The sequence below is a fragment of the Triticum urartu genome, chromosome 2A (genome assembly GCF_056163025.1).
Source record: "Triticum urartu cultivar PI428250 chromosome 2A, HENAU_Tu73, whole genome shotgun sequence".
Classification (NCBI taxonomy): domain Eukaryota; kingdom Viridiplantae; phylum Streptophyta; class Magnoliopsida; order Poales; family Poaceae; genus Triticum; species Triticum urartu.
Genome location: NC_141874.1, coordinates 203,107,010 through 203,179,098, shown reverse-complemented (window position 1 = coordinate 203,179,098; position 72,089 = coordinate 203,107,010). Strand labels below are relative to the sequence as shown.

The 72,089-nt window shown below is 43.1% G+C and overlaps 2 protein-coding genes and 1 long non-coding RNA gene across 4 annotated transcripts; 1 reads left to right on the top strand and 2 right to left on the bottom strand.

Annotated features, from left to right (window-relative positions):
- Positions 1–30,753: 30,753 nt before the first annotated feature.
- Positions 30,754–33,226, bottom strand: LOC147984547 (uncharacterized). The gene is made up of 4 exons (XM_087539775.1): positions 33,124–33,226; positions 32,386–32,473; positions 31,212–31,286; positions 30,754–30,790 (listed from the first exon to the last, which is right to left on the bottom strand). Exons 1-4 carry the CDS (start codon positions 33,212–33,214, stop codon positions 30,754–30,756), a joined length of 291 nt encoding a protein of 96 aa, XP_087395901.1. The 5' UTR covers positions 33,215–33,226.
- Positions 33,227–41,727: 8,501 nt separating this feature from the next.
- LOC125541437 (uncharacterized) lies at positions 41,728–42,494 on the bottom strand. The gene is made up of 2 exons (XM_048704850.2): positions 42,341–42,494; positions 41,728–42,242 (listed from the first exon to the last, which is right to left on the bottom strand). Exons 1-2 carry the CDS (start codon positions 42,420–42,422, stop codon positions 42,010–42,012), a joined length of 315 nt encoding a protein of 104 aa, XP_048560807.1. The 5' UTR covers positions 42,423–42,494; the 3' UTR covers positions 41,728–42,009.
- Positions 42,495–49,137: 6,643 nt separating this feature from the next.
- On the top strand, positions 49,138–53,185 carry LOC125536890 (uncharacterized). Of its 2 annotated transcripts, none has more exons than XR_007295292.2 (5): positions 49,138–49,942; positions 50,685–50,845; positions 51,301–51,498; positions 52,447–52,701; positions 52,806–53,185. It is a non-coding gene; the product is annotated as an uncharacterized LOC125536890 (long non-coding RNA). The 2 variants fall into 2 exon arrangements; XR_007295291.2 differs by having other exon boundaries at positions 49,141–49,942; positions 52,542–52,701.
- Positions 53,186–72,089: the final 18,904 nt, after the last annotated feature.

Below are 72,089 nucleotides of genomic sequence, written 5' to 3'. Positions count from 1 at the left end.
CCTATACTTGTGGGTCATCAAGAATCTTTTTGGCGCCGTTGCCGGGGAGTGAAGCACCTTTGGTAGGTGGAATTTGGTAAGGAAAATAAATTATATAGTGTGCTGAAATTTACTGTCACTTGTTACTATGGAAAGTAATCCTATGAGGGGCTTGTTCGGGGTATTTTCACCCCGACCAGTAGAGCAAAGAATTTCTCCTCAACCTACTGAACCTACTGAAAATGAAATTATTCCCTTTGAAGTTCCTTTGGGTATGTTTGAAAAACTGCTTGATAACCCTTTTACAGGAGATGGAACAAAGCATCCTGATGAACATCTACTCTTTGTAGATGAAGTTTGTGGATTATTTAAGCTTGCAGGTATACCCGATGATGTTGTTAAGAAGAAGGTCTTCCCTTTATCTTTGAAGGGAGATGCATCGACATGGTATAGGCTATGTGATGATACGGGATCATGGAACTATAAACGAATGAAGTTCGAATTTCATCAAAAGTGTTATCCTATGCATCTTGTTCATCGTGATCGCAATTATATATATAATTTTTGTCCTCGCGAAGGAGAAAGCATCACTCAAGCTTGGGGGAGGCTTAAATCAATGTTATATTTCATGCCCCAATCATGAGCTCTCAAGAGAAATAATTCTTCAAAAAATTTATGCTCGGCTTTCTCATAATAATCAATCCATGCTCGATACTTCTTGTGCTGGCTCTTTTATGATAAAGACTATTGAACTCAAATGGAATTTATTGGATCTAATTAAACGCAAATCTTAAGATTGGGATCTCGACGAATGTAAGGAGTCAGGTATGACACCTAAGTTTGATTGTGTCAAGTCTTTTATGGATACCGATATTTTCCGTAAATTCAGCACTAAATATGGACTTGACTCTGAGATAGTAGCTTCTTTCTGTGAATATTTTGCTACTTATGTTGATCTCCCCAAGGAGAAGTGGTTTAAATATCATCCTCTCATAGAAGTAAAAGTAGCTGCACCTATTAAAGTTGAAGAAAAGATTGTCAGTTATAATGATCCTGTTGTTTCTACTTCTTATGTTGAGAAACCACCTTTTCCTGTTAGAATAAAGGATCATGCTAAAGCTTCAACTGTGGTTCGTAAAAGCAATATTAGAACTTATACACCTCCTGAGCAAGTTAAAGTTGAACCTAATATTGCTATTCTTAAAGATCTCTTGGCTGATAATATTGATGGGCATGTTATGCAATTGTGCGGTGAAACTGCCAGAATTGCTAAACCTTGTGCTAAAGATAAACATAGACCTGTGGTAGCCATGCATGTTATTTCTGTTAAAATAGGAGATCATTGTTATCATGGCTTATGTGATATGGGTGCTAGTGCTAGTGTTATACACATTACCTTATATGAAGAAATTAAGCATGAAATTGCACCTGCTGAGTTAGAAGATATTGATGTCACAATTAAACTTGCCAATAGAGATACTATATCAGCAATGGAATTGTTAGAGATGTTGAAGTTTTGTGTGGGAAAACTAAATATCCTGCTGATTTTCTTGTTCTTGGTTCCCCACAAGATAGCTTTTGTCCCATTATATTTGGTAGACCCTTCTTGAACACTGCCAATGCTAAGATAGACTGCGAAAAGAATGTTGTTACTATTGGCTTGGATGATATGATTCATGAGTTTAATTTCTCTAAATTTAGTAAACAACATCGTGAAGAATAATTACCTAGTAAGGATGAAATTATTGGTCTTACTTCTATTGCCATACCTCCTAGTGATCCTTTAGAACAATATTTGCTAGACCATGAAAATGATATGTTTATGAATGAAAGAAGGGAAATGATGAAGTATTCTTCAAGCAGGAACCTATTCTGAAACACAATTTACCTGTTGAAATCTTAGGGGATCCTCCTCCACCCAAGGGTGATCCCGTGTTTGATCTTAAACTGTTTCCTGATAATCTTAAATATGCTTATCTTGATGAAAAGAAGACATATCCTGTTATTATTAGTGCTAACCTTTCAGAGCATGAAGAAGAAAGATTATTGAAAACTCTGAAGAAGCACCGTGCTGCTATTGGATATACTCTTGATGATCTTAAGGGCATTAGTCCCACTCTATGTCAACATAAAATAAATTTGGAAGAAGATGCCAAACCAGTTTGTGATCCTCAACGACGTCTGAATCCTAAAATGAAAGAAGTGGTAAGAAAAGAAATACTAAAGCTTCTGAAGGCAGGTATAATTTATCCCGTTGTTGATAGTCAGTGGGTAAGTCCTGTTCATTGTGTCCCTAAGAAGGGAGGTATTACTGTTGTTCCTAATGATAAAGATGAATTGATTCCAGAAAGAATTATTACATGTTATAGGATGGTAATTGATTTCCGCAAATTAAATAAGGCTACTAAAAAGGATCATTACCCCTTACCTTTTATCGATCAAATGCTAGAAAGATTATGCAAACATACACACTACTGCTTTCTAGATGGTTATTCTGGTTTCTCTCAAATACATGTGTCGGCTAAAGATCAATCAAAGACTACCTTTACATGCCCTTTTGGTACTTTTTCTTATAGACGTATGCCTTTTGGTTTATGTAATGCACCTGCTACCTTTCAAAGATGCATGATGGCTATATTCTCTGACTTTTGTGAAAAGATTTGTGAGGTTTTCATGGACGACTTTTCCGTCTATGGATCTTCTTTTGATGATTGCTTGAGCAATCTTGATCGAGTTTTGCAGAGATGTGAAGAAACTAATCTTGTCTTGAATTGGGAAAAGTGCCACTTTATGGTTAATGTAGGTATTGTATTGGGGCATAAAGTTTCTGAAAGAGGTATTGAAGTCGATAAAGCCAAGGTTGATGCTATTGAAAAGATGCCATGTCCCAAGGACATCAAAGGTATAAGAAGTTTCTTCGGTCACGCCAGATTTTATAGGAGGTTCATTAAGGACTTCTCAAAAATTTCTCGGCCTCTGACTAATTTATTACAAAAAGATATACCATTTGTCTTTGATGATGATTGTGTAGAAGCATTTGAAATACTTAAGAAAGCTTTGATCTCTGCACCTATTGTTCAGCCACCTGATTGGAATTTACCCTTTGAAATTATGTGTGATGCTAGTGATTATGCTGTAGGTGCTGTTCTAGGGCAAAGAGTTGATAAAAAATTAAATGTGATCCATTATGCTAGTAAGACTCTAGACAATGCTCAAAGAAATATGCTACTACTCAAAAGGAACTGTTAGCAGTTGTATTTGCTTGTGATAAGTTCAGACCTTATATTGTTGATTCTAAAGTAACTATTCACACTGATCATGCTGCTATTAAATACCTGATGGAAAAGAAAGATGCTAAACCTAGACTTATTAGATGGGTTCTCTTGCTACAAGAATTTGATTTACATATTGTTGATAGAAAGGGAGCTGAGAACCCCGTTGCAGACAACTAGTCTAGGTTAGAAAATGTTCTTGATGACCCACTACCTATTGATGATAGCTTTCCTGATGAGCAATTAAATGTCATAAATACTTCTCGTAGTACTCCATGGTATGCTGATTATGCTAATTATATTGTTGCTAAATTCATACCACCTAGTTCACATACCAGCAAAAGAAAAAGTTTTTCTTTGATTTGAGACATTACTTTTGGGATGACCCACATCTTTATAAAGAAGTAGATGGTGTTATTAGACGTTGTGTACCTGAGCATGAACAGGAACAGATCCTACGCAAGTGCCACTCCAAAGCTTATGGAGGACACCACGTGGGAGATAGAACTACACATAAGGTATTGCAATCCGGTTTTTATTGGCCTACTCTCTTCAAGGATGCCCGTAAGTTTGTCTTGTCATGTGATGAATGTCAAAGAATTGGTAATATTAGTAGACGTCAAGAAATGCCTATGAATTATTCACTTGTTATTGAACCATTTGATGTTTGGGGCTTTGATTATATGGGACCTTTTTCTGCCTCTAATGGATATACACATATTTTAGTTGATGTTGATTATGTTACTAAGTGGGTAGAAGCTATTCCAACTAGTAGTGTTGATCATAAGACTTCTATTAAAATCCTTAAGGAAGTTATTTTTACGAGGTTTGGAGTCCCTAGATATTTAATGACTGATGGTGGTTCACATTTTATTCATGGTGATTTCCGTAAAATGCTTGCTAAGTATGATGTTAATCATAAAATTGCATCTCCTTATCATCCACAGTCTAGTGGTCAAGTAGAGTTGAGTAACAGAGAACTCAAATTAATTTTGCAAAAGACTGTCAATAGGTCTAGAAAGAATTGTTCCAAGAAACTTGATGATGCATTATGGGCCTATAGAACTGCATATAAAAACCCTATGGGTATGTCTCCATATAAAATGGTTTATGGAAAAGCATGTCACTTACCTCTCGAACTAGAACATAAGGCATATTGGGCTATTAAAGAACTCAACTATGATTTCAAACTTGCCGAAGAGAAGAGGTTATTTGATATTAGCTCACTTGATGAATGGAGAACCCAAGCTTATGAAAATGCCAAGTTGTTTAAAGAAAAAGTTAAAAGATGGCATGATAAAAGGATACAAAAGCGTGAGTTAACGTAGTTGATTATGTATTGCTATACAACTCTCATTTAAGATTTTTTGCAGGAAAACTTCTCTCTAAATGGGAAGGCCCCTACGTTATCGAGGAGGTCTATCGTTCTGGTGCCATAAGAATCAACAACTTCGAAGGCACAAATCCGAAGGTGGTGAACAACCAAAGAATTAAACATTATATCTCAGGCAATCCTATAAATGTTGAAACCAATGTTATTGAAACTGTAACCCCGGAGGAATACATAAGGGACACTTTCCAGAACATTTCAAACTCTGATAAGGAATAGGTATGTGGTACGGTAAGTAAACCGACTCCAAAACAATTTTTAAGGCAACATTTCTCCGTTTTGGAATATTTAGAAAAATAGAAAAATAAGTAGCAGTCCGGGAAGGACACGAGGGCCCCGCGAGGGTGGAGGGCGCGCCCTACCCCCCTGGGCGCGCCCCCCTACCTTGTGGGCACCTCGTGTGTCTTCCGAACTCCGTTTTCTTGCACGATACGTATTTTTGTCGGTAAAAATTCATTATATATTCTCCCGAAGGTTTTGACCACCGTATCATGCAATTATCCTCTGTTCTTGTTTCGAGCTGTTTTTCTGACAGATCTAGATTATCAATGACGTCCCCAAGTGCCTCCAAGGACAAGTTCTTCGAGAAGGTCATCAACCCTTACCTCGCGGAGGTGCTGCGACACCCTCAAACCATTGAGATGCGTGATGGGTTGCTGCACACCCGCGATGTTGAGGGACCAAAGGGGACTGGAAGCATGGAGACAAGGCTCGAAGCAGTGGAGCAACAAGTTTTCAAGTGCCAAGGGATGGTGGAACGTGGACTCAACTCCAACCATATGATGATCGCGGAGTTCACTAGCAACCACAAGCTGGATGCCGGCAATATCGAGGAGGCCATCTTCAAGCTTCATGAGAAGATCGAGCACCTTAAAGCCCAAATCCATGACCTACAAAACCAAAACTGTGAGTATGAATATAGATTCAAAAGGATGAGTTTGGCTGCAGATTTGAGGATCCCGGAGACTCGATCATCCTTCTATGATGGTGAGCCTATGCCTTGGAAGATGGACAACAAGCCCGCATCATTAACAACACCTCCACCCTCTTCACCAGCGAAGGAGACATAATCACATGGGCATGGGCACTCCCCTTGGCAACTGCCAAGCTTGGGGGAGGTGCCCTGGTATCGTATCACAACCACATCTCCTATCTTTACCGTTTTTCTTAGTTCGATCCTATTAGTAGTATCTTGATCTAGTAGAATAAAGTTTATGGCATGATCTAGTTTTGAGTTTTGATTTATGATCTCTCTATGTAATCGAGTCCGTGAGCTATATAATAAAGATTAGTGTTGAGTCAAGGCTTGATTGTTTTGCCATGATCTTGAGTGAATAAAAGGAAAGAAAGAAAAGAGAAAAGGAATAAAAAGAAACAAAGAGTTCATATTGATCTTATTGAGAGTAATGACTTCACATAAAAGAGTATGATGATTAAAAGTTGTTGGGAGTTGGCAGACATAGCTTTGGTCATCGTTGCAATTAATAGGAAGTAAAAAGGAAAGAGAGGTTTCACATATAAATATACTATTATTGACATCTTTTATGACTGGGAGCACTCATTAAAATATGACATGCTAAAGAGTTGATGTTGGACAAGGAAGACAACGTAATGGGTTATGTTTTCTTATATCTGAGATAAAGTATGTTGTCATGGATCATCCAACATGTTGAGCTTGCCTTTCCCCCTCATGCTAGCCAAATTCTCAGCACCAAGTAGAGATACTACTTGTGCTTCCAAATACCCTTAAACCCAGTTTTGCCATGAGAGTCCACCATATCTACCTATGGATTGAGTAAGATCCTTCAAGTAAGTTGTCATCGGTGCAAAGCAATAAAAATTGCTCTAAATATGTATGATTGATTGGTGTGGGAGAAATAAGCTTTATACGATCTTGTGATGTCGAAGTAATAAAAGCGACGGACTGCATAATAAAGGTTCATATCACAAGGGGCAATATAAAGTGACATTCTTTCGCATTAAGATTTTGTGCATCCAACCATAAAAGGGCATGAAAACCTCTGCTTCCCTCTGCGAAGGGCCTATCTTTTACTATTATCTTCTACCTTATGCAAGAGTCTTGGTGATCTTCACCTTTCCTTTTTCATTTTATCCTTTGGCAAGCACAGTATGTTGGAAAGATCCTGATAGATATATCTAATTGGATGTAGGGGAGCATGAGTTATTATTGTTGACATTACCCTTGAGGTAAAAGGTTGGGAGGCAAAACTATAAGCCCCTATCTTTCTCTATGTCCGATTAAAACTCCATAACCACAAGTATCGCGTGAGTGTTAGCAATTATGAGAGACTAAATGATAGTCGAGTATGTGTACTTGCTTTTAAGCTCTGACATAGACTCTTTCTGATGTTATGATAAATTGCAATTGCTTCAATGGCTAAGATTATAGTTTGTTGGTTCTCAATAAAGTTTATGATTCGTACTCTGCCTTGTGAATGGATTATTACTTGAGCATAAGAAATCATATGACAAAATCTATATATGTTGCTGTTATGAGAATAATCATGATGCCTTCATGTCCGTATTTTATTTTTATCGACACCTCTACCTCTAAACATGGGGACATATTTATCGTTATCGGCTTTCGCTTGAGGACAAGCAAGGTCTAAGCTTGGGGGAGTTGATACGTCCATTTTGCATCATGCTTTTATATCGATATTTATTGCATTATGGGATGTTATTACATGTTATGTCACAATACTTATGCCTATTCTCTCTTATTTTACAAGGTTTACATAAGGAGGGAGAATGCCGACAGCTGGAATTCTAGGCTGGAAAAGGAGCAAATATTAGAGACGTATTCTACACAACTCCAAAAGTCCTGAAACTCCACGAAAGTCATTTTTGGAAATAATAAAAAATATCCAGCAGAAGAAGTTCACCAGAGGGAGGCCCACCTGTCCACGAGGGTGGGGGGCGCGCCCTACCCCCCAGGGCGCGCCCCCCTACCTCGTGGGCCCCCTGTTGGCTCTCCGATGCCCATCTTCTGCTATATGAGGTCTTTCGATGAGGAAAAAGTCATAAGCAACCTTTCGGGATGAAACTCCGCCGCCACGAGGCGGAACCTTGGCGGAACCAATCTAGGGCTCCGGCAGAGCTGTTCTGCCGGGGACACTTCCCTCCGGGAGGGGGAAATCATCGCCATCGTCATCACCAACGCTCCTCTCATCGGGAGAGGGCAATCTCCATCAACATCTTCCCCAGCACCATGTCTTCTCAAAACCCTAGTTCATCTCTTGTATCCAATTCCTTTGTCCAAGTCCGGGATTGGTACTAGTAGGTTGCTAGTAGTGTTGATTACTCCTTGTAGTTGATGCTAGTTGGTTTATTTGGTGGAAGATCATATGTTCAGATCCTTTATGCATATTATTACCCCTCTGATTATGAACATGAATATGATTTGTGAGTAGTTACGTTTGTTCCTGAGGACATGGGAGAAGTCTTGCTATTAGTAGTCATGTGAATTTGGTATTTGTTCGATATTTTGATGAGATGTATGTTGTCTAGCCTCTAGTGGTGTTATGTGAACGTCGACTACATAACACTTCACCATTATTTGGGCCTAGAGGAAGGCATTGGGAAGTAATAAGTAGATGATGGGTTGCTAGAGTGACAGAAGCTTAAACCCTAGTTTATGCATTGCTTCGTAAGGGGCTGATTTGGATCCATATGTTTCATGCTATGGTTAGGTTTACCTTAATACTTTTGTTGTAGTTGCTGATGCTTACAATAGAGGTTAATCATAAGTGGGATGCTTGTTCAAGTAAGAACAGCACCCAAGCACCGGTCCACCCACATATCAAATTATCAAAGTACCGAACGCGAATCATATGAACGTGATGAAAACTAGCTTGACGATATTCCCATGTGTCCTCCGGAGCGCTTTTCCTTATATAAGAGTTTGTCCAGGCTTGTCCTTTGCTACAAAAAGGATTGGGCCACCTTGCTGCACTTTATTTACCTTTGTTACTTGTTGCTCGTTACAAATTATCCTATCACAAAACTATCTGTTACCACTTATTTCAGTACTTGCAGAGAATACCTTGCTGAAAATTACTTATTATTTCCTTCTGCTCCTCGTTGGGTTCGACACGCTTACTTATTGAAAGGACTACGATAGATCCCCTATACTTGTGGGTCATCAACCGTTACTATTAGTTGCTTGTTACAAATTATCTTGCTATCAAACTATTGGTTACCGACAATTTCAGTGCTTGTAGAGAATACCTTGCTGAAAACCACTTGTCATTTCCTTCTGCTCCTCATTGGGTTCGACACTCTTACTTATCGAAAGGACTATGACTAATCCCCTATACTTGTGGGTCATCAAGGCTCTTCAGTGTTGACCAACCCCTAAATGAAGCAAGTGGGTCACTTAGGGTGGCTCGGCGTTGACCAACCCCTAAATGAAGCAACTAGGGCTTCAAACACAAATTTAATCACAAACCAACATAAAAATAACACTACAAATAGACCTTCATTAAAGGATCCAAACTTAACACATTACATGACCTAGTTCAAAGCTAGTAACTTAGTTCACCAAATTCAAACTTACCACATTACAAGACATAGTTAAATGCTTCAAAAGTAACATATAGTTCAACAGATTCAAACTTACACACTACAAACCATAGTTCAAAGCTAGTAACTAAACACAATGACCCACATGGTCATATGACAGTGATACGTCTCCAACGTATCTACTTTTTCTCAAGCTTTTCCTCTTGTTTTGGACTCTAATTTGCATGATTTGGATGAAACTAACCCCAGGCTGACGTTGTTTTCAGCAGAACTACCATGGTGTTGTTTTTGTGCAGAAATTAAAGTTCTCGGAATGGAACGAAACTTTGTGAGGATTTTTTATATCAATAATAAGAATTTCTAGAGCCAAGACCCACCACAGGGGGCCCCTGGGTGGGCACAACCCACCAGGGCGCGCCCCCCTCTCCTGGCACGCCCAGGTGGGTTGTACCCACCTGGTGGCCCCGCTGACGACTCTCCTGATACTATAAAATCACATATTTCCAGGAAAAAAACAGGGAGAAAGAATTATCGCGATCCACGAGACTGAGCCGCCGCCAAGCCCTGTTCTTCCTCGGGAGGGCAGATCTAGAGTCTGTTTGGGGCTCCGGAGAGGGGGATCTTCGTTCTTCGTCATCACCAACCCTTCTCCATCGCCAATTCCATGATGCTCCCCACCGGGAGTGAGTAATTCCTTCGTAGGCTCGCTGGTCGGTGAGGAGTTGGATGAGATTCATCATGTAATTGAGTTAGTTTTTTTAGGGCTTGATCCCTAGTATCCACTATGTTCTTAGATTGATGTTGCTATGACTTTGCTATGCTTAATGCTTGTCACTTTGGGCCCGGGTGCCATGAACTCAGATCTGAACCGTTTATGAATTCATCATTATATCCATGTTTTATATCCGATCTTGCAAGTTATAGTCACTTACTACGGTTATGATCCGACAACCCCGGAGTGACAACAACCAGGCCCACTCTCGGTGATGACCGTAGTTTGAGGAGTTCATGTATTCACTATGTGTTAATGCTTTGTTCTGCTTCTTTATTAAAAGGAGACCTTAATATCCCATAGTTTCCATTATGGACCCCGCTGCCATGGGAGGGTAGAACAAAAGATGTCATGCAAGTTCTTTTAATAAAGCACGTATGACTATTTACGGAATACATGCCTACATTATATCGATGAACTGGAGCTAGTGCCGTATCGCCCTAGGTTATAACTATCACATGATGAATATCATCCAACAAGTCACCGATCCAATGCCTATGAATTTATTTATATTGATCTTGCTGCGTTACTATTGCTATCATCACTGTTACACTTGCTACAAATTACTGCTAGCACTGTTACCGTTGCCATTGTTGCTGTCACTACTATCAAAACTATCATATTACTGTGCTACTGATCACTTTGCTGTAGATAATTAATCTCCAGGTGTGGTTGAATTGACAACTCAGCTGCTAATACCTTCAAATATTTTTGGCTCCCCTTGTGTCGAATCTATAAATTTGGGTTGAATACTCTACCCTCCAAAATGGTTGCGATCCCCTATACTTCTGGCGTCGTTGCTGGGGAGCATAGCTATATTTGTTGAGTCACTTGGGATTATTATCATATTATCACTATGAAGAATCTGAAGGATCCTAAGCCTAAGATATTTCCCTCAAGTACGAGGGGAGGTAAGAAATTGCCATCCAGTTCTGCTTTGGATTCACCTTCTGTTATGAGTAAACTTGCAACACCACCACATGCTATGGATTCGAATATGTCGCAAGTTATTGATGATGCTACTTCTACTATGAATAATGCTTATGATGATGCTAGTACCTTGCTTGATGATGATGATGTGCCACTTGGTGATTTTCTTGATGAACAAATTGCTAGAGTAATACAACATGATGTTGTTGAATCTGATGATGAGCTTGAAACTGAAACTTTTGAAACACCTGCTAGAATTAGCCTTCCTAGATATGAATTGCCTAAGGTACCAGAAGGTTATGTTATGAGTGAAGAAACAACTAGAGATATTCTGGCTTGCAATGATAGAGATGATCAAGAGAAGTTACTACAAAAGTATAAAGAAAAATCTCTGAATGCTAGAATGAAGTGTGACCCTAAGTTTGCTACTTCACCTATCTTTATTGATGATAAGGATTATGAATTCTCTGCCAACCCAGAGTTAATTACTTTGGTTGAATGTGATCCTTTCCATGGTTATGAAACTGAAACTGTTGTGGCACATCTTACTAAGTTGAATGACATAGCCACCCTTTTTTACTCATGATGAGAAAACTTGCTACTAATTTGTTCTCAAATTATTTCCTTTCTATTTAAGGGGTGATGCTAAAGCTTGGTACAATACTCTTGCTCCTGGTTGTGTGCATAGTCCCCAGGATATGATTTATTACTTCTTTGAAAAATATTTTCCTGCTCATAAGAAACAAGCTGCCTTACAGGAAATATTTAACTTTGTGCAAACTAAAGAAGAGAGTCTCCCAAAAGATTGGGCGAGGCTATTTCAGTTACTTAATGCTTTGCCTGATCATCCTCTTATGAAAAATGAAATACTTGATATCTTCTATAATGGACTAATCGATGCTTCTAGGGACTTCCTAGATAGTTGTGCTAGTTGTGTTTTCAGGGAACGAACTATTGCTGAAGCTGAAGAATTGTTGAATATTGTACTGAAAAATTATGATGATTGGACTATTCTTGAACCACCGGCTAAACCCACTCCAAAGAAGAGGGGTATATTATATCTCAGTCCTGAAGATATGCAAGAGGCAAAGAAATCTATGAAGGAAAAAGGCATTAAAGCTGAGGATGTTAAAATTTTACCTCCTATTGAAGAAATACATGGGCTTAATACACCACCACTGCCTAAGGTGGTAGAGGTAAATTCTCTTATGAAGTTCAATGAAAATGATAATCCTCACAATATGCATCCTAGTCAATGCCTTTATGAGTTTGAAAACTATATTAGAAAACAAGATCACTTCAATGCAAATGTTATGAAACAATTGAAATACAATTCTGATATGATTGCTCGCTTGAGTGACTTGTTATTTAGAATATCAAATGATGTTAGAGGTGTGGTAAAACATGCTTCTATGGTACAAACCCAGTTAGAACAAGTTGCTAAATCACAAAGAGAATTGCTTGATGAAATGAATCATAATATGCATGACTTTGCTGTTAGAGTTGCAACTAGAGGAGGTAAAATGACTCAGGAACCACTTTATCCCGAGGGACACCCAAAAAGAATTGAACAAGATTCACAAAGAGCTAACACTAGTGCACCTAGTCCTTCTAGAAAGAAAAAGAAAAGGAAAAAGAAAAATGATAGGACTTTGCATACTTCTAGTGAACCTGAAATGGAAAAACCTCCTGATAATGAAAATGAAACTTCTATCTCAGATGCTGGAACTCAATCTGGTAATGAACACTCACCTAGTGCTAATGAAAATGACAATGGTGAGGTTCATAAAGACACTCAACCAAATAATGAAAAAGAACCAGACAATGATGTTGAGATAGAACCACATGTTGATCTTGATAACCCACAACCTAAAAGTAAAAGGTATGATAAAAAGAGATTTTGTGGCTAGGAAACACGGTAAAGAAAGAGAACCGTGGGTTCAAAAACCTATGCCTTTTCCACCCAAGTCAACTAAAAAGAAAGATGATTAAGAATTTGAACGCTTTGCTGAAATGTTGAGGCTAGTCTTTTTGCGTACTCGACTAATATCTTGAAAATGCCTCCCTATGCAAAATATATGAAAGACATCATCACAAATAAGAGAAAAATATCGGAAGCTGAAATCTCCACTATGCTTGCTAATTATACTTTCAAAGATGGAGTACCTAAAAACATGGAGATTCGGGAATACCAACTATACCTTGCTATATCAAAAAGAATTATGTGAAAACTGCTTTGTGTGATTTAGGAGCTGGTGTTAGTGTTATGCCTTTCTCTTTATATAAAAGACTTGACCTAAATAAACTCACACCTACTGAAATATCTTTGCAAATGGCTGACAAATCAACTGCCATACCTATCGGTATCTGTGAGGATGTGCCCGTTGTTGTTGCTAATATTACTATTTTGACTGACTTTGTTATACTTGAGATGCTCGAGGACGACAACATGTCGATTATCCTTGGTAGACCCTTCTTGAATACTGCACGGGCTGTTATTGATCGCAATAAAAGCAAGGTCACTTTTCATATCAATGGTAATGAGCATACGGTGCACTTTCCGAAGAAACAATTCCAAGTGAATGGTATTAATGTTATTGAAAAATCTCCGACAATCACTATTGGAAGTTTTCAAATACCTCTACCTACTGTCAAAAATAAATATGAAATGCCTATTGTTGGGGAAATGCATATCACCATTGAGGTAACTTAGTGATTTGCGAAAGTTCTTCGGTTTCATGCTAACCGAAAGTGGTTGTTAATAACACCTGATCAACCTTATTAATGAATCATTTTTGAGCGATATGAAGTTGATGAATTTAGTAAGAACTACCTTCTATCCCTACTTTTTTGTTTACTGTTTTTATTAGTTAAATAAAAAAATGCCATGTTTTGTCTGTTTTCTGAATTTTCCGTGCAATAAAAAAATGACCAAAAAATAAAAGTTCTCAGAATGCCCTAAAAATTTTATATGATTTTTCTGAATATTTAAGAATCTTTGGTGCAAATAATACCAGAGGGAGGTGCATGAGGTGGGCACAACCCACCTGGGCGCGCCAGGACCCGCAGGCGCAAACTAGTGGGTTGTGGTCCCCACGTGGGCCCCCTCACTTATCTCTTTAGCCCACATCATCACTCACCTCCAGAAAAAAAATCCCCATTGCTCTCTCTCTCTCCTGTGTTCTTGAGCTCAAACCCGCGGATTTCGATCTCTTTGCTCGAAGCTCCGTTTCCGAAATTGTTTCGGGGGATTATTGCTTGGTATGTGACTCCACCATTTGTCCAATTAGTTTTTGTTTTAGTGGTTTATACTTTGAATAATTAGTTACTCTTGGTGCTGCTGTAGATGTGCTTGCATGTTCAATTCTTAGTGTTCTAAGCAATTTGAATGCTTGATATGGCCTCTAGGTATCCCTATGAGTAGTTGCTATCAATTTTGTGAAGTTTTGTTGACAAATTTTTGCCACCCAAAAAAATTTATTTTCAGAGAATTGTACGCGGACATGATGAACCTATTTGGATGGAGTTTTTCGAGGAGACGATCCTCGGCGGCATCTTCTAGTGACACTTCTACTCGTCGGTCCTATGTTGAACCAAGTGAAAGTTCCACGCGAGATGCCGCCACCAAAACATGCTTATGGCCTTGCGATGACTACATGGTGTGTGTGGGCATCAAGGAGGAATTTGAGCAATATGTTCACAATGCCAGTCTCGGTCCCTACCTTTCAGATAAGTGTGAACAACACGAACTTCTCACTGAATCATTTGTTAAAGGATTTAAATATTTTCCATGTGAGTCTAGGGTGTCGTTTATGCTTTATGATAATCCATTTACTATTCCACTGGAGAACTTTGCTTACCATTGCAAACTCCCATTTTGGGGTTCGCTTGATGAGCCACCAAAGGCTGAGTATGAGTCTTTCTTGACTAGCCTTTGTTACGGTGAAAATAGAGGAGTGATACAAGGAAGAATAAAGAGCATTCACTCTCCCGCAATTCAGTACTTTGCATTATTTAACGGGAAATGCATAGTAGGCCAACAAGACTGTAGCATACTTTGTTCGCCAGATTTGAGCCTCATTCACATCGCTCTCACTAGTGAAAGGAATTATAACCTTGGAGCGATTATTGCACGTAGACTTTAGCATAATGCCAAAAGTGGCTGGTTCTATGGTGGAATTTATGCCACCCGTCTAGCACGAGGGGTGGGTGTTTCACCTTTGCCCTTTGATCCTATCCTACCCACTCGGTATTTAGATTTTGATGCCTTAAAGGAACATAATATTCTCAAGGGAAGGGCTGATAACTTCACTTATAATTTATTGTTTAATCAATCACATGTTGTGGACACATATTTGCCTGCACCTGCTTTGTTTGATTCTGTTGCTAGGGGCAGATATAGGATTATGCCTGCAGACATCATCGCCTACTGGAACGCTCACGATGTTGCAGAGGCTGCACAGGTACCTCAGCAGTGGGATGAGTGGATGCCCGCTCCTCAGGTTCCCTACTACCCTCCAGGCTACTGATCGATTACCAACTTAGGCCAATAGGCTAAGCTTGGGGGAGTACGTGTCCCCACCGACTTTACATTCATGTCCACTTATTGTATTTGTTGGTGTTCACACTTTTCATTGTATCATCCATGCTTAGATTTATTTTCGTGCTTTCTTCTTGTGTGTTTGAAAAACTTTAGAAAAACCAAAAAAAATTAGTTGTAGTAATTTACTTTCTATGCATGCTTAGTAGTAGTATTAAAAAGAAAATCCAAAAAGATTTCCTTGTTCTTCTTTTGCTTGTTGCGAGCTTTCCCGTGTAAATAGTTTTTCTCGTTTTTGCTTTTCCCTTCTTATTTGCTTGTTGAAGAAAACCAAAAACACCAAAAATATTTCAGTGTCTTTCTCTGAATTTATTTTCTTTTTATTTCGAGTTGTACCAAGGAGAAGACCATGATGAAAATGTTGAGTGGCTCTCATATGAATAAATGTTAAACTAATAAAGAGCACATTTTACCTTGTCTTCTCCTATTGAATAAAATGTTTGCAGATTCCAGCTTAGTCCACGGCACTCTTGCATTATTATTATTTCCATATCATTCGGTCGTGCAAGTGAAAGGCAATAATGACGACATTCGATGAACAGGTCGTGGCAAAGAGAAACTGGTATGAACTCGACTTGTTCTGTTTGTGTAAATATGTTTAACCTAGTATCCAGGCTTCAGCCCATTATGATTAAATATGTTTGCAATGACAATTAGAGATTATAGTTTCTCATGCCATGCATAAGTAGCTGGGAGTTAATAATGATTTATCTTGGATATCAACATAGCGTTAAAATGATTGTGATGTAGTATGATGATATGGTATCCTCCTCTGAATGTTCGAGTGGCTTAACTTGGTACATGTTCATGCATGTAGTTGAATCAAAACCAACATAACCTCTAGAATATTTATGTTCATGGTGCTCATATCCTACTCATGCTAGTGTCCAATGTTACTTATGCATAATGCATGCTTATGATCGTTGTTGCTCTCTAGCTGGCCGCTTCTCAATCTTAATTGCTAGCCTTCGCCTGTACTAAGTGGGAATTCTGCTTGTACATCAAAAACCTTGAACCCAAAGTTATTCCAGATGAGTCCACCATACCTACCTATATACGGTATTACCCTGTCGTCCTAAGTAAATTTGCATGTGCCACCTCTAAAAACTTCTAAAAAAATTATCCTTTTTGTGTGCCTGGATCGTTCATGGAACGACAGGAGGTGGTCGATATATTCCGTGCTAAGCAGGTTATCCTCAGGTTGAGTGTTTATTCACTTGCCATCACACGAGGGAATGAGCGGTAATAGGGATGCCCAGTCCCAAACTGCAAACATGAAAAAGAGTTCATCTCTGAAATAATCAAACAAAAACTCCCAACGGAGTCAAAACCTTTACTTTTATCACTTGGGAACCGCCACTAGCGTGCTTAGCATGGAAGATGTTGATAACTGATGGTCGTGAAGTGAATGAGAATGGTGCATGTCTCAAAATATCATTTATCTCTGTTTTAAAAATTGAGCTCTGGCACCTTTGCAAATCACTGCTTTCCTCTACGAAGGGACTATCTATTTACTTTTATGTTGTGTCACCACCTTCTGAAAACAAGCACCAGAAACTAAGTAGAGCACAACTGTCATGATTTATGCATTGTGTGTAGCTAATGTTGTGTCACCACCTTCTAAAAACAAGCACCAGAAACTGAGTAGAGCACAGCTGTCATGATTCAGAAAGGGCTAGCGAGATACCACTATTGTCATATTATATCATGGTTGTTTTGACAACATGTTGTTGTTCGAGATATCTTATTATTGCTCGCTAGCTGATTATGTCATTGATATGAATCATTATAATCTTGAAGAGTTATTGTTGACATGATTGGTTATAATGTGGGCTGAAAACCTAGGTGATGTTTAAGCTTGTTTATGCAAACAAGAGCAGAAGAGTTCGTAAATTTTTTTCTTTCACACTTTCAGTTTATCAACTGAATTGCTTGAGGACAAGCAAAGGTTTAAGCTTGGTGGAGTTGATACATCTCCAACGTATCTACTTTTTCTCACGCTTTTCCTCTTATTTTGGACTCTAATTTGCATGATTTGGATGAAACTAACCCCGGACTGACGTTGTTTTCAGCAGAACTACCATGGTGTTGTTTTTGTGCAGAAATGAAAGTTCTCGGAATGGAACGAAACTTTGTGAGGATTTTTTATATCAATAATAAGAATTTCGGGAGCCAAGACCCACCAGAGAGGGGCCCCTGGGTGGGCACAACCCACCAGGGCGCGCCCAACTCTCCTGGCGCGCTCAGGTAGGTTGTACCCACCTGGTGGCCCCGCTGACGACCCCCTTTGTCGGTGTCAAAACCGGCGGATCTCGGGTAGGGGGTCCCGAACTGTGCGTCTAGGCGGATGGTAACAGGAGACAAGGGGCACGATGTTTTTACCCAGGTTCGGGCCCTCTCGATGGAGGTAAAACCCTACTCCTGCTTGATTAATATTGATGATATGGGCAGTACAAGAGTAGATCTACCACGAGATCAGAGAAGCTAAACCCTAAAAGCTAGCCTATGGTATGATTGTTGTTCGTCCTATGGACTAAAACCCTCCGGTTTATATAGACACCGGAGAGGGCTAGGGTTACACAGAGTCGGTTACAATGGGAGGAGATCTACATATCCGTATTGCCAAGCTTGCCTTCCACGCCAAGGAAAGTCCCATCCGAACACGGGACGAAGTCTTCAATCTTGTATCTTCATAGTCCAAGAGTCCGGCCAAAGGTTATAGTCCGGCTATCCGGACACCCCCTAATCCAGGACACCCTCAGTAGCCCCCAAACCAGGCTTCAATGGCGACGAGTCCGGCGCGCAGATTGTCTTCGGCATTGCAAGGCGGGTTCTTCTCCAAATTATGTGTACATGTTGAATAGTGTCCGGCTTCCCGTGAATATTGCGCTTCTTGGCTTCCGCGCCCAATAATGGCCTTTTTCCACATGTCAAATGAATGCGAAAAGCCAGGGTGTTTTTACATTTACCCCCCTAGCTGCGTAAATGAGCTGCCTATTAAAGAGACGAGGATTTAGATCCAAATCACACCATCTTCCCTCCGCGAGCATTCATCGGAGAGCATCCGACAGAGATCCATTCCATCATGGCTGGTCGTCGCAGCTCCTCCTCTCACCCTCCTAGCCCCCAGCCTGGAGATTGGGAGAGATGTTCCATCCCGCACAGCGAGCTAGTGACGCTCCAAACCAAGGGATTTCTCCCCCCAGCCTACATGGTCCCGGTTCAAGCCGGGCTTGCCACATATAATGGCGGAGAACAAGCGGAGAGCGTCCCTAATCCCTCCAAAGGAGAGCGGGTATGCCTTGTCCCTTATTTGATAAGAGGGCTCGGATTTCCAATTCATCCGTTTCTCCGGGGGCTCCTGGAGTTCTACGGCCTCCAGTTGCACAACCTTACGCCTGCCTCCATATTGCATATCGCGGGCTTCGTAGCCCTTTGCGAGCTGTTTTTGGGCTGCGAGGCTCATTTCGCGCTGTGGAAGAAGCTGTTCTGCCTCGCGCCCCATTCTCAGAAGGGGTCAGTATATCAAGTGGGCGGAGCCGAAGTGTGGCGCATCGTCGGGACCAGGTATCTATCCGGAACCCCGAAGAAGGCGTCCGAAGACTGGCCCTCAGAATGGTTTTATATAGAAGACGTCCCCCTGCCGGATCCTATTCGGATCGGCCTCCCTGAGTTCGATAATGCTCCCATGAAGAAGCGCCTGAGCTGGCGTCCATGGAGCCCCCAGAAGGAAAATGACAAGGACGTCCTTTACCTGATGAGCCGGATAAGGTTGTTAGCTCATTCCGGACTGACCATGATCGAGGTCGTGGCCACATGCATTATGCGGGGGGTGCAGGCGCTTCAGTATAGAGGCCACCCCATGTGGGATTTCAACGGGGAGGATGATGCCACCCGCTGCGGCCGTAAGGGGCCGCAATCGGTCGTCCTAATGAAGATCTTGTCCGCTTTGTACAAGGGAGAAGAGGAGGAATTTCTCCGCGTCAATCCACTGGGCGGATTTTCTATGTACAATCCTCTAAGCTGGGTAAGCGAACACTTCTACTTGCCCATCCGTTCCATATTCCCATAGTTAAGTATCCTATATTGCGATTTCGATGCAGGAACTGCGTCGGGCCGTAAAGGAGATAAACAGCCCTCCTCCACAACCCGAGGATCCGGAACGGTCCCTCGACCCGGCCTCCCAAGAGGATCCGGACATATCTGTGGAGCTGATTGATGGGGTATTTTACCAATTGAACATCGACAATGCCTTGGTGGCCATTACAGCCGATTACCTTGGGCTACTTCCAGCCTCACAGGTAACTGAGACCGAAGTCCCAGCACTTTGAAAAAGGGATCCGTTTTTGCGTATTTTCGATTACCATATACCAACGGTGTTTTGCAGGGGAGGCCCTCAAGGCAGAAGACCGAGCCTGCGGCGACTAGCCAACAAGGGGCCGCGAGGCCCAGCAGGCTGAAAAGAAGTGCGGTCTGGATTGAGACGCCGGCGCAACGGTATGGGGCGCCATCTTATTCCAAGATATCATTCTCAGAGGCATACTAACGCCCGTGCTCTCTTTAGGAAAAAGAGCACTCGCTGGACTATATCCGGAGAGGTTGCCAATCGCGCCTCCACCAGCCAGGCTCCAAAGCTGGGTCCGGAAGCGGAGGCGAACACGAGGCGCGCCCCGGACGCCCCTCCGACAGAGGATGCGGACAGGCTGCCTACCACCAATTCCGAGGTGGAGAGTGCCATGAACCACAGGCGTCGCCGGACAATTCGACGCTTGTTTCTCCTAGGAGGCGTTGGAGGCCTTCAACTCGGGAAATGCGTACCTTCATGCTGCTCAAAATGGTCTAACCAGAGCCACAGAGCAGTATGTAAAGGACATACGGGTGAGAAAAGTTGGTGATTATATATACCAGTAGCCCCCGAGACTTGAAACAGTTAGAATAACTGATTTAAGGAGGTTCTTACAGAAAAGAATACCCAACTGTCCCAGGAGCTAGAAGAGTGCAAAGCCCAACTTCAGGCCGCACTAGCCGCAGCAGGGGAGCCCAAGAAGACCCCCTATGGTATTATATGCCTCAATTGATAAGTATCATGTGAAGTGCAACGTGTATGCAAGTCTGACAATAAAATTGCAGATGGCGCCGGATTAGATCCGGATAAGCAGCAACTCCTACGCCAGCTAAAGGCTAGGGAGAGCGTGCTTACAAAGGTGAGGCAGGAGAAGAATGATCTCCAAGATGACAACACCCAGCTGGGCGTGGAACTAAAAGATGTTCGTGCCCAACTATCGGACTCCGTTAAGGAGAATCGGTGGCTTTGACGCGGCATATTTAGTAAGTGCTTGAACGAACTTTGAAAAAGAGTTTGGCGAGGAAGTCGACTAACAGAGTTATGTCTGTAGGTATGCTAACAAGTCGTCCTGCAGAGGAAATGCCCGGTTCTACGGGTGACCTTCTTCCCGAGCTCTCACAACTGCATGAACGAGTTCGGTAGGTGATGCAAGGCGTCGCCCAGGCCTTGTGGCCATCGCGGCGGCGCTTCCGATTATGGAAGATATCGGCCTGCCGTCAAGGCGCCAGGGAGGCCTGGGCCATGGTGAAGATGCGGTACACGAAGGCTGACCCAAACCACATGGCTGAGGTCAGACCTGTGGGGCCCGATGGGAAGGAGATCCCTGTGAGCTTAGTGTACGGCCAAGTAGAATTGGCCGCAAAGTATTCCCAACATGACTGTAAACTAGACAGCATGTTGGATGGTATTGAAGAGGAATTTAACCAGTCAAATTGACTATGTAATTTAAGATGACATGTATAATGCCTTCTAGCCGGATTGTAGATCGTTTGTCATGGCGGACCTTTTCGCTTCAACCTCGGGACCCGACGGTCCGGAGTGTGTCCGAATATCCTCTCGGTTATGTAAGAACCGGGGCATGCATGGAGACCAGGCGTAGGGGTCATTAGTGCTTGAACAGACAAGTGCCCAACTAGTTATGTTATATTACATGGTTAGTAAGAAACATCTTCCAGGGAGAATAGTTCCGTTAGGGGTTCCTTTCCCTGGGAGGCATGCCCTAAAGTGCATGTCTAGACTGCGAAAAGAGACGCGGGAAAAACATCTAGGGGCGCATAAGTAAATAAGTGAGAAATCATCTTTAGTTCACCGACCGAATATTCTCTTAAGAACGCTAGCTTTCGGCTTCACCCAGTCTGAGGTACACATCCGGCTAACCCGGCAGTAACAATCGCAGAGGTGCTCCCCTTATGCCCTAGCCGAATTAACGGGAACATAAGGCATAAATACAAGAGCCAGGCAACCCAGCTTGGCCAAAACTTAAGTCATATCGATGCATATAATGGTGAATAAAGGGTACATGCGGAAGGATAACACATGTGTTGGGCATGAAGCCCGTATGAATAAGCTTCTGTTAAAGAAGCCCCCAGGTATAATGAACGCGAATAGCGTGTCCATTGTGTGCAAACAAGACACAAATTGGCCTTTAAAGGCTGTGAGAGAAAAGAAAGGGAGAAGGATAGAGATCCAAGACAGATAGTGTATAAAAAATGGACAGAGGAAGGAGACGAACACAGAGTCCGGCGCTAGGCGTAGAATCTTCGGAGTCGGGCTACGTTCCATGGGTTCGGCTCGAGTCGATTATCCGATGCATCCCGCAGATGGTATGCTCCACCAGTCAGGACTTGGTCAATAATGAAGGGACCTTCCCATTTGGGCTTCAGTTTGTCCTTTTTCTTATCCGGCAGGCGTAGAACTAACTCGCCAACATTGTAAGTTTTGGCCCGTACTTCTCTGCTTTGGTATCTTCGAGCCTGCTGTTGATAGAATGCGGAACGGGCTTTTGCCACGTCACGCTCCTCCTCCAAGGCGTCCAAACTGTCCTGCCGATCGAGCTCGGCTTCCCTTTCTTCGTACATGCGCACTCGAGGTGAGTCATGAATTATGTCGCAGGGTAGAACCGCCTCTGCGCCGTATACCATAAAGAATGGTGTGTATCCGGTGGTGCGATTCAGCGTGGTCCGCAGCCCCCAGAGTACGGAGTCGAGCTCCTCTACCCAATGCGTGTTAGATTCCTTGAGGGACCGCACTAATCTGGGTTTGATGCCGCTCATGATTAGACCATTTGCTCGCTCGACTTGACCGTTAGTTTGTGGGTGATAGACTGAAGCCTAGTCGAGCTTGATGCCCATGTTTTTGCACCAGAGTTTTACCTCGTCGGCCATAAAGTTCGTGCCGTTATCAGTGATGATGCTGTGGGGTACGCCGTAACGGTGTACGACCCCGGATATGAAGTCTATCACCGGTCCGGATTTGGCTGTCTTAACAGGCTTGGCCTCTATCCATTTGGTGAACTTATCCACCATGACCAGTAAGTATTTTTGCTTGTGGGTTCCTCCTTTAAGGGGTCCAACCATGTCAAGTCCCCAGACCGCGAAGGGCCAGGTGATGGGTATAGTTTGGAGGGCGGTAGGTGGCATATGGCTTTGGTTAGCAAAGAGCTGGCAACCTACGCATCGTTGGACTAAGTCCTGAGCGTCTGCCTGGGCCGTCGGCCAATAGAATCTTGTACGGATGGCCTTGCTTACAAGGGCCCGGGCTGCAGCGTGGTGACCGCCAAGTCCGGCATGAATTTCAGCCAGAAGATTCCGCCCCTCCTCTTCGGAGATGCACCTTTGAAGGACTCCGGTGGTGCTTTTCTTATAAAGCTCTCCCTCATGGACTTTATAGGCTTTGGATCGCCGCACTATGCAGCGTGCCTCGTTTTGGTCCTCGGGAAGTTCCTGCCTAGTTAGGTAGGCTAGGAATGGTTCTGTCCACGGGGCGATGACTGCCATTATTACGTGGGCTGAGGATGTTACTTCGTTGGCAGAGCCTCCAATTATGTCAGAATGTTCGGTGTCGGGCAGTGCGGTTGGGTCTGGGCTGTTACTACCGAGTTCCCCTTCCCATGCTATGGATGGCCCGAACAGCCTCTCCAAGAAGATGTTGGGGGGGACTACATCACGTTTTGCGCCAATGCGTGCCAAGACATCTGCCGCCTAATTGTTTTCCCGGGCTATATGGTGAAATTCGAGCCCCTCGAACCGAGCTGACATTTTTAGGACGGCGTTGCGGTAAGCTGCCATTTTTGGATCCTTGGCATCAAAGTCTCCATTTATTTGGGATATCGTGAGGTTCGAATCCCCGCGCACCTCTAGGCGTTGAATGCCCATGGATACTGCCATCCGGAGACCATGTAGAAGGGCCTCATATTCGGCTGCGTTGTTGGAGTCCGTATACATTATCTGGAGTACGTATTGAACTGTATCTCCTATAGGGGACGTCAAAACGACGCCAGCCCCCAGACCAGCCAACATTTTGGAGCCGTCGAAGTGCATGATCCAGTTGGAATATGTGTCGTACTCTTTAGGGAGTTCGGTTTCCGTCCATTCGGCGACGAAGTCGGCCAAAACTTGCGACTTAATAGCTCGTCGTGGCTTTTAAGTTATGTCGAACGGGAGGAGCTCAATGGCCCATTTGGCAATCCGTCCTGTCGCGTCGCGGTTGTTTATAATATCGTTGAGTGGTACTTCTGAGGCTACCGTTATCGAACACTCTTGAAAGTAGTGTCACAGCTTCCGGGATGCCATAAATACCGCGTACGCTATCTTTTGATAATGCGGGTACCGTGACTTGCATGGACTAAGGACGGTGGACACATAGTAAACCGGCTTTTTAAGGGGGAATTTGTGTCCGTCCGTTTCTCGTTCGACGACGAGCACTGCGCTTACAACTTGATGAGTTGCTGCAATGTATAATAGCATTGGTTCGCCAATGTTTGGCGCGGCCAGGACTGGGTTTGTTGCCAATATGGCTTTTATTTCGTCGAGTCCGGCCGTGGCGGCATCCGTCCACTCGAAGTGTTTGATGCGCCGGAGGAGGCGATAAAGGGGCAATGCCTTTCCTCCCAAGCGGGAGATAAAGCGACTTAAAGCCGCCATGCATCCGGTCAGTTTTTGTATTTGTTTGAGGTCCTTTGGGATATCCAATTGTGACAGAGCTCAGATCTTGGCTGGATTTGCTTCAATTCCTCTACCGGATACAATGAAGCCCAAGAGCTTTCCGGCTGGTACGCCGAAAACGCATTTTTCTGGGTTGAGCTTGATGTCGTATGTTCGGAGGTTATCGAATGTGAGCCTCAAGTCGTCTACTAGAGTTTCAACATGCTTGGTTTTGACGACCACGTCATCTACGTATGCCTCCACTGTTTTTCCAATCTGGTTTGCCAGACATGTCTGAATCATGCGCTGATATGTTGCGCCGGCGTTTTTGAGCCCGAAGGGCATTGTGTTGAAGCAGAATGGGCCGTATGGGGTGATGAATGCCGTTGCGGCTTGGTCTGACTCTGCCATCTTAATTTGATGGTAGCCGGAGTATGCGTCGAGGAAACACAATGAATCGTGTCCTACGGTAGCGTCAATAATTTGATCGATGCGGGGGAGGGGGAAGGGATCCTTTGGGCAGGCCTTGTTGAGGTCCTTAAAATCGACGCACAGGCGCCAGGATTTGTCCTTCTTTGGTACCATCACCAGGTTTGCTAGCCAGTCCGGATGTTTTATATCTCTGATGAATCCGACCTCCAATAGTTTGGCTAGCTCCTCTCCCATGGCTTGTCTCTTAGGTTCAGAGAAACACCGAAGAGCATGTTTGACTGACTTGAATCCCTTTAGGATATTTAGGCTGTGCTCGGCCAGCCTGCGTGGGATTCCTGGCATGTCTGAAGGGTGCCAGGCAAAAATGTCCCAGTTTTCGCGTAGGAATTCTCGTAGTGCGGCATCTACATCAGGGTTTAATTATGCCCCGATGGAAGCCATTTTTGTAGGGTCCGTTGGATGGACTTGGAATTTGACTATTTCGTCTGCCGGCTTAAAGGAGGTGGACTTGGATCTTTTATCGAGTATCACGTCGTCCCTGTTTACCATGGAGCGCAGCGCAGTCAGTTCCTCGGCCGCTAGGGCTTCGGATAGTGCCTCGAGGGCCAGTGCGGCTGTCTTATTTTCGGCGCGGAGTGCTATGTCCGGATCACTAGCAAGAGTGATGATTCCGTTGGGCCCGGGCATTTTGAGCTTCATGTACCCGTAATGGGGTATGGCTTGGAAGATTGTAAACGTCTCCCGCCCTAATAGAGCATGGTATCCGCTACTGAACGGGGCCACTTGGAACGTGACCTCTTCGGACCTGTAATTATCCGGCGTGCCGAACACCACATCTAGTGTGATTTTTCCTGTACAGCGCGCTTCCCATCTAGGGATTATTCCTCGAAAGGTTGTGCTGCTTCGCTCAAGGCGGTTCCAGTCTATTTCCATTTTTCGAAGGGTTTCCTCATAAATGAGGTTCAATCCGCTGCCACCATCCATGAGTACCTTGGTGAGTCAAAAGCCGTCCACTATTGGACTGAGGACCAATGCGGCTTGTGCTCGGGCTGTTCGGAATTTAGGTTCGTCACTGGCATTAAAAGTAATAGCGTGTCACTCCATGGGTTTATTGTTGCCACGTGGTAGACTTCGGCAAGGCTGCGGAGTGTTCGTTTTCGCATATTATTTGATGCAAAAGTCTCGAAGACTGTTAATACCGTACTGGTATCTCTGGGCTGGTGCTCTGTGGCTTCTGGGGTTAGAAGATCTTCGCCTACTTTTGGCCACCTGCCGGAGTATCCAACATGCTCTAAGGCTATGAGTTGGTGTGGCGCCCTCTGTGCTGTGAATTTTACAGGGTCCATTGAGCCATCCCTCCAGTACAGTTCCATGCCCTGTAGAGGGTTTTTGCTTTTTGGTGTTTAACCCGGGTGTCTGGCGATGATGCACCCTTTTACTTCGGACTGAGTTTGTATTCAGGGCCAGATTGTCCCAAAATTTTATTTCGGTTTTCCAGGCGCTTTCCATCGCACAGTACTTTCGTACTATGGATGCCAAGTCGGCAAAGCGTGTAATTTCACGGCAACTTATGGCGTTGAGGATTCCCTTGTCCGTGCAATTATTGCAGAAGAATGAAATTGCGTCTTCCTCGCAGCAGTCCTTTATCCTGTTCATGACCAGGAGGAATCTGGCCCAGTAATGGTGTACTGTTTCTTCGGGCTCTTGCCTAATTTGGGATAGATCGCTTATGTTTGGGTGGGTGGGTGGAATTAAATCCGAAACTTCACCCAATCTGAGACTCGAGGGCCAAGGAGTTTTCGAACTCGGAAACTTGGATTCTTGGATGTTGTCCAATGAATCTAGCCCGCTGCCTGACTCTAGGTTCAGGGCTTGAGTGACGTCCTCCCCTCCACGGGTATCCGGCATGGAGGGATCGGGAATCCGGACATAGCTAGTCCTTAAGATAGATGAAGGGTCGCCGCATTGTTCCTCCAAAACTGCAACGTGATGGGTGGCCTGGGGAGTGTTAATCTCTCTCAGATCGGGTTTAGGCCCAATTCGATCGTAATCCGTAGCGACTCCCAAGGCGGCGATGCGATCCAAGAGCTCGTTTAGGGAAGAGAGCTCCATTGGATCTAACTGCTCAGCGAGTTCCGAGTTGACATGAAGATTGCTTTTGAAGACCCGAGAAGTCATCGTCGGCCCAGCGGCCGAACAGGCGGTCATAAGAAAACCACCTAGCTGGAGAGTTTGGCCGACAGCCAAAGCTCCCTGAGCAACAGTGCCATCTTTAAAGACGGGATGAGGCATCCTTCCTGATGGCGATGGCACAGAGGAACTCTCAATGAAAGCACCAATGTCAGTGTCAAAACCGGCGGATCTCGGGTAGGGGGTCCCGAACTATGCGTCTAGGCGGATGGTAACAGGAGACAAGGGGCATGATGTTTTTACCCAGGTTCGTGCCCTCTTGATGGAGGTAAAACCCTACTCCTGCTTGATTAATATTGATGATATGGGTAGTACAAGAGTAGATCTACCACGAGATCAGAGAGGCTAAACCCTAAAAGCTAGCCTATGGTATGATTGTTGTTCGTCCTATGGACTAAAACCCTCCGGTATATAGACACCGGAGAGGGCTAGGGTTACACAGAGTCGGTTACAATGGGAGGAGATCTACATATCCGTATTGCCAAGCTTGCCTTCCACGCCAAGGAAAGTCCCATCTGGACACAGGACGAAGTCTTCAATCTTGTATCTTCATAGTCCAAGAGTCCGGCCAAAGGTTATAGTCCGGCTATCCGGACACCCCCTAATCCAGGACTCCCTCACCCTTGATACTATAAAATCACATATTTCCAGAAAAAAATTAGGGAGAAAGAATTATCGCGATCCATGAGACAGAGCCGCCGCCAAGCCCTGTTCTTCCTCGGGAGGGCGGATCTAGAGTCCGTTTGGGGCTCCGGAGAGGGGGGTCTTCGTTTTTCGTCATCACCAACGCTTCTCCATCGCCAATTCCATGATGCTCCCCACCGGGAGTGAACAATTCCTTCGTAGGCTCGCTGGTCGGTGAGGAGTTGGATGAAATTCATCATGTAATCGAGTTAGTTTTGTTAGGGCTTGATCCCTAGTATCCACTATGTTCTTAGATTGATGTTGCTATAAATTTGCTATGCTTAATGCTTGTCACTTTGGGCCCCGGTGCCATGAACCCAGATCTGAACCGTTTATGAATTCATCATTATATCCATGTTTTAGATCCAATCTTGCAAGTTATTGTCGCTTACTACGGTTATGATCCGACAACCCCGGATTGACAACAACCGGGCCCACTCTCGGTGACGACCGTAGTTTGAGGAGTTCATGTATTCACTATGTGTTAATGCTTTGTTCCGGTTCTCTATTAAAAGGAGGCCTTAATATCCCTTAGTTTCCATTATGGTCTCCGCTGCCACGGGAGGGTAGGACAAAAGATGTCATGCAAGTTCTTTTAATAAAGCACGTATGACTATTTACGGAATACGTGCATACATTATATCGATGAACTGGAGCTAGTGCCGTATCGCCCTAGGTTATAACTGTCACATGATGAATATCATCGAACAAGTCACCGATCCAATGCCTAAGAATTTATTTATATTGATCTTGCTGCGTTACTGTTGTTATCGTCACTGTTACACTTGCTACAAATTACTGCTATCACTGTTACTGTTGCTGTTGCTGCTGTCACTACTATCAAAACTATCATATTACTGTGCTAGTGATCACTTTGCTGCAGATAATTAATCTCTTGGTGTGGTTGAATTGAAAACTCAGCTGCTAATACCTTCAAATATTCTTTGGCTCCCCTTGTGTCGAATCTATAAATTTGGGTTGAATACTCTACCCTCGAAAACTGTTGCGATCCCCTATACTTGTGGGTTATCAGACATCACAAATACCCTTGATCTCCTTCAGCTTCCTCTTGTTATTTTCACCTGCTTTCTTCAGGTCAGCAACACAACACTACAAAGCACTCTTCTCAATGCTCAACTTATCCTTCTCTTTAATCAACTTAGCAATGTAAAGATCCAGCTTCTCTTTCTCTTTCTTCTGGTCAGCAAAGCTAAACTCCGAAGTCCTCTTATTAGAGCTCATCTTTTCCTTCCCTTGTAGATGACTGAACTTCAAATTCCTAATGACATTGCCTTGAGCAACATGAACGAACTTCAACTGGTCAACAACTGCCTTCAATTTTTTGATCTCAACATCCTTTTCCATGCTGCTCTCAGCATCATCTTGATCATTTACCTGTGGCAGATTATCCTGGGAATCCAAGAGGTTGTTCACATCTTCAAAAATCTTCTCATAAGTCTCATGCAACTGATTTTTTTTTGTGTTAGATTGTGCATAGTACATGAATGTTCCAGGCATGCCATCCTATTGGCATGGTTGCTATCCTCATACATAAGCCACAGTTTGTGGAGGGCATTATGTAGATGATCTGGCCACTCCTAATCTATCCACTGCACTAATCCATAATTATTAACTCCCTGGAATACAAAAAAATAGTTCAAATATGTTGCCACAGGTTACATATTCAGTTAAGTTAAAGTTACAGTTAAGGTGCAGATTCGGTTAGATCAAGTCAACTGACACTAAACAGCAATTATTGTGAGCATGTTCATCCCTAACATGAATTGTGACTATGAACAATGAACAGTCCCTATGAACAACGTACGGTAAACCCTAGAACAAAATTGCTATACTGCATAGGAGAGGTTAACTGATACTTTGCAACTAATTTGCTAACTTACTTCTAGGGCACAAGCAATGAACCTTCTCCAGTGCTCATCCCCTCGAATGCAACACATTTCTTCCCTAGCTTGACATGCTCGCACATCACCCTCAAATTGTCAGCAGCACCAGTGTACAACGGGTCATCGATTGTAGCTGGGATCTGGGCAAGCCAAAATAACTAGTTCAAATAGAGTTGAAGCCACACAAATCCTAAATCCCAAATGCCCAAATCGAAACCATAAATCCAGTCCTGGTCGAACCAACTGACCTTCACTACAAGAAATATGTCAACTTGTGACCACCACTATTGGTCACTGAATGGTCACAAATTTCCATTTGTGACCTTTTTGTGACCAAAAACATAAGGTTAAAAGCTGGCCGTCATAAACTGACTATAGCGACCTTTCTTCTGGAATGGTCGTAGACGTTTATGACCAAAATACGTCTACTATGGCGTTTTGGTCACTAGCAACCTCCCCAGGCCACGTAGGCATCCAGCGTGGCAAGCTGGCGTGGCACAAGATTCAGCCCGGTCCAATTCGGTGTTTATATGGGCCGAGCCCATTAATTCAGCCTTTCTATATATTTTTTTCCTGTCAATTTTTTGTCAGACTTCATGGGCCAAGCCCAACAATTCGGCCTTTTTATTTCATGGGTCATGGCCTTTTTGTACAACAGTTTTAGTTTTTTTATAAAATGGGTCCACTAGTCAAACAGGTCCCACTTGTCAGGTTCTGATAAGTGGGTCCTAGCTATTAGGCCCAGATTCTTCATATTTCAATTTGACAATAAGAAAATAACCAGTAGTTAAATTGGCAAGGAAAAAACACACAAGATACTTCAAATAACAATAGCCAGATTCAATACAAGCTCTACAAATGACACGTCCTACAAGCTGTAGCATATACAAGCTTATTTACAAGCTCTACAAATGACACGTCCTACAAGCTGTAGCATTTACAAGTTCTACAAGTTACACGTAATACAAGCTTAGTTGATACAAGCTCTACAACTATGGGAATCAGTTACAAGCTCTACAAGTATTTTCTTCTTCTACATGTAGCTCCTTCAATAGCGATCAAATGTCGGCTCACTGGAGAGTCAGGACTGGGCCTTCCACGGACGCCCTGTTACATGAATCAGCTGATAAAAATTAGAAAAACTGGAGACAATATATTATGAACATTCCATTCAAAAATGGAGTAAAGGACATTCTTTGTTTCATCACGTTATAAAGGAGCAGCACAAACCACAACTTTACTCGACACACACACACATACAGACATGAATATTAAGCTCAGTTCCAGCAACTATATCATGGTTTAACAGCTGGCCTCAGCATCATCAAACCACCATGCTTATGATCATAATCTAAGCATATCATCAAACAAAACCTACACAGATAAAGATCACAGCACATCAAGCCGCAGGCGCACTAGCGGTGGCATGAGATTCAACGCAACAGTAATGGGGCTACCACAACAGCATGAAAAACCTAAGCATACTAGAGAAAATAGATAGTTGGTGCTGGAGGGACTGGTGAATTACCTCAATGGCGTACTTGATGGGTGATGATGGTCCTTCTCAAGTAGTTGTCGTCCACGGTTAAGAGGTTTCAAACATCTGTCTACAACAATCAGCAAACCAGAAATCAGAACGAATACTTCAATCTCATAAGAAGTTTAAAAAAGACTATAGCAGGACAGAAATATGTGGACTACTTCTAAAATGGTACATATAGCACATGCCCAAACAAATATGTGATTTCAAGGTTGAAAGCTTTAACATAGAACGTTGAATAATTCATTGCCCAAAACGTGCTATATATATACCAAGTGATGAGAAACCATATGTAGAATTTATAAACGTAAGGAGCAGAATTTCTAAAAGAAGTACACCATTACATAGTGCTACAGCAAATGTGAAATGCTTGATGATGTACATGAATTCACATTTAGAAGGAAAGAAATGTACTGTAAAACGTTCCATATCTGAAACATATTCACTCAACTAAAAGAAGGTCGAGTTTTACTTGCAAATGAAAACATGCTAGAACCTTTCTGTCAATTTATGAGAAGTAGAACCAATGTGCCACTTGGTTGTTCTTTAAATAAAAAAATGAGTTGTAACGCAGGCTAACAGAAACGCTATGAGCATCATTTGGGAAGACCATCCAGGATGGTGTACAAATCAGAATGAAAGCATGATTATATATTTCAGGATGATGTACAAATCAAGATGAAAGCATAGAGCTGACAAGTTTGATGAGCTTCGATATGAAGAGACGAACAGAGATACTAGGTAATTCAGTGGGTTTGGGCTTGACAACAGGAAGCAGGAACACATCAATTGACGAAAACAAGATGCTAAATTATATTTGGTAGTATATATACTGTGGTATACTATGTTCGTGTTAAGGGCAGCTTTCATACCAGTTCCTAAAAACATTGTAAACAAGTACAAATACTCCGTTATTACAAGCACAAACGGACTTGGACTGGGCAACGACGATGTCAGGGGAAAAGAGTCGAGTTCTTGATTAGTTAAGAAAAGCTCTACTTTCAAGAAACTTTCACATCAGAAAACTAAAGGAAACATGATTACTTCTCAATACTATGGAGTCACACTTTCAAAAAACCTGTCTATGTATATACAAACTTGAGAGATTAGCCGTGCAAAGGTTCAGTGGATCCAAATAAACATGCAGAAAGGCTATCCTTGCCTTTCTTGTACTAGGTAACCTTGTGGAGGGTGTGCTTCTTGCACTCCTTGTTCTTGCAGTAGGTCTTCTTGGTCTTCGGAACGTTCACCTACAAAAATTGTCATACCATATACTTAGCCAACAAGAATAAACAACCAGGAATTTTACAACACACGACAAACAAAAAGAACTTCATAGCTAAACTCATAACCCATGCTTGTTAGTTTAAGATGTGGAGAAGGACGTGTTAGATTCCAAGGGGCATGGAAAATTCCCAGTGAATCACCAGGGTCCAAAATGGCAGAGGGCAGAATTTCCAATTTTCAATTATACAAATAATGAAAAGAGAACTCAAGCCAAAGATGTTATGTTGAACTAGAAAAGCACCCAGCTGGCCAAAAAGAGAGTAACATTACATACTCCAAAACAGAACACATCAAGTTAGCTCGCAACGGTGGAACAACAGCCCTACTCCATAGAGAGCTAGGATGTAGGAGGGATACATCATCATGTCACTCGTTGCTTATGGCCTAAGGTTTTAGGAACGCCTAGTACATAAGCTGATTAACTGCAACTAAATGACAGCATACTGTGCAAACAAACTGTCAGACTATGATCTAACCTTGCAAGCATATAACTAGAATAAACGTGTATACTTGGGACACTGCAAGCAGACGTGGAAACAAGGAAATTACTCTGGAAGCTGCATACGCGGTGCGGTGTACAAGTACTTGCATACTCTGCTTGGTATACGTGTACCTGGAGAGCCGGTGCTGTCGAGGGAGTAGTTGGCGAGGGGGACAACGAAAGACTTGATCCTCCCCATGCAGTACCTCGTCCTGCTCGCCATCTTAGACGTGCTCTGCAGAAAACGTCATGCCATTGCTGATCAATCAATCTATAGATTAACCAATGCATGCGCGTGTATGAAGATGTATTGGTACCTGCATGAGGAGGTAGCTCTTGCCGTCCCAGGCGTTCTTGATGACCTGGAGGTCAACGATGGGCGGCGCATGTCCTAGAACTCGTACGCCTCCGGCTGCCCAGATTGAACTCCTTCAACTACAAAAACACATATGGACTTAAAAGGACGCCAGTAAGAGCAGGGAAGAACAACATTCGATAATGCTTCATAGTAACTAATTTAGCTGGACTTTGTACTACTCTGGTTTCATTCTGATATAATGGAACCAGGGATGATTAGAAAAAGAAAAGGCATCGACCATAATGTTACACAGTAGTCAATTTATGGTCTAAACATCGGATGTCGTCCGTGCTCTGAACCAAAATGTAAGCAACCTTAAGAGATTATTGTACTGATACACTAGAATTTCATCCATTTATAAACAATTACAGAGATTAGGACTACAATTTGCAGTGAATCAGAGATTGGGACTACAATTTCATCCCTAGCAAATAAATGTTTCCTAATTATTATTCATTTGCCATTCTGTCAAGCACAGTATATATTTCCAACAGAGACTACACACAAGAGTGTCTAATTATTCAGTTATCTGAATAGTGACTACTGATTTCATTCAGGCAAGCAACAGAAAATGTTGTGGCAACTAAAATCAATCTACAAATTTACAGCAAAAGGTTCAAACATTTCTTCGAGGAAATGAATACAACCTCGGAATTCAGTTGGGAAGGAAATATGCATCACACACGGTGATATATTCCTTAACACGGTTCTCCTCTCAGAACATGTATATATGAATCAAAAAGGTGTTTTGATTGACTCATGTGCCTGCTAACATGTAGACTGCTTGCCTACAGAGACGAGATGGGGGTGAGAGAGGAGGAGGGAGATGGAGATGGCTTACCACCTACACACATCAGGGAGGAGGAAAAAGCTGAAGCAGCAGCTTCTCCTTGGCCGGGCCCCTTCACGCAAGCAGAGCAGATCGGAGGGAGCAAACTGACTGCATAGACGGCCGCACGCACGAATCAGATGCGGAGATGAAGAAGGCCAGAAGAAGAGAAGGGATTCATCGCATACCCTTGCGGACGTTCATGTTCTTGCTCTTGGAGGAGAAGAGGATGCTACAGATCCTGAGCTCGGTCGACATGCCCGCCCGCGGGCTAGGGTTTCAAGCGCGAGGAGGGAGGAAGGGATGGATGGATGGATGTGGAGGTGGAAGGAGGAGGGCGTGGTGGCGGTGGCGGTGGGAGGAGGAGGATTCCTCTGCCGCAGCGTGGTCGTGGAGAAGGAGGAGGAAGGTCCATGATGGCGCCGATGCGGGAACGCCGGAGCGGATCTGGTCGTGGCCTGAGAAGGAGAAGGCCGAGTCGATCTGGGGCCTAGTAGGGAGACAAGAGGACGGGAGGGGAGGCGAGGGGGCACCGGCGGCGAGGGAGAGGGAGAGTGGGAGGAGGTCGCCAGTGGGTTGTGGTTGGTTGGGGAGACAAAGGCGGCGGCGGTGGGTTTCGTTTCGGGGGAGACTGACGGGGTCGAGCTCCGCCGCAGGGAGGTGGCCGACGCGCGCAGGAATGGAGATGGAGGTGGCCGACGGGCTCTGACTTGGATTGGATCTGGGAGGGAGAAGGCGGCGGCGGCGATTGGGAGAAGGGGACTAGGGTTTCGTGGGTGAGAGGGATACGGGGTGAGAGCGACGAGGGGGGTGTGGGCTGCCATTGGATCGGGGCGCATCCGACGATGCTTAAGGCATGATCCGTGTGAGCTGATTTTAGACCAATCAGAACAGAGTATCCTCTTTGATGATGTTAAGACCATTTAAATTGGTCGTAATCGATTGAAAATAAGATTTTGAATCATGTCTACCATTTGATGACCTAAGAAATTTATAAAAATACAGAAATAAAAAACCTTCGCATTGTGTCACCAAGTGTGACCTACTTTTCAGTAAAAATAACAAACTTTGAATATTGTTAATATCATTAAAAAAAGTGTTCTAAGATATGAGCTTTTTTGTAAGAGACTCATTTTTCGAGTGTCCAAAATGATATTTTTATAAATAACCTAGCAAATATTTGTTGCAAATTTGGAGCACATCAATTTTATAATTCACAATCATAGCACATGTGGAGCACATCAAATACTTTTTTAAGCTTATGTAGTTGTGTTTTTCTATTTGTTTCTCTTGTGTTTTTTGCACAAGGGTGCATTTTGGAATGGCATAGTTCATTTAAATGATCTCATATTGTGCACAAGGGTGCATATTGGAATGACAAACAATGTTGCCTAAGGAAGTTTTCATTTTCTTTGGACGAAAAATTCATTTTTCATTTTTTTCGAGTGCCCAAAATGAGTTTTTTGTGAAGGACCTACCATATATTTGTTGCAAAATTGTACCAAATCAATTTTCTAAAATACTAGGACATATTTAATGCACAATTGACCAAATGGTTGGGTGTAAAAAGTTTTTATCCACCTCTGGTGAAAAATACAAATTCCCGCCGATTCAGTTGGAAGCGGGTCAAATTTGAACTGTAGCTACCTCGTAGTTTGCTCTTTATTTTTTCCAAAAATCATTTATAGGTACATAAGTATCTATTTAATCAGAGAAACACCAAAAAAATTCCAAGATTCAACCGCTACCTAGGAACGGTCAAGCCCGTCGTTTTGACCACATTTTGAAACGGGCATAAAAAATTCAAAAAAATCAAAAAATTGGAAAACCTTCACATTGTCTCATTATATGTGATTAAGTTTCCGGAAAAAATAATAAACTTGTAATACAATAATTATTTTAAAAAAGTGTTCTTAGAAATGAGCTATCATGTGTGAAGGTCAATGGCTTTCAAGCCAAATGATCAATCTTATGACCACATTCATGGCATATTTGTTCAAATGATCTCATATTGTGCACAAGGGTGCATATTGGAATGGCAAACAATGTTGCCTAAGGAAGTTTTCATTTTCGTTGGACGAAAAAACCATTTTCCATTTTTTGAGTGCCCAAAAGGAGGTTTTTTTGTGAAGGAACTACCAAATAATTGTTGCAAAATTGGACCAAATCATTTTTATAAAATACTAGGCCATATTTAATGCACAATTGACAAAATGGTTGGGTGTAAATTTTTTTGATCCACCTCTCATGAAAAGGACAAATTTCCACCGATTCAGTTGGAAGCGGGTCAAATTTGAACTATAGCTACCTCGTAGTTTGCTCTTTATTTTTTCCAAAAATCATTTATAGGTACATAAGTATATATTTAATCAGAGAAACACCAAAAAATTCCAAGATTCAACCGCTACCTAGGAATGGTCAAGCCCGCCGTTTTGACCACATTTTGAAACGGGCATAAAAAAATCAAAAAATTGGAAAACCTTCGCATTGTCTCATTATATGTGATTAAGTTTCCGGAAAAAATAATAAACTTGTAATACGATAATTATTTTAAAAAAGTGTTCTCAGAAATGAGCTATCATGTGTGAAGGTCAATGGCTTTCAAGCCAAATGATCAATCTTATGGCCACATTCATGCATAGTTTGTTCAAATGATCTCATATTGTGCACAAGGGTGCATATTGGAATGGAAAATAATGTTGCCTAAGGAAGTTTTCATTTTCGTTGGACGAAAAAACCATTTTCCATTTTTCGAGTGCCCAAAAGGAGGTTTTTTGTGAAGGAACTACCAAATAATTGTTGCAAAATTGTACCAAATCATTTCTATAAAATACTAGGCCATATTTAATGCACAATTGACAAAATGGTTGGGTGTAAATTTTTTTGATCCACCTCTCGTGAAAAAGATAAATTTCCACCGATTCAGTAGGAAGCGGGTCAAATTTGAACTGCAGTTGCCTCATAGTTTGCTATTTATTTTTCCAAAAATCATTTATAGTTACATAAGGACCTATTTAATTATAAATACATGGTTTGGTGGCGATACGTAGAGGTTTGGGCAGTGGCCGAGGGCCCCAACTCTAGAGCGCGTAAACTCGCATGCCCGTCGCGTGGTCACCGCGTGACCGTGGCGTTGCCATGCGTTCTGGGTGGCCTAGGCATGTCTAGTGGGTTGGGCACTCCCCAGGTTGGTGCTAGGAAGAAAATTACAACATAAGATTCTCACGAGGAGACCGATCGATGCTCAAACATGAATTAACAGCCAAGTGTTTGATTAGCGGTGCGAGAAATGTACATGGCTAATGGGCGTGAGTTTTGGCTGAGGATAATCAGTTACTAAGAAGACCGTCTTCACAAATTTTCAGCTCAAAAGGAGGAGCCTAGGTGGTACTTGCTTTGCGAACTACCACACTAGACATAACTACGAATGTTGAAGCTCGGCTCAAAATAATGAACGGATTGAGCTGGCATTAGGTGGAGGATGGTTATTTGGGCATAGGAAACCACTGTAGAAATGGATACTATTTGGAAATGCCAAAGTGGTACTTCCTTCACAATTCTCTTCTATGAACAGAAACTTGGGGAAACTAGTGAGAGAGATTGGATGAATGAAATGAGCTAAAAATTGGTGTAGGTAAGTTACATAGGTATGGTCATGCGCTGGTAAATTTTCAGATCATTTGGGTAAGCCTAGCTAGTACTTACTTCACAAAGCTTCTCTCGAGGTAGAAAATTTGAAAATTTCCTGAGAAAGATTTACTAGGAAAATTGAGCTGAATATTATCATGTGGCAATGCTTTGGGTATGGAAGAGTGCCCGAAAAGTTTGAGGGTAATAGGAGGGGTCTAGATAACACTTGCTTTGCAACGTGCCAATTTGGCCATAAAATATAAATTGAACCTGGGCTCACATAGATGATTTGACTGAGCTGCAATTTGGAGGAGGGTGATAATTTGGGAATATGAAGGAACTGTATAAATTTCATGTCATTTCGATATATAAAAAAGGTACTTCCTTCACAATGCTTCTAGGTGGACAAAAACTTTGGAAATTTGCGGAGGAATATTTGCTAGGCAAGTGGAGCTGAATTTTGTCATGCGGTAATGATTTGGATAGGAAAGAGTGCCCAAAAATTCCAAGGGCAATCAAGAATATATAAATAGCACTTCCTTCATAAAGTGCTGTCGTGAACAAAATAGGAAAATGAATATTGTTGAATTAGTTTTGAACTAGGCAAGGAAGGATTTTTACATATTTGATGAAGATATGACCCAAAGAATTTATGAGATTTTTTTGGGAATTTTGAGAATGACAGAAATATAGGTTGCTTCACAACCTAGGGCAAAAACTGCCACATGGACATGACACATAGGCAAAACTGATGAGGTGGCGCCTAGTCATAGCAACCCACCACAATTTACAAGGTTATGACCATCTATATTGGTCATGATCAGCTAGAAATAAGGCAGCAGACCAGTGCTATCTGCTTTATGACCATTTCATGTAAGGAAATTACGACCTTTCTGACCAAAATGGTCGTTATAATTTAGGTTTTGGAGCCCCCGAACAACTTTTGACCAATTGGTCTGAAATGGTCATAGATCTATGACCAATTCTTCCAGGGTCACTAACAGAAGGTCACAAGTTGACATATTTCTTGTAGTGCTTAATAGGGGAGGCGTAGGAAGAGATGAACTGCACGTCAGACTCCTCACTGCTCTCGCGGTTGCTCCAAGACACCATGGCGGCTGTCGACGAGCGGAGAGGAAAGGAGGCCGAGGAAGGTTGAGAGCGCGAGAGAGAAATAGAGCAGAGAGCTAGAACTATGGAGTGGGGCGGCGCAGTCGGTCTGTCCGATGCGAGCCGACGAAGTCGTCTCGAGCAGACGGCGCCGTCTCCCAGCCGTTATGCCACGTAGGGGGAAATCGGGCTCCAACTGCCGGAAACGCGTTCAAACGCATCAAATCGTCCTATCAGTGCAAACTGCAAAAAGTTTACTAAATGCGTTGTGGTTTTTGCAAATGATTAGTGACCTCGTGGTTTCTTGCAAATGATGCCCCAAATGTGGTGGTTTTTTCAATTCACTCTCTTGATCTTGATTGTCCCATCAGGCACCAGGGTAAACCTTAGGTCCGGTTCGTCGGACCCGTCAGCGACGTTGTTGCGGCGTCATCCCTTCCTTGGAAGTCATGTCTAGGTGCCCAGGGCTATAGCACAGTGGAGGCTGGTGTTGGTTACTTCGTCGATCTCGCGAAGCTTGGGCGGTGTGGTGTTTGGTGTTGGTTACCGTTGGCACATGGGCCAATGTACATCGCCGTCGAGACCTGTTGGGTGACTTCTTCCTCTAGTTCGGTTGTCTCCCACTCACTTGTCGGCCTCTTAGGCGCAAGAGTGCAGGGTACATTGAGCTAGTGTGACCTAGAGTTTTCGTCATGCTTCTGTCGTGTTCGGCATCGATTGTGAGGCGGCCTCGGGCTCTGTGTCCTTCCTATTTGCCATTCATGGCTTGAGTTGGACTAGGCGAGTTGTGCACCGTTTGTAACTGTGGTAGATGTGTGTGGTGTGCCACAAGGCGTTGTATCAGTTGTATCTGTCGTCTTGCTCTTCTTCCATGTTACTGGTACACCTCTCCATGGTGTATTCATGAAAACATGGTACAAACTTGAGTTATAAGATAGCTGGTTTAAACGGATCCACTCTAATCTATACAACCGGATACTATATTACAGTCAGAACTGCTAACTAACTGTGGTTCTCTAAGGACATATGGGCTTGTACCGTGGTCTATAAGACAACATTATCTTAATCTTGTCACATAATTTAGAGATGTCAATAAAAATACATGTAGAATAAGTTATCTCTTGTTCTTATTTTCAATAACTAAATATACCTAAATATGGGGTGAGAGATACCGTGCTAAGAGATCATCTAATTATCATGGTGAATTACAAGTGATTTTTTAATCCAAACAAAGATATTTCAACAGAAAAACTAACTAAAAGTTTTTCTAAAATAGCTCCTAGAACCCAACCAATTGAAGTCTTCAAAAAGTCCAATAAAATGGTTGGGTGAATCCATCGGCTACCTAAACTCGAGCGATGATGAAACAAAATACCAAAGCCACGTGTATAACTCTTTTATCTTACAAAGTGTGGTTCTTGCCCGAAAAATAGGATTGGTTGATAATTAGGTGGCTCCCGGATTATGGAAACGCAAATATGTTATTTTGTGTCCATACATGTCAAGCTCCATGAGAAGATTGTGCCCCATTACCTCTGCAATAACATTAGGCAAAGCTTTATATTTAGACTCTCGTACTTATAGCTTTTTTTAGGTAACTCTACTCCTAGCTTGATGTTAGAGTTGGTGTCAAATATGTGTATAGCGTTACAACTGGACTTGGTGTATATTGGAAGTTAGGTATTTGAGTCGAACATGTGTAACTCGGATTTAATATGTAAAAGCACAACAATGCAATCGAAATAGACTACATGAAACTGGTATGTTAGTCGAGACAGGAAGGTGATCTGACCAAGGGCCAACAATGGCGCGATGGTGGAGATGCATATATTATGGATCTAGGAGCACCATTTGGACTTGGGAGAGAAAATCAGAACGGCCGGCAAAACAGAATCACATGCCTTTTTTAAAGGGGCGATTTGATTTTCAGCCACTACTTACTTTGAACTTTGACAATTTGCCACTGCTTAGATTGTAATTGATCTTTTGCCACTTTTTCGCACACAAACAATAATTGCAAATGACAAACATATTATATGCACAATACAGTGGACAAATATACCCTTATGTGCATGTTTGCCACGAACTCGACGCACGGGACGAACTCAATCCTCATCCCATGTTCGCACGGCAGTCGACGGCGACGCTCCTCTACACGCAGCGGGCATGCCGGCTCGAGCTAGCCGATAGGCAGCAGCAACATGCAGTGGCGGGGAGCAGCAGCAAAGACGGCGGCGCCCATGTACGTACATGCTAAGGCCGAACATGACGGCGCCCAAGTGGAGTCAGGCAGCAGCGAGCGCCTCCACCGCGCCTTCCGCCGACCACCAGTAAGCAGCAGTAGCACACATGGCCACGAACAACAGTAGCAGTATGGGCCGGCCACGAACAGCAGCAATAGTACGGGAAGGCATGAAGAAGCAGCGGCGGCATAACAGAGCGACGGCAATGCACGAGCATGCGGGACCGGCGGCGGCAAACAGCATCACCTGCATCATGACAAGCACGCGATGACCACGGGGAACCGCCGGGACGAGCCGCCGCCGTCTTCCGTCGAGGACCAGTAGCGACGGACAAGAGACGGATTGGGAACGAGCGAGGAGACGAGCTCATCTCCTTGGTGAATTGGACAGGCATGGGCAATCTGGTGATTTCCACACGGGTCCCTCGTGACAGGGGCAAAACATCCAAGTCCAAACTAACCAGTGGCAAATAAGCAAACACAAAGTAACGAGTGGCTAATTGTCAAAGTGTGAAGTAAATCGTGGCAAAAAAATTCAAAATCCGCCCTTTTTAAAGCGAGTTTGAAAACGATAATACTAAATTCACGGGGAGGTTTCAACAGACTTCACGGGCTGAAGAATGTGGCCTAATTTAATTGCCCCTTCTTGCAATAACATACTGGGCCTCTATTAGGCCCAGTAATAACATAGTAATATCTCTGCATTTGTGGCCCGCGAACACGACGATGGAACAATTTCATTTGGCAGTACACAAAATAGACGGGAGATTTTATTTTTCAAAGAAAACATTTGGCTCCTCCATAGAAAAAATTGGCACGGAGGCAGCTAGCACGGTGATGACCGGCCGGTTAGCAGCCGTTGCAGCCGCACTTCTGTTGCACGACGTTGCACTTGCCGGTGGGGTCGCAGTTGAAGGTGGAGCAGCAGCTGGTGATCTGGCAGCTGCCCGAGTTCGACCTGGAGCAGCACCGGCACTGGAGGCACACCGGCGCCCCCGCTGCCAACGTCCCTGCGCCGCCGCCCGGGATCGCCGTCAACGCGTGCTCCGGCGCCCCCACTGGCACCATGTCCGCATCCCATGCTGGTCATCAATCACGGCAGAAAAAACAATCAGCGATCGCAACAGAAAAAATGCAAATATTTGCTCGCGCACATGTCGAGCCGCTACGCGTGTTATACCTTGAGATCGTGGGATGGTGAAGAGGAGCGCGGTGGCGGCGAGAGCGATGGCGACACAGGCCATCTTCAGGCTGTACGCCATTGCTAACTGTCCCTGAGGATGGCCGAGAGTATCGAACGTTTCCGGGGAGACAGACGGAGGAATCGTTTGCTGTGATCGATCTGCTATGACGTTGTGCCTTGGTAATAAGGATAAATACATGAGGATTAATTCGTTTCGAGGAGAGAAACCAAGGCCAGCATTAATTTGTTTCGATCAGTTTTGGACCTTTTATTTGCATTGAATTCATTCCTGAGATCAAACCGAATAAGAGTAAGTACAATAAAGTGATATAAGCAGGCTATAAAAACTAAAGTATTATATCTTTACTTAGTTTAAGGAGGGAGAAGGGATGACAGAAGAGAAGCAAGCTCTTGATTAAATGCCACCGAGTTGGGTCATCAAAAAATCATTAAAGACTACTATACTCTGAAGTACTTACTTGTTTGGCCAAGTTTAAATGTGGATTAAGTTATTGCTAAATCAAATCCTTTTGTGCTTATCTTGAATTGCTCATCTGGTTAATCAGATGTTGCCATCCTTCATCCGTTGGTCTGACAGTCATACTGTCCTAAATTTGCCCTCGCTGTTAGTTTCCTAGGTGTCTTCTGGTCCAAAAAGTACTCAAACACATTATTTCATAAAATTTAACTTTTTTATAATATATGTTTTGATGTCTATTTTATCTCATAAACACTATAATTTTTTAGTGCACCTAAAATAATTACATGTTTAATGTTTTTGAAATACATGATCAAGATTTTACGTATTTTGAACATTTTTTCCAAATATGTGTTAAACATGTTTTAAATACATGTTGAAACAATTTTTGAATGTTACAAAACTATTTCTTAGAACTATGGGAACATTTTTTACATTGTGCAAATATTTTATAAAATATCAAGACATATTTTTTAAAATCATGAACATTATTTCAAATGTAATAACATAAATTTGTTTGAAAGGTAGGGGAAAGTTGATTACATGAAAAATGTTTTTACATTGTATAATATTTTTGAAATGTCAAATATATTTTTGAAAATGGGTGTGTATTTTAAATGTCACAAACAATTTTCTTGAATGTTATGAACATTTATTAAAATTATGAAAACAAACTTTCTAAACTACATTATGACATATTCACAGTGCACATTTTTTAACCTCTTTAAGCCAATTAACTCAATTGTTATTCAAATTGTATATTTAAGAATATTTCAAATGAAAAAAAAATACGAACAAAACAGTAAACTAACACTAGTGGGCCGAACCACTTTGCACGCTCCCTTAGGCAAGCATACCTCTGTCTCGGTATGAACGAAACAAAGACACGGATTCAAGAACAACTAGTCGAGGGTTACCCCTTGCGAGAGCACCACAACGGTCACTCTTGTGGGCAGCACACAAAGTGGGTTGTTCAGGCGCTGCCACATGTCGCGTGTTGGGCGCTCCTCAGGATTTTATTTTCTATGTGTTTTCAGATTTTAGATGGGGTTTTTTGAGGTTTCTTTACTTTTTGATTGTCGCCTGGTTTTCATGCAAAAAAATTGCACGAAAAAATTTTGTGCTTCCACGAGAAACATAGATTTGCTTTTCGTGGAGTCACATATTTGATTCAGCCGTGCTTCTAGAAAAGGAGAAAAGGATGAATTTTTTTCATGAAAAGCACAGATTTGCTTCTGATGAAGCACATATTGCTTCTTGTGGAGGCACATATTTACTTCTGCGGGAAAAACATAAAATAAAATGCTTCCATTAGATGCATATATAGTTTCCTCTGTACAAATTACTTTTGCGAGAAGCACAATAAAAATGCCATTTTTTGGCTTGCATAAGAAGCACAGATTTGCTTCCATGAGAAGCACAATTTTGCTTCCGTGAGAAGTACACAACCGTGCTTCTCAGAAAGGAAAAAATGTGATTTTTTTTGCTTCCATGAGAAGCACAGATTTGCTTCTCGTGGAGACACAAATTTACTTCCGTAAGAAGCACAACTATGTTTCCTAAAAAGGGGGAAAGGTGGGGAAAAAGTGTTTCCGGCGTGGGTTTTTTCTTTCGATTTCAACCCATTCTTTTGAAAAAAAAGTTCATCGAAACCTACACGGTTCTAGTTTCAAAGATCTCGACACGAGAAATCCAATGGTGAAAGTACGAAGTGGCGCGCATGTAGTGTGCCACCTGTAAGCACATGTGAAGGTGGGAGTGACATTTGCAAGAATTACCCCTTAGAGCATCTCTAGTAGATCCCTCAAAAGTTTGTCAACCCGTGAAATGTAGTCCGTTTTGCAGGATCCTGTTTTTTCAGCCCGAATAGGTCCGCTAAACGAACCCGATCCATCAAAAAGTTATAGGCGGCCTGCGTACCCAACCCTCCGGCGCTATATGTAAGGGGTTGGTGGGGTTCTAGGGTTAGCAAACCTATCCCCTCTACCGCAGTCCGCCTGCGCAGCAGCTAGCCCTTCCCAACTCTAACGAAAAATCGTACGCTTCTTCGTTTTTTCTCTCCGGTCTTCTCTGTTTTTCCTTTATTTTTCCATTTTCTTTTCTTTCATTTCTTTATTCTTCTCCGATTTTCTCACTCTTTTCATTTTTTTACTCCGATTTGTTTCATTCTTTTTTGTTATCTATTTTATTTATATTTTCTTCTCCAATTTTTTCATTCTTTTATTTTTTCTTCTGTGATTTGTTTCATCATTTTTGTATTTGTTTCTTTGTTTTTATTTTTATTTTTAATTTATTTTTATATTTTTACTTTTGGCGTTTTCTTTGTTTATTTCATGTTCATTCTACATTTTTGTATATATCAGCAACATTTTTCTAATAGAAGTTTACATTTTCCAGTAGAAATTTAATAGTTTTTAATACATGGTCAACATGTTTTCCATACATATTTAAAAAAATCAAATACATGTTTAACATATTTGAATAAATCGACAACATTTTTCTTATACAGACTTTAAATTTTTTCAAATGCTTGATTAACATTTTTCAAATATAAGATTAACTTTTTCTAATACATGGTCAACATTTTTCCTATGCACATTTGGGATTTCTTTAAATGCTTAATTAATGTATTATGAATGCAATATCAACATTTGTTTAACACATGGTCGACATTATTTCAATACGCATTTAACATTTTCTAAATGCTTGATTAACACTTTTAAAATACATGATTAAAAAATCATCATTTTACAATACATGGTTAACATTTTTTCTATACACAGTTAACATTGTTCAAATGCTTGATCAACATTTTTCAAATACTTTTCAACATTTTTATATACATCATAAAAAATCATCATTTTTTTAATACATGGTCCAAAAAATTTGTCTAGACATTTAACATTTTTCAAATGCCCGATCAACATTTTTCAAATAATTCTTGAACATTTTATAAAATGCTTGGTTAACATATTTATATAGACCATAAAAATAATTCATTGTTTTTTAATCAATGTTCAAAATTTTTTATATACACAATTAACATTTTTTGAATACTTGATCAACATTTCTCAAATGATTGATTAACATTTTTATATACAAAATAAAAAAATCATCATTTTTAATACATTGTCAACATTTTTTCTATACACATTTAACAAATTTCAAATGCTTGATCAACAATTTTGAAATACTTGTTCAAAAAAAATTCAAATGCTTGATTAACATTTTTAAATACATGATCAAAAAAATTATACTCATTTTCAAAGCAATGCTACGTGTCAGTCGACGGATCCTTTTGGAAGAGCCGCCAAGTCGCGAGCCGTCAGATCGTCTGCCATCGAGCGGCCGAGCGACGTTCTTTAGTTTTGCAACAGAGGCAATGTTGTAGGAATATTTACAACAGAGGTCATGTTGCAGAATATTTTTGCAATATAGGTCATGTTGCGGGTTTTTTTGTCTTCGCCTTTTTGCAACATAGATGATGTTGCGGAAGAAACTTTTGCAACATAGTTGATGTTGTAGAAATTTTTGCAGTGAAGATGATGCTGCAGAAATGCCTCCCGCCGTTGCCGACGCAAGTCACAGCAGCATCCCCTCGCTAGTCGTCGTCGCCGCAGTTGCCCAGTGGTGATTGGAAACTGCATGGAGGAGATCAACAGGACTGTGCCAAGCTTGGGTGCTCCGCTGCAACCAACGGCCCTACAGCGTCGGTGGTCGTAGTGGACGCAGCTGACGGCCCGGCGAGGTGCAGCACCTCACGTAGTGCAGGCGACCTCTCCATGCATGAGTGTGGCTGTCCACCCATGACCACGCAGGAGAGATGATGGAGAGAAATAGAGAGAAAAGGGGATCTGGATGGGATAAGGAAGGAAAGTGTAGAGCGGTGCACGGGCCCATAGGGGACACCCGTCAGGCGCTAGTGGTGGCGGACGCCCCACGCTGAATCAGCCAGCCGACAATAATCATTTCCCCATTTTTTAACATTTTTTCTCTATACATATTCAACATTTTTCAAATGCTTGGTGAACATTTTTTTCAATTTTTTATACAGTGTTTTTTGTAATATATATATTTTCAATATTTTAAAGTATGAAAAAATAAAGCAAAAATGAAACATAAAACGTAAAAAAGGAAAAAAGGAGTTTGTGGCTTCCCTCGCTCCTGGGCCGGCCCATCTTGGTCTCCCCTTAAGCGAGGGTTCCTACCATCTCGCTTAAGGCGAGACACAGTTGCACCTGTTTGTTCCTGCTTTTGGGAACTTCCGGCAGATTCCGGTCTGGTTCAAGTCTTATTTTTTGTGGGTTTCTTTTGAGGGGAGAGGGTGGGGAGAATGATTCAAATCGCCCGATCGGTAACAACGCTTGCATGCGCCGGCTTCGTGGCCGTCAGATCAGATTTTAATTGGATGGCTCAAGAGCAACGTATTGCCTCGACTAGTTTTGCGCAACTTAGTTGTTGTTGCAATCCCCCTCCGCAACAAGTGATGTGTTGCGGGATCTGGATCTGGATCCTCTTGCGCTCTCCCGAGCTCCCCGTCAAGCCAACACCTCCATGCATTGCTTCGACCACCGCCATTGCTACTCGCTCTAGGCAGCACACTTATGAGGTCGCCAATAGCACGCGGACGAGGCCGAAGCCGGTGACAAGCACGCTGACGAGGTCACCTCTCTCGGTATCCATGTGTCCGCTCACGATTAGTGGCCATGGTTGCTCGAGCGCGCACGCCAAAGCTTCGCTCCCGCCGCTGTCGCCCAACTATGCCGCTCCGGCCCCATGTTGCATCGCCTCCACCACCACCATCATCAGATGCGCAACACCCCTCCTCCCTTCCCCATCAAAACCGAGCTTCTGTTAGATGCCATGACCCGCAAGCAATGCAACACGGTGACTTTTTGCAACCAGACATTCGTTGCAAAAAAATTGAACAAGAGATATGTTTAAAAAAAAATCAAAAAAATCTGTAACAAGACCTTTGTTGTAGAAAAAACCTTGTAACACAACCTTTGTTACAAATATTTCCGCAACAAGACATGTGTTGCAAAAGTGTTTTCGCAACACGACTTGTGTTGCAAAAGTGACTACGACGCTTGACCTGGAGATTGCTTCAGATCACACGGCTCGTAAACCGGCGGATCTTTCCACCGGCCGATGTGTAGTACAACCATTTATTTTGTCTTTTTCCTTGTTTTGTAAGGATTTATCCTTTTTCTTTATATATGTATTTTTCAAGTTTATATTTTGTTTTTCAAAAAAAATCAGAAATTTCAAAGAAAATGTTTGTATTTAAAAAATCATAATTTAAAAAATGTCTGTAATTTTAGAAATTGTTTGAAACTTCGAAAATACTTTGGACTTTCAAAAACTGTTCATTTTTTCAAATTTTGATCGTCTTTTTTGAAATTGTTTGTTTTTAAAAACGTTTGGAATGTTCAAAAATTGTTCATGTTTTCAAAAAGATCTTCCTATTTTTCAGAAAATATTTAGAATTTTTGAAAATTGTTCGGCACTTCAGTAAAGTGTTCACGTTTGAAAAAATGAATGTGGTTTTCCTTATATTCCGAATGTAAATTTTTTTTATTTTTTATTTTTTGGAATATCAAAATTGTTTACATTATTAAGAAATGTTCAGTATTTCAAAATTGTTCATAATTTTCAAAAAAGGATAAAAAGGATTCAGATCTGTCGGCGCTGCCGATCAGTCACCAGCAGCCATCAGTTCCATTTCTGAAAAAAATTAAATTGCACTGTGCGGTTTTTTTTTGAGCAAAACTGTGCGGTATTGGTGGTACTAGCAAATTACATGAGGTAGGCTTATTTGTGTGTGCGTTTCAAGTCAAATTTACTAGGAACGTACGCACGTCTTTTCTTTCTTTTTTTGCTGGAGGGAACGTACGTACGTCGGTATGTGTTTCCTCACGAGTCAGCAGGGCCGGTTCTGAGATTTTAAGGGCCTGGGGCGAAACTAAAACTCGGGGCTCTTAGTATAAACAACAAATCTCTACTATTAAAAGAGAATCGAACGACGTGATGGTCCGACCTCAATCCCACATTAAAAAAATCGCTCGTACGATCCCACCTCCCCTTAAAGAAAAGGGTCTGTCTAGTACACATCTAGATGTGACATAGTTATGTCACATCTAAGCTCATATCCACTCTGTTTGTGGTCTATTTTTTTGTCCTAGTTTTTTTTATTTCTTGTTGCTGCATTATATATTTGTGGGAGCTTAGATGTGACATCCTTAAAAAATATCTAGATGTGAATTAGTCAAACTGTAAAGAAAATACGAGCCGGTTGGAACCCACGAACCCAACGCACGACTTCACTCTCCACACAACTGTTCGCTCCTCCCCATCCTGAACTCTTTCCCTCCACCGGCACGCGCTTGCCGCCGCCGCCGCCCCACCTCCACCTCCGATTCTCCCTCACCCCATCCCGCCCTCTCCTCTCCCTACACCCGCCGCTTCTCCTCCGTGACGTGTGGCCCAGCCACCGCTCGCCACCTCTCCCTCCGCTGCGGCCGCCGGGGCCACGCTCCCGTGCGCACCGCGCAATGCAAGTCCGCCGGGCCGGAGGGGTTCAAGGAGGAGCTGTGCAGGCCACTGGAGCTTCTCCTCGGGGATCTCTGGTGGTGGGCGAAGGACCACCCGGATCTCCCCGCGCTGGTGGAGGTGGTAATGGACCTCGGCCACACCCGCTCGCCCTCTTCCCTTCAGGCGACTTCCTCCTCTCCCACCACCTCCCTCATAATCCCTTGGCACCGACACGATCGCATATTGGGTCGTTGTTCTCTGCAAACATGAGCAGTTCTCGGTGCACCCAAGCGGCGCTGCCGACCGCAGCCTTCAACGCCTCCAGTGGACGTTGTCGCGCTCAGCTCAGGGGAGAGCGGTCGCATCCCACCGCCACATCGGCTCCGGGCGAAAGCCACGCCGCCGGATCCCCCCACGCACCACCTCCTGCAGGTCTTCGTCCGTTAGGGGCCTTCATGCTTCTGCTGGTCCACTTGTTGCACGGACGCATCGGCTCAGGTTAGCACCTGCGTTGTGTCAGGCTTGAATAAGGGTCTGCAAGATCCTCGGGGTGGAGGTTTTCGTTTCGAATTGCAAAGCGCGGTCCGGTAAGGATTCTGATGTCTATCATCTTCAATCTATTGGAGATAACACTTATTATGCCCAAAATTTTACTGTAAAACTGATGATTAACTCCAGCTGGTTATACCAGCAAACTAACGCCATACAAACGCCAGCTCCCTTTATTGCAGTCTGCACCTCTCCAAGAATGAAATTAACTTGTGTGTTCTTAAATCCTTCTGTAAATTATTTGCATAAAACATTGTAATTTACCATTTGGATGAAAAAAGGGGACACAAATAGTGAAATGTCCCTTTTAGACGAGCCCATTATTAGCCCTACAACTTGTGTACCTTGAGTGAATCAGGATTCACGAGGTTAACCATTAGAGTTTTTATCTATATAGCAAAGAGCTCTATATCCCACATACATTGTGCATTCACACCACTGCATCCCGGATCTACTTATTCTTCTTTTCTCCTACAATCCTATTTAGAGCATTTACCTTTTAGGTTTAATACAAGGAATTTGTGTGGTCCAGGATTGTATCACAGGAGAACTATACATAGTAGTCTGTCAAGAAAATCTCATAGTTTTTGTTTTGTAAGATTTTGTGAGCCATTTTAGCTATTTAGAGCTATCACATCTCTGTCAATTAATTTTGTTCTGCTCGGATGTGAAACTGCACATATTTAAAAATGTATCCAACATGAGACACTGGATATTGAGACCACCATGTGTTGTTACTTATTCTTTATGAACATGTACTAAATTTCTATTTTTTTACAGATATGGGTTGCATATGTTCAGTGGAAGGGATATGTGTGCCAATTTGCATATTTTTAAATTTCTTTTATCTTCAACTTTGGAACATACATGGTCACTCGAATAGATATTAAGGAAGATATAGCAGAGAAGGAGCTGGCATCTTCGTGCCCTTCCAACTGGAGGTTAGTTCTTTACAATTTTCTTCATTATCTCTCAATCGTTCAAGTTCTCAGTCATTGTAGCGTACTTGCTGGCTTCTAGCTGCAATTTCATGGTGGTAGACACTGAATGTAGATTTTAAATTGTACGGACTGATTTAGAGTATGTTGACCTCTCGTGTTCTGAAGCCTTTTGATGTATGCTTCCATTTTGAAAGAATTGAAGCAATTGTTCCATGGAGTGAAATAACACTTTCATCCTCAAACAACAGGTGTCTCATTAAGTTTCTTATTCACCAATTGAAACATGTGTCAGTAATAGCACAACTAAAGTTGCTGAACACATTATTATAAAATGATAGGCTGGATTATGGCTTGTATGCATTCTACAAGGATTATTTCCGGTGGAATTAAAATTAGTTATCTATTTTTTAAGGATACTATTTATGAAATTTTATCTGGCCAACTCTTTTTGTTAGGAAATGGAAGCGAGACTGTTGTATTTTCCCCTTGTAAACCAGCGATATGGGAGGACACCATTATTACAAATTTGAAGTCTGACTGCGTGTTATTGGCAAGATACCTACGTGGATGATATCGACAAGCTCGATGGCCACAATGAACCAGATGTTGTCAACTACATGGAGGACATCTATAAGTACTACAAGGCAGCACTGGTAACTACAATCTTCCTCTTCAGCATGTCTGTTGAAGCGACACACAACTGTACTTTCAGTCTTAAGATGAAATACAAACACATAGCCAACATCACTTAATTACTGTGCAATGGAACTTATGCTGACACAAGACAATATTTCTGTGATACCTCACTAATCTAAACTAAAGACTAACTAATTCGGAAATGAAGTAGACATGTTTCAAGTCCTTTTCAAGTCAAAGTGTTTAGTTTAGGTTGATGTACAGTGAACAAGAGTAGCATCGAGTAGCACACTTTTGCTTTCTAAAACCAGGGATACACATGCTCAGATTCTCATGCAACCATCCAGTACCATTTATATGTTCTTGGCTCTTCCTGTAGACTTCAATACTTCGCAGTGGATGTGTTTAGTATCTTGGTTTCTTTTTCTCCTTTTCGCTGAATCTACCCAATTATCCTATGGCTAGAATTGTTTTTAGAACTTAATCTCCTAATTTTTTTCCATGTGTTGCAATATATCCAAGGTTTTCTCATGAAACCATTTGATTTGTTTCTTGCACCTTCCATTTTTGTGTTTTCCTTAACCATCAGTTCATTTGATTCTGTATGACTGATCTCAATTGCCTGATAAACTTTTGAATTTCTGGAGTTATCAAGGGAATGTTATTTTTCTGTATAATGACTTTCTTTTACAATTGATTTTGTAAACACATATTTCTTACCGAAAGATATTCTTCATATGCCCACTAACTGAAACGAGCTTAGTCGCTTTCGACATTTTTTATTCCATGAAGAATACATAGTGTATTTCTTTCTTTCCTGCTGTCTCAGAGGAAGAAGAAAATCTCTGAATTACGTATGTGTTTGAGCTATGAGGGACGCCTGTTATGTCATTTATTCTCTTACAGTACATCTTAGCAGCTTAGCTTCTTGAAGTTATATTTGTAAATAGTTTCATTTCGTGTAGGACATTCAAGAGTGAGTTGTTTTCTGTGGCCAGAAAAAGAAACAATTCCAGTGAGATACTTGTATAATTCATTTGATGGCTCTTCTTTTCCTCAGGCTATTCTTTTCCCCAGGTTCTTATTGATCTCTTCTTTGCATGAGCTTCTGAACACACATCTAATGCTTCTAAGAAGCAAATTCCATACTCTAGCAGTGACTTGCTTTCTGGTGTTTTGGTGGGAGAAAATTTTCAGAAGCCAAGTTGTGCTGGACATAGGTAAACCTGCTCATCTCATTTAACTTATATTCTTGTGAACTATCATAATATCCTCCTGATGCTTCATGTTATGTTTACACGTGCCACTTTATGACAATGTGAAGATATACTACGCCAAGGAGCTAAAAAAAGCTCTGGTTTTATGAGTGCTCAGGCTCTGGTCTGACTTGTACAGCAAAGTTCAAGACTGGTCGCATGAGCTGAGCCAGAGCAAGAAACAAAGCAGTTCTTCTGTGGACTGAGGGAGCATTTGACATGTATCATGTATGTCAACACACACGTTTAGATGGAATGTACTTATGTTCTAGGGCAACATTATTTGTGCCTTATTTGATATCAAAGAAATCATTGGCATGTTTGTACGCTTCATTTATTATGTTTAAGCCATATTTACTGAACTTTTCTAGAATCATTCCCATAGCACTGACAATGAATTCTAGAAGTTATGGACTTAATGTTATTCATAAGCTATTTTTTCATTTAACTTGATTCGGAACTTCAATTATGATACTGAGACTCCAAGCACAAAATATAATTGAGACAATTAAGATTCATGCTTCTGTGTCCCGATATTTGTAATAAATAATAACGCTAGCTGCTCTTCTATAAATGGTTCAAATTTATGATACCCTCTTTTTCAAATTGGTTATATTATCGATTTCTCATACAACTAAAAACCTACTTTATTACTTGTGCGATGTTTTCACGGGCCCATTCACTATACAACCTCAAATCTATGTAAAGCATCACATGTGTTTCCAATATAATCTATTTATTACTTCTGTGATGTTTTCACGGGCCCATTCTCTATACATCTTCAAATCTATGTAAAGAATCACATGTGATTTCAACAGTAATCTACTCCCTCCGTCCCACAATATAGGACGTTTTTACAAATTATGTCAGTTTGCAAAATGTCTTATATTATGGGACAGAGGGAGCATTTATTAGTAGTGTGATGTTTTCATGGGTTGAACCACATTAAGCCATCGAATGTTTGCCCCGTCTTCGCTACAAGGTAAAACAAGTGGCGGAGTTGTTGTCACTTAGGAATGAAAATCATGTGCAATCAAGTTGGACACATATTTCTGATTTAGAACAACTGTCTAATGTGTGTTTATATGTCTTTTTATCATCCCGTTGCAACGCACGGGCATTCAACTAGTAATACTAATAAATATACTTATATATGAAAATTACCTATAAACACTTAAATGCATCAAAAAATAGTATGCATACGAAATAATTATACACATTACCTTAAACAATTCTATCATTTTTGACGCAAAGTCACTTATGATGGGGTCCAAGTCAGTCTCTTCCAATAACTTCTTCTCGATGCATATTGTTGCCAAACCGTTTGAATTCTATAATAAGTCATTGTTCACCTCAAATAGTTCCTCAAGAATTTAAACTTTCAAAAGATTCTTTCAGACGATGTGACAGTCAGATGCACTATGGCATCAATGGTTGAACCATGCCACGGCTAGGCATCAAGTATGCTAGTAACTAGTAACTGTTGGAAATATGAGCAAATTACTACGAGATTTAATCCGAATAAACAGAAAATAAATCATGACCACAGCAGCAGAGATTAAACTAATCATGCGAACTAGCATAACAGATGAACATATCACATCTAGGGCACATACTAGAAACATGAATTCTACCACGATCTCGAACAGGAAGGATAGAATCACATACGGTGCAGCGGGTATTTTGCTAGTAGGCCTTTGGCCCAAAGCCCAACTAAAATTCTGAAATTCTCTTAGCCCGTTCATGCACACATGTGAGTGGAGTGAGTGAGGCTAAATTTTAGTCCCACCCCGGAAGTTGAGAGAGAGTTGCACCTCTTTATAAGGTGAGCTCTTCTACCATTTGTATGAGCATGAGAAGAGGAGACCTACACGCGCGCTCCTCCTCCTCGCTCGCCTCGCCACGCCACGCCTCGTCATGATGGGTTGCGGGATTGAGCCGAGCCAAGGACAGAGCTATGCACGTTGTCTATATTTTTGCTGCATGGGAAAATTAATGAGTCATTAATTAATAATTAACGGACGCATTAATTAGTGAACCGTTTCTGATTCTTTTGGATCGTGACGACTCGGACGTGGGGTTTACTCCCACGACCTACCCGGCCTGCACTATATAGTCAGGCAGACGTCTACCCTAGCCGCCGCCGCTTCGTATGGTTTCTCACCACCGTTCCAGATCATTGCGCCGCCAAGCAAGTATTCTCCATCCCTCCTTCCGGCATGCACTGCGAGAAGGGACAGCAGGCCTCTGGAACCCCGCCTCTCGTGATCCTGTACGGGAGAGGGGCGATCAGGTTTTTGGGGAGCGCACTCACGCGACTGCTGGCAGCGACGACTTCGTGAACGACGACTTCTTGCCCGACCTCGGCAACCTCATCCTCGACGACATGGGCGACAACGTCAACGCCGGCGGTGCTGCACCCGCTGCACCGTATGTGATTCTATCCTTCCTGTTCGAGATCGTGGTAGAATTCATGTTTCTAGTATGTGCCCTAGATGTGATATGTTCATCTGCTATGCTAGTTCGCATGATTAGTTTAATCTCTGCTGCTGTGGTCATGATTTATTTTCTGTTTATTCGGATTAAATCTCATAGTAATTTGCTCATATTTCCAACAATCCAAAAACCTGATTATATTTACTCCGAGTGGTTTTGCTGCGCATCTGAAGCCGCCTGCCTTTAAAGGGGCGCAATATAAGAGGTGGCGCACGAGAGCAGTCTACTGGTTTCAGACCATGGGCTGCTATGATGCCACCAAGAGCAAGTCTGAGGGCGGTCTTAATCCAGCACAGCTGGAAGCTTTTGAGAAGATCGATACCCTCTTTAAAGGCGCTCTTCTGAGTGTTCTTGATGACTCCATTGTGGATTCATATATGTCGTTTGACAACGGCAAGGACATGTGGGCTGCGCTCGAGGCCAAGTTTGGTGCCTTGGACGTCGGCAGCGAGTTGTACGTCATGGAACAATTCTATGACTACAAAATGACTGATGAGCGCCCTGTTGTACAGCAGGCTCATGAGATACAGTCGCTCGCAAAAGAACTTGAGTACTTCAAGTGTGTGTTGCCGGACAAATTTGTTGCCGGAGGCATCATTGCCAAGCTTCCACCTTCATGAAACAATTTTGCTACTTCCCTGAAACACAAGAGACAGGAGTTTTCCGTTGCGGATCTCATTGGTACTCTTGATGTTGAAAAGAAGGCGAGAGCAAAGGACACACGTGCTCGAGTTGCTGAGGGAGGTTCTAGTGCCCACATGGTACAGAAAAAGAACTCCCAGCCCAACAAGTTCAAAAACAATAAGAACAAAACTCAGGGCAAAGGCAAGTTTGATACAAAGAACAAGCCATCACATTCTACCAACTTCAAGAAGAATTCTCATAAGAAGGGGAAGGGACTTTGCCATGTCTGCGGTGATCCTAATCACTGGGCTTCGAAGTGTCCTAACCGCTTTGAGGAGCGCGAACATGAGAAGAGCGGCAAGTCCGCTAATGTTGTCATCGGTGATACTGATATGAAGGAATCAGGGTACGGTATTTTTCCTACCATCCTTTCAGTATTTCAATCCCCTGATTGGTTAATTGACACCGGTGCCAACGTACATGTTTGTGCTGACGCCTCCATGTTTTCTTCTTACCAGGCAACAGGGACTTCACCCGTGCTGATGGGGAACGGGTCACATGCCATCGTTCGAGGTGTTGGTACGGTCGATCTGAAGTTTACTTCGGGAAAGACTGTGCGTCTGAAGAACGTTCATCATGTGTCGTCCATCAATAAAAATCTCGTTAGCGGTTCCCGTTTATGTCGAGATGGTTTTAAGTTGGTTTTCGAATCCAATAAAGTTGTAATTTCTAAGTGTGGACAATTTGTTGGAAAATGCTATGAGTGCGGAGGCTTGTTCCGCCTATCTTTGTCAGATATTTGCACTAAAGTTATTAATAATATTTGCCACAATAATGAGTCCGATATTTGGCATTCACGACTCTGTCATATTAATTTTGGTTGCATGACGTGGTTAGCCAATATGAATTTAATTCCGAAAATCTCTACTGTCAAAGACTCCAAGTGCCAAGTATGTGTGCAAGCTAAGCAACCTCGCAAGTCTCATAAGACTGCAGAGGCAAGAGACTTGGCGCCACTAGAGCTTATACATTCTGATCTGTGTGAGATGAATGGCGTGTTGACAAAAGGTGGAAAGAGATACTTCATGACGTTGATTGATGACTCCACTAGATATTATTATGTGTATCTTCTGAAATCAAAAGATGAGGCTTTGACTTTCTTTAAAAACTATAAAGCTGAGGCAGAGAACCAACTTGATCGAAAAATTAAACGGCTTAGGTCCGATCGTGGTGGAGAGTATTTTTTCAATGAATTTGATCTGTTTTGTGCGGAACATGGTATAATCCATGAGAGGACGCCTCCCTACTCACCCCAGTCAAATGGGGTAGCCGAAAGAAAGAACCGAACTCTAACTGATATGGTTAACACCATGTTAGACACTCCGGGTCTATCCAAGGAATGGTGGGGGGAGGCGCTAATGACTGCGTGTCATGTCCTAAACCGAGTTCCCACAAAGTATAAGACCATGACTCCATTTGAGGAATGGGAAAGGAAAAGGTTGAAACTCTCTTACCTACATACTTGGGGTTGTTTGGCGAAAGTCAATATACCAATTCCCAAGAAGCGCAAGCTTGGACCAAAAACCGTGGATTGTGTTCTTCTGGGCTATGCTTTTCTAGCATCGGCTATAGATTTTTGATAATAAAATCTGAGGTATCCGACATGCATGTTGGTACGATTATGGAATCAAATGATGCAACTTTCTTTGAGGACATATTTCCTATGAAGGATATGTCGAGTTCATCAAATCAGGAGATACCTACTCCATCTAGTGAGGAATTCACTGTAATTCCTGAACCCACCATTGCGATGGAACACATTGAGAATCCTGTTGAGGGTAACAATGGAACTCCTGTGAGGAGTAAGAGACAGAGGACTGCAAAGTCTTTTGGTGATGATTTCATTGTGTACCTCGTGGATGACACACCCAGGACTATTTCAGAAGCCTATGCATCTCCTGATGCTGACTACTGGAAGGAAGCTGTACATAGCGAGATGGATTCCATCTTAGCTAACGGTACCTGGGAGATCACTGACCGTCCTTATGGGTGCAAACCTGTAGGATGTAAGTGTGTGTTCAAGAAAAAGCTTAGACCTGATGGTACGATTGAAAAGTACAAGGCACGGCTTGTGGCCAAGGGTTATACCCAGAAAGAAGGTGAAGACTTCTGTGATACTTACTCACCCGTGGCTAGACTGACCACAATTCGGGTGCTACTATCACTGGCTGCCTCACATGGTCTTCTCGTTCATCAAATGGACGTTAAGACGGCTTTCCTCAATGGAGAGTTGAAGGAGGAAATTTACATGGATCAGCCAGATGGTTTTGTAGTACCTGGTCAAGAAGGAAAGGTGTGCAAATTATTAAAGTCTTTATATGGCCTTAAACAAGCTTCTAAGGAGTGGCATGAGAAGTTCGAAAGAACATTAACTGCTGCCGGCTTTGTAGTAAACGATGGTGACAAGTGCGTGTACTATCGCTATGGTGGGGGTGAAGGAGTTATTCTTTGTCTGTATGTTGACGACATATTGATCTTTGGAACCAAACTTGATTTAATCAAGGAGGTTAAGGATTTCTTATCTCGCTGTTTTGAGATGAAGGATCTAGGAGTAGCTGATGTTATCTTAAATATCAAGCTGTTGAGAGATGAGAATGGTGGGATCACACAGCTTCAGTCTCATTATGTGGAAAAGGTCTTGAGTCGTTTTGGGTATAGCGACTGCACGCCTTCTCCAACTCCATATGATGCTAGTGTGTTGCTTCGAAAGAATCGACGGATTGCTAGAGATTAACTGAGGTATTCTCAGATTATTGGCTCGCTTATGTATTTGGCGAGTGCCACGAGGCCTGACATTTCTTTTGCTGTGAGCAAGCTGAGTCGGTTTGTGTCAAAACCGGGAGATGATCATTGGCATGCGCTTGAGAGAGTTATGCGCTATTTGAAAGGCACCGCGAGCTATGGGATTCACTACACCGGGTATCCAATGGTACTAGAGGGTTATAGTGACTCAAACTGGATATCTGATGCTGATGAGATTAAGGCCACAAGTGGTTATGTTTTTACACTTGGTGGTGGCGTTGTTTCCTGGAAGTCTTGCAAGGAGACCATCTTAACGAGGTCAACTATGGAAGCAGAACTCACAGCATTAGACACTGCCACTGTTGAAGCAGAATGGCTTCGTGAACTCTTGATGGACTTACCTATGGTTGAAAAACCAATACCCCATATCCTGATGAACTGTGATAATCAAACTGTGATTGTCAAGATAAACAGTTCTAAGGACAATATGAAGTCCTCAAGGCATGTGAAGAGGAGACTAAAATCTGTCAGAAAATTGAGGAACTCCGGAGTTATTACGTTAGATTATATCCAAATGTCGAAAAACTTGGCAGATCCCTTCACAAAGGGTGTATCACGTAATGTGATAGAAAATGCATCGATGGAGATGGGTTTGAGACCCACCGCATGAGTTGTCCATAGTGGTAACCCACTCTATGTGATCGGAGATCCCGTGAAGTAGAAGTGGGAGACAAGCTGTTGGTCAGCTGAGAGGAGAGTATCCCTATATTAATTATCCCACTCCGTGAAGATGCAATACTCTCCTGATCTGCATGGCAGGTTGATACTTATCTTAATGTGTTTCAAGTGGCTTATTCGGGTAAGCAGAGATGTTGTCCTGCAGAACATCTTCTGAGGAACACACCTATATGAATTTGACTGTTAATGTCGCAGTCTGTGAGAATTGGGTGTTCTCTAATAAATTCATGAAAGGCCCTGAAGTATGACGTATACGCTCCACCCGCGGGGAAGCCTTGCGGCAGCCCAGTACTGGTCAAGAATTTGTGTGAAACTAGTTTCACAGAAAACTTGTAGTTCAAGGCATAGTTCACTATTCAAGTTGTGATCTATTGTAGCATAAATTTCTAAGTGGAAGTTCAACTTCACAGTCTCCACTAAGCACCGATATATAAAACAATGTTTTGGAACTAAATGATGAGATGTGCCAATGAGACTTTGTAGGGGATTGTTGAAATTTTGCTAGTAGGCCTTTGGCCCAAAGCCCAACTAAAATTCTGAAATTCTCTTGGCCCATTCATGCACACATGTGAGTGGAGTGAGTGAGGCTAAAGTTTAGTCCCACCCCGGAAGTTGAGAGAGAGTTGCACCTTTTTATAAGGTGAGCTCTTCTACCACTTGTATGAGCATGAGAAGAGGAGACCTACACGCGCGCTCCTCCTCCTCGCTCGCCTCGCCATGCCACGCCTCGTCACGACGGGTTGCGGGATTGAGCCGAGCCGAGGACAGAGCTATGCACGTTGTCTATATTTTTGCTGCATGGGAAAATTAATGAGTCATTAATAATTAACGGACGCGTTAATTAGTGAACCGTTTCCGATTCTTTTGGATCGTGATGACTCGGACGTGGGGTTTACTCCCACGACCTACCCGGCCCGCACTATATAGTCAGGCAGACGTCTGCCCTAGCCGCCGCCGCTTCGTATGGTTTCTCACCACCGTTCCAGATCATTGCGCCGCCAAGCAAGTATTCTCCATCCCTCCTTCCGGCGTGCACCGCGAGAAGGGACAACAGGCCTCCGGAACCCTGCCTCTCGTGATCCTGTACGGGAGAGGGGCGATCAGATTTTTGGGGAGCGCACTCGCGCGACTGCTGGCAGCGACGACTTCGCGAACGACGACTTCTTCCCCGACCTCGGCAACCTCATCCTCGACGACATGGGCGACAACGTCAACGCCGGCGGTGCTGCACCCGCTGCACCGTATGTGATTCTATCATTCTTGTTCGAGATCGTGGTAGAATTCATGTTTCTAGTATGTGCCCTAGATGTGATATGTTCATCTGCTATGCTAGTTCGCATGATTAGTTTAATCTCTGCTGCTGTGGTTATAATTTATTTTTTGTTTATTCGGATTAAATCTCGTAGTAATTTGTTCATATTTCCAATAGTAACATACTACGTATGGGGAGTAGGGATTAGAGAACGGCAATATAATATACCTTCGATTGGTCGGCGTTGGTGATCGGGGGTTCAGCGATGAGTACTCATTCGCGTCTGGATTTAGAGCTCGACAGATCGGCGATGATGTGTGTGTGCTTGTCGATCGTCTGAATCTCACGTACTGAATACTGGCTAGACATTCTTGCGATCGGGATTAAAAGAAAAAGAGCAGGACGGTAGGTTTATTATAGCGGACATGACGGCGGCGTACTCATGTCTCACGTATGGTATGGCGCATGATTTAGGGATGGCTAATGATGGAATAGGAAGGAATCAATTTCTCGCCAAGTAGGAAGACATCGCTACCATCCGTCGTCATCCACGCGTGGCCACGGCCCATAGTTTTCTTAACGCAAGCCCATAGGCTACCTGTACCCCTGGGGAGGGGCCCCTGGATTTCGGGGGCCCGGGGCGGCCGCCCCCCTGCCCCCATCAGGGCCGGGCCTGCGAGTCAGGAGGAAGCTACGTACTGCCAACTGCTACTGTATACACTGCGGTGCATATATATAAATGAATATGTACGTCACGGCCGGCCGTCCAAAAAAAAAAGAAAAAGGAAAGGTGCATCACATGTCGTTGTCTAGCGCGACGGCATGATGGCTTGTGAGTTGAAGTGAGAACTACTACATCCGTCCCAAAATATAAAAATGTTTTTAATATTACATTAGTGTCAAAAACGTTCTTATATTATGGGACGGAGGGAGTACTTCACAACAACCCAAGCTTGGACGGCCGCCACTTAAGGTGATGAATCCTCGTACATAATTAGCTAGGAAGGACTAGTAGGAATGATCATCTCATGCACGCAGACGCACGACCTGACATCAAACTCATCCAGCCAGCCTAAGAAAGTGCTTTCGTTTTCTCTAAAGCAAATATGGATGACTAAAATGGTGTGCAGGTATTGCGAATATTATGTTTTAAGCAGCAGAGCAGTCACGTATATAAATCCTAGTTAACCACGGCAATAACAGCTGGTGTCAGAGGCCTGTCACAGCGACAACATATATATAATTAAGAAACGAAGAGCCAGATTCGGTCCGCAATTTTCGGTTTGGAAGCGCACTGGTTGGGCTGAACGTGAGCTGCCGGGAGCAAACGCCGGTTGAAACCTCCAAAGAGTGGGGAAAGAAGCTCCTCCCATGCCCGCCCTGCTGCGGGAGCACGACGCCCAACAGTTGGGCTCACCGCCGGGGTCCGCATCGGCCGGCATGCACGTACACCTCTGGCGGGCCAGCTCCAATTAATCATCAACTCCGGCAGACCCCCCACGTGCGTCCCCTCCCCGGCTTAACCCCAAACGACGTATGCTGAATTTTTACACGGCCAAACGAGATGGTCGGTCCATCGCTGCGAGTAATCTACTGTGCCCCCCAGCCCAGATGGCCGGGTGCGGCTGCACGACAAACTGTACTGTGCGCGACGGGATGGAGCTCCCAAATGAAGATCCGCGTCACGTAGCTAGGCTAGATGGATGTGACTACATACATATGGCCGGCCAGGCACCGAGACGAAACTGTTCCACTCCACACGGCCAGCAGCAGCAGGCAGGAGGCTCCATATCACGTAGTACCGCTTCCTAGAAACGGGAGGCCAGACGGGAGCACGGAAGCCGACTAGTAACTGCTGCTGCCACCGGAAGAAGAAATGGCAGGCCGTGACCGTCAAGCCCAGCTCGGGGATCCCGATGCGGAGTCACAGGCTCACAGGAAGACGCCTGCATTTGGCATGTCATGGGTGACTGGGCGACTCTGTGAGTGAATGACACCCCTCCGGTATACAACCTTTTACAAGAGAGAGTGCACATCCATCATATCTGCCATGAGCAAAACTTGCCAACCCGCCATGGGTGCACCGGCGGATATACGTAGATAATGCTGGGGAGATGGAGGCGAAAACATGAGTGTTTGGGGGTGCAAAACGCTAAAAAAAATCTCATGTAAGCCCTCCCCTTAAAATTTTCTTCACACTTAGGTCCAAGGTCGGGGGCGCCACAACCCCTCCCCCTGTTGTACATAGCTCCGTCGCTGCATAGGTGACTAGGTGAGCAAGTGAGTGATGGAGCAGCTCGATGCAGGATGGGGTAGGACTAGCTCAGTCCAGGTTTGATCGCTCGGAGGTTGCTACCACTTTAACGAGAAAGCCAGGGCTTTGCAGGAATTTTGAGGAGTTTCGTATAGTGTTCACGCGAGGGAAGTAAATGAACTAGCACATCTCGACGTGCAATAATGTAACTCCTCTAGGAAATGATATTTGTGGATTAATTATATTTCGTGCTTCCTTGCGACATAAGTGCCATTATCAATAATGATAGAAGGAATGTAATCCTGCTATATGATCAATAAAGCTCTTTATTCTATGAAAACATCGGTCCAGCTATCCAATACAACTTAGACACACAAGTTATGTTTGGAGGAGAACTATCAAAATGATTGATTAAAAAAGATATTATAAGGGCATATCCAATTGATTTTTAACTCACTTCTACTCTCCTCTCTAACTTTTTTTATTCACGGTGGACCCACATACCATACTCTTATACTACGTAACTGTGCGAAGCCGTTTCTTTGGCAAGAAACGACCTTCACGCAGACCAATAATCTTTCATCCACGCCAGATTAGAAAAACACTGTTGGGGATGCCCTAAGAACACCGCAAATAAGAAAAGCACAATATAAAGACTAGTGCAAAATGAAGAAGAAAGAAAAGGGTTGCTCGGTTTATTGAAGGGAAACGGTGCGAAAACCTAAACTAGGTCTAAAGCACCTCATAACATACAAGATGCCAGATAGGCTGACACCACGTGACACATGTTGGGCACTCGAGCGTCGCTCTCTACCAGAGTGCACATCGAAACCAACGCATCGATCAAATCTTCCATGAGCAAACCTGTCAACCTCGCCGACACCGAGTGGAACGGCATGCCTGAAAGCAGGTAGACATATGTCTCTTTAATCCCACAAGAAACAACCATTTTGGCTCATCTGACGTTCCTCGCATGTGAAGAGTGCTCCTGCTTCCCACCACCGACGGTCTCTCTCACACACACCCCCATGATAATGCTACGCGAGCCGCCACACACCACCTCCATAAGCCATGTGTCCTCTGGCCGGATCCACCTCCAAGACGATGCCCACAAGAGGGAACCCAGTGCCAAGCAAAGCAAATAGCATCGCCATTTGCCGATTAGGCGACTAGATCTTGGGTTTCTCCCAGAGTATGTCAGCAATACAAAGTGTCTAACCTAGGACAGGATCACAAGAGTATCTAGTCAGTGCATCTCCAGCATGTGACTTTTGTTACCCTATCCTTTCTTTTTGTGGGGATTTTTTTATATATATTTTTGTCTTTCAGATATCCGAAACGTTTGATTCAAGAATACAATTAGTGAAGGATTTGCCCTTTTTTTCTAACCAGTTCAAGGCCTGCTAGGGCTCTGGCTTTTCAAGCTTATCAATCGGTGCCTTGTGTGCTTTTTGCAGTGTATGACTTTTAGTGACTCTGATGGATTACGTTTTCTTTTACAGCATGATGGATTAAGATGCAGATGTTTTTTCATGATCTACACAAGATACACCCATTAGTATGGTGAATATCTAATTGGCATGTCAAGTTTACATACAACAAAGGACCACTATTGATTTTAATTAGATCATGAGCTTCTCCACAACCTGAACCCGTAACACCAAACTAAAGCCTAGAAGCAATAGGCCATTATGGATTTTAATTAGAGTCACTCAATAACAGTCCAAAAGCAGAGGAGCACATAATGGCTTTCTTTGGAAAAGGAGCACACAGACACAGGCAATGATTTAGTTGTACATTTGCACCAAACATGACGACTGTTTGCCCTGGAGGAAATAAGCTTGTGACACATTAAAAACGAGAAAGGACAGTCATTAAAAGTGCTAAGATTGCTGGTACTAAGTAAGTTGGGACAGATTGCAAGATATGTATCTTGTGTCTCCTAAGGGAAGTTGTAAATCATATCTAATCTGTCCAACTGTTTCATGTTGCGTCACACAAAAAGGTTTGTTTTCAACAGTCACAGGAGAACATGTGGGGAACTATAATACCTTCAAGTAGTGCATCGCGTATCACTGCTGAAATTAGGGGATCAATGTCCAAGTAGTACACGTATCACTGCAGAAATTAGGGGATCAGGTGCCTCGTGGTTCTGCAATCGCAGACCGTCCATGCATTTATTTTATGTGCTTTAGCGAGGCACTCGAAATGTACTCCCTCCGTTCCTTTTTACTCCGCATATAAGATTTGTGTCGAGTTATATACAGATTATAAAGAAAACGGAGGGAGTATGAGCCTCTGCGTCTGTGTTAAAAAATGAAACACTACTTTTATGTTGTATGATTATTCTCGAACCAGGTTAATGAATGTGGACAGAGATTAAACCGGCTCCAGAATAATCTTGTCAATCCATACCAGATAATTGCACATAAATTGCAACGAGGGCATAGATATTTCGGCCGAGGGTCGTCGGACGTATGGCAGGGTGTTGTTCCACCACCGACATGTAGGCCTGCATGTCAATGACCTAACGGCACGCGCCGCACGGCAGAGGAGCCGGTTCAAAATATTTGTAATGGGTTATTTAGTTTGTACATGCATATGTGTATGTGGAATTTTATTAGAAACAAGTCTCCATGGCAGAGCTCCGAAACGCCTCGGTTGTCTATGAAAACGTCTAGCCGCCCTTATAGTCTGCAATGCAATGCAAGCTACCGACTCTAGGGAGATTAGTTATAGCTAGTTATCATATCAATCAATAGAACTATACGCCCCATGGTATGTATGTAGATGGATATTGGATTCTTGTTAGGTTAGCCAGTAGGCAAACCATCTAGGCCACGGAGTATGATTGGAATAGGGGTAAAGTGTCCTTGATTAAACTAGTGAGGGGGATTTCAATGATTGATGCTCAAGACGTATCATTAGGAAACTTGAGCCCAGAGGCATTACCTAGAAACAAATCAGAACCCAATAAGTTTATTCCCACAGGAGAGATGGGGGCCAGGCCAAGCCACCAGAACTGCTCCCTACTGAACAAGTGAGCAATCAAAACCGTCACTGACACGTGGGGTCAGGACTGTACCACCACCTGGCTGACCCCACACGCCAGCGGCAGTGCTCGGTCTACGCCCCCAGAGCTACTACTCCTATCAATGGTGCGATTAGGATGCAATCAAAGGAAGAGCCAGCGCTTGGAGCTGTGAGCCAGCCGTAAACGTTAGATTAGCACTAGTACCGGTAGTGGTTAGTACTAGTACTACTAGTACTGCCCTTTGTGGTTAGCTTAATCCTAACGAGACTAGGGTTGGTTAATTTGCTCCCGGCAACTGTACTGTACAACAAATACAATTGTACTAGTTCCTAGTCGATTCTTGTAGTATTTCCTTGGCCTTGTGCGCCGAGCATTAAGAAAGCGTACGTCCGCCCATTGCTATCTGAACACGGCTGGCCACAGGGCGAGAAATGGTTAATCAAATCTGCAGGCCTGTCAGATTGGCATCTTTCTTCGTTAATTAGGTCGCTATTTGGATGGTTTCGTTTCGTCGGGGCCTCCTTCCTAATTATTTGCCCGGTCACCGGTCAGAGGAAGGTTCTTGAGTCCGACATGGGATCGGTTGGGGAGACGCACGGGAGGTGGACGGAGATGCCACTCGGACCTGCCATCTTCTGACCATCCGGCCAGCCTTGTGGAGATATTTCTGTGCTTTTTCCTCCCGTTTGAGAGAGCAGATTGGTGCATGAACCTTTTTTTTTTCAAAAAACCAGCAGGAACGCTGTTTTTCATTAAGAGAAAGGGAAAATATCTACACAAAATTGTATGCTAAGAGCATCTACATCCGAACTTGGCAAATTTGACATCTCAAACACCGGCGGACAGTGACCGGTCACGTCTCAAATATTTGATTCTACAACCGGATATCTCAAATTAGAAACCTCAAATTCATATTATTACATGAAGATAAACTGATATTTAAGCGGAGCTCGTCCCGCTCTGTCGTGCCCCTGTCCGACGACCGGATGTGCTCCCCAGAGTTTTGGTCCGGTCGCCGGCAATGTAGAGTAAGACATGAGACACGAATCGGCTCACAGGACTCAAGGCGCTGCCATCTCCCATGCCCTACTCTTTCTCGTCGGAGCCCGGAACTCGGACGGTGCCGGTGGACATCAGGTCGATGATGGATCCGTCCTAAAACAAGCCAGCGACATCCACCACGACGCGGTTGCGGTGTCCGGACTGGTGCACCATACGGGGCGCCGGAAAATGCAACTCCGCCTCGCTGATGTCTACCGCTGCGTCCTCCCATGCCTGCTGCCTCGCACGGCGGGCACACCACGCCATGTTTGTGTCGATGACGCCCATGGTGCGTCCATGGCCTCGGCGCGCCAACGGAGGGGTTGCGCGTCGGCCACATTGCTCGAACGCCAGACGGACCGCACCGCCTCCGGTGAGGCAGCGATGACACACCTAGCGCCGGATCCATGCGTCATATGGACGGACGGAATGGATTCCCGACGAAAGGAGTACGAGCGTTGCCTCGCATGGGCCTCTGTTGGAATTATGCCCTAGATGCAATAGTATTGTATTATTATATTTTTCATGTTCATAATTTAGAGTTTATATTCTACTCCCTCCGTTTCCAAATGTAAGTATTTCTAGAGATTCCAACAAGTGACTACATACGAAGCAAAATGAGTGAATCTACACTCTAAAATATGTCTACATACATCTGTATGTTGTAGTCAATTTGAAATGTCTAGAAAGACTTATATTTAGGAACAGAAGAAGTATGTTATAATTGTTATGATCCTGGAATATGTGATTCAGTGGAAAACTCGTATGCATGTGTAGAATGATAAACTGTAAAATAAGATTTCTAGTCTAACCTCTAAGACTAGCTCAAGTGTTGTTCGTGATCACGTTTTTTGGATCTTGAGATATCATTAAGTATAACGATAGTCTCAAAACAACTTTGAGAATGTGACGTTAGAAGAACGATCATATTGAGTCAACCCAAACTTGTTTGTTATACTTTTGAGATAATATCATCATAAGTCACAGTCACTTCTTACCATACGATGTACTATAGGATTGCTCAAACGTCATCTGTAACACGATGATCATAACGACAACTTATAGGTGCATTGAAAAGGTGATCATAACGACAACTTATAGGTGCATTGGAAAGTTTGACAAGGGACACGATAGCTCAAGAGTGGAATTTGCTCCTCCGACGATGAAGAGATATTCTTAGGGCCCTCTCATCATCTAGATAGACACAAGTGACAACGTCATGAGGATGCCCGAAACGTGTCAACAAGAAAGAAGAACAAAACCGGTAACGAGGAAACCGGTATAGTGAGCATGTGTATGACTCAATAAGGTACACATATATCTCACTTCGGGTTTTGTAAAGTATCACAAAGCAAAGGGTAAAGGAAATATGCCCTAGAAGCAATAATAAAGTTATTATTTATTTCCTTATATCATGATAAATGTTTATTATTCATGCTAGAATTGTATTAACCGGAAACTTAGTACATGTGTGAATACATAGACAAACTAAGTGTCACTAGTATGCCTCTACTTGACTAGCTCGTTGAATCAAAGATGGTTAAGTTTCCTAGCCATAGACATGAGTTGTGATTTGATTAATGGGATCACATCATTAGAGAATGATGTGATTGACTTGACCCATCTGTTAGCTTAGCACGATGATCCTTTAGTTTGTTGCTATTGCTTTATCCGTAACTTATACATGTTCCTATGACTATGAGATCATGCAACTCCCGAATACCGGAGGAACACTTTGTATGCTACCAAACATCACAATGTAACTGGGTGATTATAAAGGTACTCTACAGGTGTCTCCAATGGTGTTTGTTGAGTTGGCATAGATCGATATTAGGATTTATCACTCCGAGTATCGGAGAGGTATCTCTGGGCCCTCTCGGTAATGCACATCACTATAAGCCTTGCAATCATTGTGACTAATGAGTTAGTTGTGGGATGATGCATTACGGAACGAGTAAAGAGACTTACCGGTAACGATTGAACTGGGTATTGAGATAGCGACGATCGAATCTCGAGCAATTAACATACCGATGACAAAGGGAACAACGTATGTTGTTATGCGGTTTGACCGATAAAGATCTTCGTAGAATATGTAGGAACTAATATGAGCATCTAGGTTCCGCTATTGGTTATTGACCGGAAGTGAGTCTCGGTCATGTCTACATAATTCTCGAACCCGTAGGGTCCATACGCTTAAAGTTCGGTATTATGAGTTTATTGTTGGGGAACGTAGTAATTTCAAAAAAATTCCTACGCACACGCAAGATCATGGTGATGCATAGCAACGAGAGGGGAGATTGTTGTCTACGTACCCACGCAGACCGACTGCGGAAGCGTTGACGCAACGTAGAGGAAGTAGTCGTACGTCTTCCCGATCCGACCGATCCAAGCACCGTTACTCCGGCACCTCCGAGTTCTTAGCACACGTACAGCTCGATGACGATCCCCGGGCTCCGATCCAGCAAAGCGTCGGGGAGGAGTTCTGTCAGCACGACGGCGTGGTGACGATCTTGATGTTCTACCGTCGCAGGGCTTCGCCTAAGCACCGCTACAATATGATCGAGGTGGAATATGGTGGCAGGGGGCACCGCACACGGCTAAGGAACGATCTCAAGGATCAACTTGTGTGTTCTAGGGTGCCCCCCTGCCTTCGTATATAAAGGAGCCAAGGGGGAGGGGGCGGCCGGCCAAGGAGGGCGCGCCAAGGGAGTCCTACTCCCTCTGGGAGTAGGATTCCCCCCCAATCCTAGTTGGAATAGGATTCCTCGAGGGGGAAAGAGAGAGAGGGGGCCGGCCACCTCTCCTTGTCCTAATAGGACTAGGGGAGGGGGGAGGCGCGCGGCCCACCTTGGGCTGCCCCTTTATCCTTTCCACTAAAGCCCACTAAGGCCCATATAGCTCCCGGGGGGTTCCAGTAACCTCCCGGTACTCCGGTAAAATCCCGATTTCACCCGGAACACTTCCGATATCCAAACATAGGCTTCCAATATATCAATCTTTATGTCTCGACCATTTCAAGACTCCTCGTCATGTCCATGATCACATCCGGGACTCTGAACAATCTTCGGTACATCAAAATGTATAAACTCATAATAACTGTCATCGTAACGTTAAGCGTGCGGACCCTACGGTTCGAGAACAATGTAGACATGACCGAGACACGTCTCCGGTCAATAACCAATAGCGGGACCTGGATGCCCATATTGGCTCCTACATATTCTACGAAGATCTTTATCGGTCAGACCGCATAACAACATACGTTGTTCCCTTTGTCATCGGTATGTTACTTGTCCGAGATTCGATCGTCGGTATCCAATACCTAGTTCAATCTCGTTACTGGCAAGTCTCTTTACTCGTTCCGTAATACATCATCCCGCAACTAAGTCATTAGTTGCAATGCTTGCAAGGCTTATGTGATGTGCATTACCGAGAGGGCCCAGAGATACCTCTCCGACAATCGAAGTGACAAATCCTATTCTCGAAATACGCCAACCCAACATCTACCATTGGAGACACCTGTAGAGCTCCTTTATAATCACCCAGTTACGTTGTGACGTTTGGTAGCACACAAAGTGTTCCTCCGGAAAACGGGAGTTGCATAATCTCATAGTCATAGGAACATGTATAAGTCATGAAGAAAGCAATAGCAACATACTAAATGATCGGGTGCTAAGCTAATGGAATGGGTCATGTCAATCAGATCATTCAACTAATGATGTGAGGTTGACCTCATTAATCAAATAACAACACTTTGTTCATGGTTAGGAAACATAACCATCTTTGATTAACGAGCTAGTCAAGTAGAGGCATACTAGTGACACTAAGTTTGTCTATGTATTCACACATGTATTATGTTTCCGGTTAATACAATTCTAGCATGAATAATAAACATTTATCATGATATAAGGAAATAAATAATAACTTTATTATTGCCTCTAGGGCATATTTCCTTCATTTATGTGTTTTGATGAACCGAAGGTTGTTTGGATTCTGGGATGTGATCACGGGCATGACGAGGAGTCTCGAAATGGTCGGGAGATAAAGATTGATATATTGGAAGCCTATATTTGGACATCGGAATGGTTTCGAGTGGTTCGAGCATTTTTTCGGTGTACGGGGAGGTTACCGGAACCCCCCGGGAGAAGTTATGGGCCTTATGGGCCATAATAAGGAAGCACACCAGCCCACAAGGGGCTGGTGCGCCCCGCTTGGGCAGGAAGCCGAATTGGAATAGGTTGGGGGGGGGGGGCTTTCCTTCTTTCCTACTCCTCCTTCCCTTCGTCTCCTACTCCAACTAGGGAAGGGGGGAATCCTACTCCCGGTGGGAGTAGGACTCCCCTAGGATGCGCCATAGAGAGGGCCGGCCCCTTCCCTCCTCCACTCCTTTATATACGGGGGAGGGGGGCACCCCATGGACACACAAGTTGATCATTGATCTCTTAGCCGTGTGTGGTGCCCCCCTCCATCATAATCCACCTCGGTGATATCATAGCGGTGCTTAGGCGAAGCCCTGTTCCGGTAGCATCATCATCACTGTCATCACGCCATCGTGCTGACGAAGCTCTCCCTCGACACTCTGCTGGATCGTAAGTTTGTGGGACGTCACCGAGCTGAACGTGTGCAGATCGCGGAGGTGTCGTACCTTCGGTGCTAGGATCGGTCGATTGTGAAGACGTACGACTACATCAACCGCGTTGTAATAACGCTTCCGCTTACGGTCTACGAGGGTACGTGGACAACACTCTTCCCTCTCGTTGCTATGCATCACCATGATCTTGCGTGTGCGTAGGATTTTTTTTAAATTACTGCGTTCCCCAACAGTGGCATCCGAGCCAGGTTTATGCGTAGATGTTATATGCACGAGTAGAACACAAAGGAGTTGCGCGCGTGGGTATATACATATTTCTTGCCATCACTAGTTGATTCTTGATTCAGCGGTATTGTTGGATGAAGCGGCTCAGACCAACATTATGCGTACGCTTACGCGAGACTAGTTCTACCGACGTGCTTCGCACACAGGTGGCTGGTGGGTGTCAGTTTCTCCAACTTTAGTTGAATTGGATACAATGAACAGGGTTCTTTCTAAAAATCAAAAAGCAATCACTATACCG

Bases quoted from the DNA above. Each gene is read 5' to 3' on its own strand.
- LOC147984547 (XM_087539775.1), bottom strand. From the start codon at position 33,214: ATGGCGAGCAGGACGAGGTACTGCATGGGGAGGATCAAGTCTTTCGTT. The intron at 32,474-33,123 runs GTACACGTATAC...CAATTTTTGTAG, and splicing joins CGACAGCACCGGCTCTCCAG to GTGAACGTTCCGAAGACCAA. The intron at 30,791-31,211 runs GTAATTCACCAG...TTCATGTAACAG, and splicing joins CCATCAAGTACGCCATTGAG to GGCGTCCGTGGAAGGCCCAG.
- LOC125541437 (XM_048704850.2), bottom strand. From the start codon at position 42,422: ATGGCGTACAGCCTGAAGATGGCCTGTGTCGCCATCGCTCTCGCCGCC. The intron at 42,243-42,340 runs GTATAACACGCG...ATTGATGACCAG, and splicing joins CACCATCCCACGATCTCAAG to CATGGGATGCGGACATGGTG.